We start from the raw sequence: 72,089 nt of genomic DNA on the forward strand, positions 1-72,089 counted from the left end.
AAACCATCGCAGGAAACACGGGCAAAACGCGTCCTTGGGGAAGCGTTTTGCCTACTTGGACTTAAAGCGCGCCCTTGAGGGAGTGATTTCTATCCATGTAGGCAAAACGCTTCCTCAGGGACGCGTTTTTCTGCCACGTCCCCTAACATCGCACTGACGTGGACATGCTTTCGGGGAAATAGGACTATTCCGGTAAATAATTATTTACCGGGCCTATTTCGATAAATTTTAAAAAAAATGGGCTTTTATATGTAATTTGCCCCTGACTTAGGCTAAATGAAATATTAGCCATTGATTTGTTTTATAATAACTTTTTATAAGTTAATTAAATAATTATATATATTATAAGTGGGGGAAGAAAGAGGTGGCTTTCATCATCTATGCTTCTCTTTATCACCGAAATTAAAAGAGAATAAAAAGCTCAACATTTCTCCTTCTATAAGGTAAAGTATTAGCTTTTTCTTCAAGATTTTTATAGATTTCTCATGTGGAAACTTCATTCTAGCTGATCCATGAAATTAATTTTAGTTATTAAGTGAGATAAATCATGATACCAATATTAAAGACTTAAACTCCAAAAATTTGAAAGTATGAGATATATGATAATTAAACTTGATTATGTTAAGAGTATGGTAGGAATGAATTGGGTTAGTTTGAAATAAAACTAAATAATGTAAAAGTTTTAAGGTTAATAATTGAAATATTAGGGAATTATTTCTAAGGTATAAGAACTTTGAGATTTATTAGTAAATAATGACATGCCATGTTGAATTTATATATATAAAGGAAATTGTTGATCATCTGTGATATAATTACCTTGGATTAGTTATGCACACTTAAATGCTAAGTTTGGTAAATGTGTGATAATGATTGGTAGGACAATTTGATGCATATGAAATTAGATATAAGTTAGTATAAGTTAAGTGTGTAATTGGTTGAAACTTGTATGTTTGGAAATGCTATTTTGACAATTTGGTTTGTTGGTAGTAGGATACATTGTTTACGTCTCCTTACTTAATAACAAAAGTTCAAAATAAGGAAAATCTTCAATGTTTCGAGACCCTAGTTGAATTGGAATTGAGTCTTGATAAACATATTTGACCCCGAATAATACTAGAATATGTTAGATGAAGTCGAACAACATCTCAATGTATGTATATGATCATGAATGACTAATTTGAATTATATGGAAAATTTTTATATTAAACTTAATATATTTATATTGAAATAGTCTGAATTGTTCTGGCAATGTAATGTGACGTCATGCTTTTAGATCCGTGGATTAGGTCAAATGTGGGGCGTCAAAAAATATATAGTATGAATGCCAAAATTTATATACGCAATACTAGGGGGAAACTCTGTTTAAATTTAGTGAAAATTTATTTGAGTTGTCTTTTTCGAACTAAAATAAATTTTATTTTCTTGTTTCTCTTGTTTTAAATGTGTGAGATTATAATTGCTATCACCCGAGCAATTATAATTCAAAATTTGATTTTGGACCCTTACATAGAGGAAGTGTTGGAAAAAATCTGATTTGAAAACGGTTTTCCTATACAACAGAAAATTAAGAATTTGAAAACCGATTCAGTTTGTAATATTTATAGCAATAAATCCTAACCAAATTCATACTTGTATTTTTGGCCTAGAGGACATTCGTTGTTCCCGACTTTTAACCAAATGATTTTCTCCGCTATTCTTGTACCGCAAACTGCTTTGAGTGTGGGCTCAAACCAATTGAATCGAAACACAAAATTAGAAAAAGATTTCTCTCTTTTATTTGGGGTGAAAATGGAATAGTTGAGAATAAATTCTCCCTATTTTTTGACAGAATAACAATCTCTTAAAGTTGTATTTAATGCCTACCAGTGTCATCTATTTATAAGAAGAGAAGGTAGAACCCTTGTTGAGTTGTAGTGTTTATTTCAAATAGAAAAACAACTTCCTATTTACAGTAGGAGTGGGGTGAACAACGCATCCAAGTATTTCTAGTAGGGTTGCTGCCCCCTTCATGTTATATGAGGGGTTTTGGGCCTCTATCACATCGGGTTTAATTACGAGTACTTCCTAGGTCTTTCGACCTAGTACTCTGTAATACGATCCAACCCGATTCGTTTTTTTTATTTTCCAAAATAAATTTTATTATTCTATATTAAATGATTTTCTAATCCCTATTTTACCCCCAATTAAATTTTAATGATTTTACCATCAGTAAAATTTTGACGATTTGGATCCTAATACAATTTTTGAGAAAATGTGTTTAATATTTCACAATTCAACATGTTCACTGTGATTAAATGATTTATTTTTATTTTTGGATTTCAAAACAGCTCAAAAACAAACTCATTCTTCCAATCATTTTTAAGTAATCCAAATGAATCATTATCATTTCCACTCCCATTTCCATTTTGGAAACCTATATTAATTTTTAAATGATTCCATTATTTCATTTCTGAAAAAACCATAATCATTCCTAAATGTTTCTTATTTCCTATTCATTTCTATTTAAACACACAATTCATTTCTGGTTTTAACGAGCTAACGGTGAGACCGATTGGACATATATAATTAGGGCTCAAATGATTTATAATTAAGTTTTGATTTTTTTCCTATTAATTATAAACTCATTTAGTCATGAACTCATTCCACTATAGTATCGTGACTGAGCTCTTCCTAACGACATATCATTATGAAAGCATCTATTCAGTGCTCATCCAATGATCTTGTTATAAGTGTGTGTTACCTTCAAAGGATATCATTGATCTCTTTGGGATAATATTCGTTCTCCCAATATGATCCTATTTTATCTCATGGTAACCATTACATCTTCCTTCATGAAAAGTCAATTACTATTAAATAGTAATCAAATCGTTCATCACAAAGATGAACGACCCATGACCATATTTACTTTTTATCAACTATGTAATGCCAATGAGAAGATACCATTTACCCATGTTTTGGGTTATAAATTCCACTGTTGTGAATGACACTACATACTGCAAAAGTTGTACACCCAACGCACCAGCTTTCGGTTCCTTATCTATTTGAAGTCAGACTTTTATTTACATCAAAGTATACGAGTCACACATATATAACCCGTCATCCACTAAGGATTTAGGTATGCCACACTATGAATGTCAAAAGTGAATAAATCCATAAACAGATTCAAGATCTATTCTACTTGGGTCCTGTTTGATGTTCAGTCAGTCACATCTATATCTCTATCTTTTGGGAGTCATCCGCTTCGATGCCCAAGACAAAACGTTTCCCCAATTGTACTTAATAGATGACATATTAGTCTTTCAATCGGTTTATTCATTTTTTATTAGACTAATGACATGTTTAGGTTTGTCTACTAATACAAGCTGTCTTTTCATATTATGATCCGACCACATAATACCATAGTATTAATTAAATATTAGACAACTAATGAGAAAATTTTGCTTCCATTTTGTTTTGTGTGCAAAAACCATATGAGGACAATATACAAAGTATTAATGTAATTCATGAATAATTTTGTTAACCAATCTGTTCAAAAAATTACAAATGTACTTAGATGCAAATACTATACTTAGGGCACTAGATCCAATAGGATGTTGATTGCCCTCTTTAGGAAGTTTTGATTTTTATCCTGTGTTTTGTTCTTTGAGTTAAATCCTCTTTGAGCATTTGAGAGTTCGAAAATAATAGATAATATTATTTGATTAAAAACTTGAAGGGCCTGAAGGATTTGGACTTCATATTGGATTGTTTGACAAATTCGAGCACCTTCCCAAAGCTTACCTTGCAATTTGCCAGAGCTCAAAACACATTTACTCTTAATAAAAAATATACTATTTATAGGTGGTGTATTAATTTGCATTGAACACTTGATGAATTAATCTATATAAGTGTGAAGTGAAATAGTTTCTTTAAGGTTTGTGGTAAAATCTCTAAAGCCCTCATGAAAATCTAGGCATGCTTATAGTCTATTAACGCACAACTATGTTGGAAAGCAAAATTATAAGTATAATATAATTAATGAGAATTTTAATTTACATGACAATTCTTATTTCATGGAAACTTAAAGTTTTACTAATTATCAAGTATATTTTTGTAGTTTCAGTTTATAATCTAAAAAAAATAGAATTAATGCATTATATTAAAGAAAAATAATACTTGGCTAAAATTTATCTATTGTTGTTTTGAAATATAGAAATTAAAAGCATTTCAAATAATTTATTCACATTACTTATATAGACCTTTTCCTGTCTATTTATAAGACATAATGGTTTATTAGGTTTATAAGAACAGGGGTAAAGGAAGGGCTTCCACTAGAAATTGAGCCGAAAAGGTCGAAAAAGTCAGTGTAGTGTAAATTGATGGATCTTTTTCTTTTATTTCCTAGAGTAAATTAAATTTTTATATAAACCAAAAGACTTAACTCGAAGAGCTCATTTTTTTCTCTGCAACACTAGTCATTATTTCCCATAATTTTCCCTCGAGGATTAATGATTTTGACTAACTATTGCTTAACAAATTTTTATATTTACAGTATGTTCAAGCTCAAATGACCTTACCTACCCGCTAGGTCCGTAAATGGATTGAGTTGGCTGCCTTTAAGAGAGTAATCCATTTTAGTAAAAGATGGGGGCATAGCTGGCCACACAAATGAAGGCCTCTCTTGAGGCACCTCAGGTGGATCAATTTCCCCCAAAAGAACCTGCAAAACAGTTCTCATACAAGGCCTGTAATGTGGGTTCGGATGGCAACATGCCAATCCTAGAATCAGCACACGCTCGGCTTCATTCTCGACGAAGTTCCCATCCATCCTGGAATCCACAGCGGCAGTTATCTTCCCGTTCTTATAGTGTTCCCATAGCCAATTGACGATGCTATTGTTGTAATTGTTTTGCTCGCTTTTGTTACCTGGTTTCCTCCCGCAAACAACTTCCAAGATGAGAACGCCGAAGGAATAGACATCGGTTTCCACCGTTGCTCTGCTGATAAGAAAGGTTTCCGGAGCCATATAACCTGGTGTGCCAGCAATCTCTATGGTGGAATGATAGGCCTTCTCTTTTTCATGAATGGTTCGAGCCAACCCGAAATCCCCTAGCTTAGGGATGAACTCTGAGTTCAACATTATGTTGCTGGCTTTTATGTCACGGTGCAGTACCCGCTTTTGACAACCATTGTGAAGATACTCGAGTGCTTGAGCTGCCCCTTGTATTATATTTTGCCTTTGCTCCCAATTCAATCTCGATTCCACCAAGCTTGCTTTTTCATCACAAAATATGTACTTATCAAGGCTTCCATTTGGCATGTATTCGTATACAAGAAGGAGCTCACGCCTTTCATAGCACTACCCGATTAACTTCACGAGATTTTTGTGGTTGAGGTTGCCAATTGTTGTTACTTCCGCTATGAATTCTTGCTTGCCTTGATTTGATTTCTTCGACACTCTTTTGACAGCTACTTCCTTGTTTCCCCATGACCCTTTGTACACAGTTCCAAATCCACCTTTCCCAAGCTTGTTCTTGGGGCTGAAGTTGCCAGTTGCTTGTTTCAATTCATTGAATCGAAACTTCTTTGGAGCAAAATCCGATCGTCTAATCTCATCTTCTATATTTCTTTGCGCACCTTCAAGATCCTCCTCAATGGGGCCCGTTCTCCAATACAAGTATAAAAGAACCCCCATAAACAACACCATGTCACTACTGGAATCATTATCCAAGCTACCCACAACAAGTTCCCCTCTCCTCCGATATCGGTTCCGGAAAACTCCCAGGATTTGACACAGTTAAGCTGAGTCTCATTGCTTGTTGAAGCAGAGAATCCAACAAACACCTTCTTTGGGAGATAGATAGAAAGATCAAGACGCTGAGAAAGCACAAGAGTCTCATTTACCCTCACAGTCAAGTTTTGGCCATCATATTGAAGAAGAACCCACAAATCACGACCTCCTGAAATATTAAAACCAAAGTGAGTTAAAGAAACTGAGGCGTTGGAGTTTATGCTATTTATGTCCAAGCCAATATGGTTATCATCCAAGTCCTGATCATCGCTCTTCCTTGTATCGAACTCCACCGCCACCACGGGGGAACCATTCGGATCCGAGTTCACAATCCCAAGCCATCTCCCTTCGCTGTTGGGTGGAAGAGTAGAATTCCCAGCTATTATAAACGCTAGGCCTTCACCCCCAGGAGATGTTTGTTTTTCGATATTGAGGACAAAGGTTGTATTGAAAGAAGCAATGGTGCGACTGTCTTTCCACAATCTAAAAGGTTTCTTATACACGGCTCGCCCCGATTTATGTTCAATGTATGCTCCATTAGAAAAGTCGGGGGTAACTTGGATGGCATTCTTTTCTACAGTAGTCTCCTCGCTCAAGATAAGCTGCTTTTCATCATCTCTCTCGAATGTTGGAAAATTAAACCTAAAGCAGCTTACTTGAATGGAACAATGGATGAGGAACACTACTAGGATTAAAAAGTAGGGTAGTGGTGAAGAACGCATGTAATGGATTCCGCTTTTCGTAAAATGTTTTATGATGAATGACAATGAAAATGTAGTGGAGTTTTGTGTTTTTGATAAGTAAAATGAAATTAAATGATGTTCGGTCAATCATCCAATTTCCTTGTATTTTTTTTTCTCCTCCTCATTCTAGGCTTAATTTTGATTAATATTTTTCAACTCTTTGAAATGGTTGGAGTACCAACTTTCCCTAAAATTTCCTTCTTAAGATTTTTCAAGATTGCACTTGCTATTTATAAATAATTGATTTTAGATCCGATTTAATTTCAAATATTTTTAAAATTGTGTTTGATATTTTTTTCTCTTAAATAATTATTTAATACACAAGCGATACCAAATAATAAGCCTATTACATATAGTACTTATAATATTCGGATTCTTAAATTAGATTCAAATTTTCTTTTTCCTTGCTCTAATAACAACAATATTAGCGCGATTCGAACTCTAACCATATCTAGGGCAATGAACATGTTAACCATTAGACTAATGAGTTCAAATCATATCAATTTAAGTAGCATTAAAATATAAATCATATCGGACTAAATTTTACAATAGGTTAATACTTTCCAGGTTGACAAAAAACACACACTATAATCTCGATTCAACCACAAGCCCAGATTACTAATGGAAGGAAGAGCTTCTGGCTATCGAGAAAGCCCTGCTTGAAGAAAAGGCTACTGCCCTTTCCTACTGCCCTTCCGGGCAGGAGGCATAGATGCCAAACAAACCTGACCCCTATCTATCGTCGTAGAAGCTGTTCCTAGGAAAGATTATGGTTCTCGGGTATCCAATCAATTAATACCCCAAAATTGTACTAAAAACAATTAAAGCTATTCAAACAGGGGATGCTTTTTATGCCATCAATGTAAAAAAAATTTAAAATTATGAAAGAAAAAAATGACAAAAAAATAAAAAAAATTGGAAGTTTATATATAAATTTTAAAAATATGCAAAACGTATCCTTCAAAAAATAAAAAAAAATAATTCAATATAAAATTTTAATGATTTAATAAAAATGAATTCATATTTAAATTAATTAATTAAATTAAAATATAATTCATATTTTAATTGTAATTTTTCATAAAATAATATACATCGTGTAGACTTAAAATTCCAATAATAATCAAATTTCATTGCTCTCTAAAGTTTACGAGAAAAATATAAAATAATAATTGTAATATTTGAATGAAAAGTTTAATTTACTGCTATAAAGACAAATTTAATGTCACATCTTAAAAATCGAGTTAGTAAAATTGGGTTAGTGGATCGAATACTAGAAATTAGGTTCGTAATAATAATTAGGTAAAAATATTAAAATAATAATCGAGACTAAAAATTTAAGTATGGAAATTAAAATTAAGTGTTTGATTATTAGTTAATTTAAAATGGATTTTAAATACGAAGCTGGATTTGAAAATAATTGAAGAAATGAGTTTTAATTAAATTAGGACTGATTTGAAAAAGAGTGGAAATCCAAAGTGGTTAAAAGGGCAATTGTCCAATTTTTTAAAATTGGTTTGCTATTTAATCAACAATCCCTCACTTCCCTCCATCTTTTCCATTTGAAAATTTTCCTAAATTCTCAATCCAAATTTTTCTCTCAAATTAGCCAAACAACTCATATTTTCTAAGAAAATTGATGTTTACTTCACCAATTTCTTCAAATCTCTTCTCACATTCATCATCGAAGTAGGATCTACAACTCGTAGATTTTCAAAATTGAGGTAATGTTCTTATTTCTATTATTAAAATTAAGCATGTTGTTATTTCAAATCGAGTTTTAATTGATTATAATGAGATTTTAATAAATCTAATGCTTTCTAATCGAAACATGATCTAGAAATGATGAAATCTGAAATATAGTAAAACTATAGTTTTAGATTGATTTTAGACTTATTTTGAACTAATTAGAATGTTTATAAACTCAATTTTATAGATAGTTAAAGAAATTTTATGAATTGAACATTTTCCCTCTTTTAAAATGTTCTTGAAAGCTAAGTTTTTTGGAAAAGTTAAATCTGATAAATTAGATGAAATTGATGGCTTAGATCTATAATTACATAGTATTTAGGATGTTTGAAAACAAATTCGAGGATTAAAAATGAATATTAAGTGTTAAAACCTCTTATTTCGGTAAAACGAGTTAGATTTCGATATTGAGAAAGGAGACTGTAGATTTGTGATTTTGCTATGGTTTGAATGCGATTAAGGCTGTAAATAATGAGTGTGTAATGTGTTTATTATGTATGAAAATTTTCGAATCAATTGGGAGCTTCTACGAGCAAGGAAAAGGGCAAAGAAAAGCTTACCTAAACACCTATCCTAAGTTCCGAGTGTAAGTATCCCTATTTGATCTATTATCGTTATGCAAATCATGTTTATGAGATGTGATATGCTATGTGAGTTATCATGAATGTTAATGAAAATGTTATGTGTTTATGACTGAATATTATATGAGTCATGTTGATTTTATGAACACTATATAAGATCTATACGATATGGCCTTTTGAGCATTTTGTGAGCAGTTGAAAGTGCATTATATGAGATTTGTTTATGTGATATGAACATGAGTTATATGATATGTGAAAGTGTGCATAAAATAATAAATATATGTGTTTAAAATGGATATGCTGGCATTGCGATCTCTTGGAACCATTGGATATAGTTGGCATGCCATAAGATTGTAAGTACTCATCATTTTATGTTTATGTTTGGGCGTTGAGGCCCGAGATATATTGGAGGGATAAAGGAATGTTGAGCCTAGCTCCATTCATCGGGATATGTTGGTTGTGCTTATAGAGTGTTAGCAATGTGCTACACTTCATAGGATATGCTAGACTCTTTGAGTTCTTGGTTGTGTTTGGAGATCAGTATATCCGATGCTTTATGTTTTATACATGTTTCATGGACACTAAATGCCAATACATAAACAAGAAATGTTAGGGATGATGCTTTGTGCTATGCCATGTAATAATGTTATCGTATGCATACCATTAAGCTTGATATTGTGGCTTGTTTGTGGCATTCATGTGCACTCACCAAGCTTAATTATGCTCACACTCTTTAACAAATATGTTGTAGAAAAGTAGTTGAATCAAGAGGAGAAATGAGTCTTCCAAGTGATCCAAAGCAAGGCGATATAACTTTGAGCAGGTGATATGATTTCAACTTCAATAAGGAAGGCAATGTGGGACCTTACTTAAGGGATTAGACTTAACATTTCTTGGTTTGTAAATGGACTTTTTATGGACTGTTTAAGGACTTTTATAATTGGTTTTTGATCATGTGAATTCTTGAGAATTTTGATTGTGATGATGTAAGTTATGTTGGTTTGAGTTGCATGTTAAATTGGTATGTCAATTCGTGAATATGGATGTGGATGATTTTACTGCATGCTAGTTGTTGAGGCAAGTTTTAAAATAACCTATTTGGAGGAAATAGACCTATAATGCACCTAGAAATACATGTGAAGCAAAATTGGTATGTTGGTAAATGGTTTGTGGAGTTAGGAAATGCATGCTAGTATAGCAAATTAATTGAGATGTTAAATACGGTTATGGCATGTTATAGTGTGAATGAGTATGATGTGTATGATTTATGTATGCTATATGCCATACTGAATTAGAAAAATTAGGCCGAATGCACAAAATGGTATGCTTGGTAATGTGTCAAAATGTTGTATGTAATTGTTGGGCTGTTTTCTATAGAATTTGTAGACGACATCACTACAAGGAATTGATGTCGGGAAGCCAAAAGTCGCGTGGTCGCGACTTGACATGACATATTGGGTGTTTGACGAATCATGTTTTGTTAGTTTTGCTAATTAGTCTTGATTTTTATGCAATGAAATTGGATACCTTAAATACCATAAAATGCTTTGAAAATTTGCATGATTAAGTTTTAATGGATTAATTTCATAATTAAATGAGTTTTTCGAATATTTTTCCATTGTTACGATTTAGTCCTTAAACCTTCATATTAAAATTAAATAAGTTTCACATATCGGTTTTAAATGATTCTTTCAGATATTGTCTTAAATGAAATGGCATGAGCTGTATGTATGCCAAATTCGTTTATTTATGAATGTTTTTGCTTGATGCATGTTAAATGACAAATTTGCCTTGATGTTGTTTTTGATATATTTCCCTAGATGAAGCATGTTTTAGGGTTTATATGTTTACCTTGTACTAAATGATTGGCTCATACGTATATATTCATGTTGTGAGGCGTGATTAGTGGTCTGTAGTCACGCAAGTGACTAGTGTGATGTTCTGAATTCAAGTCGGACTGTCCCTGCCAGGTTTGGGGTGCCACATTTGATAAATCATGAAACTTAAAATTCAAAGGGAAAATGATACTTTTGTAATTTCTTTAAATCTAGTATTAGTAATTTTATATATGTCACAATATATATCTAATTTTGTGTCTAAATTATTTTTCAACAAAAAATACTTAACAATAATTAACAAAAATAAATAATTAATAAATAATAGAATACATGTAAGACTGACGTTGTAATTTCTTAAATATTTGTTTTTTGTTTTCCTTTTTCCTTGCAAATTTGTAAAATGAGAGGAAGGACTAATTGAGAAAGACGATAACTATGCAAGGAAAGGAAATATAATAGAAAAGGTAATTTTAAAGTAAAATAATATTTAATTTTATTCATAGATTTAATTTTGATTTTAATGGTTAAAAACTGTAATACTCACACTAATTTAAGTGAATCCCTCGTTTTTATTTATCTTATATATAATATCTAAAGTCGACCTCTCTAAAAAATGGAAGCAATCCTAAGTGTAATTTAACTTGAAAATTTACTAAGTGCCATCTTATATATATTCAATTTAATCATACTTATATCACAATTAATTTATATATCACTTGTATGAAAATATTGAAAACAAAAAATGGAAAATATTGAAATTGAAATGTATATTTTTATATGTTGAAAACTCCAGTGTATATTATTTCACGCAATACATTAGTTACTTCAAGTAATATAAGTATATATATTTGGTACACCCTTAACTATCTGGATTAAGTAGTAACCTCATGAGTGGTGTGAGTACAACTGAACAAACCCTACTTACTAACCAACACAAATAACTCTTACCATAACGTCACATCTAGAGTGACGTTGGACACACTATAGCACACCACCCTAATTAGATCTATATCATCAAATCATTTGATCACTTGACACGTGATGCCTAGAGAGATATATATATATATAAGGCCTGGAGCAACCAAACAACAAGGAGATCTTTGTTACTCACTTCTTTTTACTCCTCACTTCCTCCTCATCTTCCTCATCCTCATCTCTATCCTACCTAAATTACTATAAACATTTTCATTGAAACATATATTAAATAAATGTTATATTTTCAACATATTTATCAACAAGTGTTGCACTCTTGATTTGTTTTATAATAATTTTTTATTAGTTAATTATATAATTTATAACTAATTAATTGGTATTATAAGTGGGGGAGAAAGAGGTGGCTTTCATCATCTATGCTTCTCTTTATCATCGAAATTAGAGGAGAATAAAAAGCTCAACATTTCTCCTTCTATAAGGTAAAGTATTAGTTTTTTCTTCAAGATTTTTATAGAATTCTCATGTGGAAACTTCATTCTAGCTGATCCAAGAAATTAATTTTAATTTAGTTATTAAGTGAGATAAATCATGATACCAATGTTAAAGACTTAAACTTCATAAATTTGAAAGTTCGAGATATATGATAATTACACTTGATTATGTAAAGAGTATGGTAGGAATGAATTGGGTTAGTTTGTATTAAGAACACAATATACTTCTATTATTATTAAAAGAATGTACCTTTACATCACAAAAACTCCACTATTTATAATACAAATGTTAACTACCCTTAACTACTAACTAACAAGGCTTCTAACTCCTAACCGTTAACTGCTGCTAACTGCTGCTAACAACCACAGCTGTTATATACTCTAATATGCCACCATCCTCTTCAGCTCCTGCTAATCAACACTTGGTAAACACATTCTTTTTGGACCGAGCTTAAGACCTGATCTAAACTTAGTAAACAATGGTGCTGACAGCGACTTAGTGAATACATCTGTAATTTGCTCATGTGCTAGTATGTGACCCACAGTAAGTTGTTCGGCGGTGACTTTCTCACGGATAAAGAAAAAATCCAACTCAACGTGTTTAAATTTAGAATGTAGGACTGGGTTTGCAGAGACCGCAACCGCTCCTGAGCTATCACACCACACAGTATGTTTTCGCAGAGAAGAAACATGTAGTTCTTTCAACAAGGACTCGAGCCAGACGACTTCAGAAATAGTATGAGCCAATCCCCTGTACTCTGCCTCTGCTGTGGATCGGGAGACAATCGACTGCTTCTTTGATCCCCACGCAACAGGGTTACCGCCAAGGAAAATACAAAACCCCGTAGTTGACCGACGATCATCTATGTCAGTACCCCAATTTGCATCAGAGTATCCAACCACATCCAACGAAGTCTTCTTTGTGAATTGAAGACCATAATCAATAGTGCCTTGAAGGTAGCGAAGAATTCGTTTAACAGCTTTAAAATGTTGATCAAGAGGGCAATGCATAAATTGACATACCTTGTTCACAGCAAACGTAATGTCCGGCCTGGTGATGACCACGTATTGAAGAGCGCCAACAATGCTACGATACTCAGCCTCATTCTTAATCATACAACCATCATTCTGAGACAATTTCGAAGAAGCAATCATAGGAGTATGCGAGCTATTCGCATGATCCATACTGGCCTTCTTTAGCAAATCACGAATATACTTTGTTTGATATAAAAACAAACCTTCAGCACTGGGAGTCACCTCAATACCAAGGAAATAACCAAGAGGTCCCAAGTCTTTCAAAGTAAACTGAGTGTCCAAGGAAGAAACAAACTTGTCAATACTTTGTTGATGATTTCTAGTGATTATTGTATCGTCGACATAGACTAGAACGTATAAGATCACTTCGTCAGTCTTCTTAACAAAAAGCGACGCATCTGATTTAGCACACACAAACTGTGAACTAAGTAAGAACTCCCGAAGTTTGGAGAACCATGCTCGAGGCACCTGCTTAAGGCCATACAGTGCTTTCTTCAGCCTGCATACGAGCAATCCATTGCTACTATGTTGCTCAAACCCAGGGGGCTATGTCATATAAATTTTTTCAAACAACTCGCCATTAAGGAAGACGTTGTTAATATCCACCTATCGAAGCTGCCATCCGAGTTTAACAGCTAAGGACAGAACAACAGGGTAGAACATTTCTTGAAAATCGATGTCTGCCTCTTGAAGATAGCCCTTAACTACTAGACGACCTTTGTACCGAGCAATAGTGCCTTCAGATTTCCTTTTAAGTTTAAAAAGCCACTTGCAACCTACAGCTTTCCTATCAGCAGGTAGCGGAACCAAGTCCCATGTGTGATTTTTCTTCAAAGCTTCATACTCCTGTTGTGCTGCAAGAGTCCACTCTTTGCCCGTGAATGCCTGCTCAATTGTCACAGGCTTAACTGCTGCAAGTTCTGCGGTCAGATCCTTGGGCTTGAAAATCTCACTTTTGGACCTTGTTTGCATGGGATGAAGGTTGGACCGTGGTTGCATGGGAGAAGGGTTAACAGGAGGACAATGAATAGATGAACTCGGCAGACAACTATGAGGACCCGTCGAAGAGCTGGAGGCTGCAGAATTCTGACATGTAGACGTGGAAGAAGGACTGTGAGAACTTAAATGCACAGGAGAGCAGCTTACTTGTGACCCTCTGTGTGGAGTGACGGGTTAAGGTATAGAAAGCTCCGGAGTTGGCACAGCTGTAGCCGAGTATGACAAGCTGATTGACCCTGAGCGATATCCCATAATAGGAACAGCAGACTGCTGATGTTGAAACATAGGGAGAGCACGAGTGGACTGAGAATTATCTGCAAACATAGAACCAACCTCAAAAGGGAAACAACCCTCATCAAACACAACATGTTTGGACACAAACACTTTATTATTTTCAGCAAGGCACTTGTACCCCTTGTGAACCATACTGTAGCCAAGAAAGACACAAGGCTGAGACCGAAATTGGAATTTGTGAGCCTGAAACGGTCTAAGATACGGATAGCATCTACAACCAAAAACCTTTAGATGCTGATAATTAGGAATAGTTTTATGAAGAACCTCATGAGGAGACTTGCCATGGAGCATCGGTGTTGGAAGTCTATTAATGAGATAAACCGCACTAGTGAAAGCATGAGTCCAGAAGCTTATAGGCAGACTTGCTTGAACCAATAAAGTCAAGCCAATGTCGACCACTTGACGATGCTTCCTTTCGACCAACCCATTCTGTTCGGAAGTGTGAGGACAGGAAAGTCGATGTTGTATCCCAAGTGAAGTCAATAGCTTTTGAAATGGACGATACTCTCCGCCCCAGTCTGTTTGGAGAGCTCGTATCTTACACCCAAACTGCACTTCAACTAGTTTCTAAAATTGGAGAAACTTGTTCACAGCTTCGAACTTGCTTTTAATCAAATACAACCACGTATGTTGTGAGTAGGCATCCACAAACTAAATGTAATAAAGGCAACCATCAGAAATCATAGGAGCAGGTCCCCAAAGATCTGAAACAATCAGCTCAAAAGAGGTGGAATAAACAGTGTTTGAAGGTAAAAACGGAAGTTTATGTAATTTCCCAAGTTGACAAGCTGAGCAAATAGCACTCGATTTACAATTCTTTAAAACTATATTACACTTCTGAAGAACTATAGCAACAGTCCTATGACAAGGATGGCCAAGACGTCTGTGCCATAGTTCAAAACTTGAGTCACCAGCAGAGGACACTCCTGATTGTGCCGTATGAACTGCAGCCGAGCCAACAGACGAGGTGAAACTCTCCAAAGTAGTGGGGTGCTGAGAGAGAGTAAACTGATACATTCCATTACGCATATGCCCCACTAGTAATGTGGTCCATGTCTTGATGTCCTTCACAAAACAATGAAGTGGATGAAATTCAAAATAAACACAGTTGTCATTAGCAAACTGTGCAACAGACATTAGATTCTTGCATATACGAGGAACATGAAGTACATTCTTCAAATGAAAAACCCTGTTGGAATGAACAAACGACGAGAAACCAACATTGTCTACTAGTACACACATACCATTCCCCATAAACAGTTTATTTTTACCTATATACTGAGTCACCTCTCGTAGACTTTGCAAGTCGTTTGTTACATGGTTAGTGGCACCCGAATCAGGAAACCATACAGTGGAAGTGACATTATTGGAAGACACCGGACCAGACGTAGAGGCCATATTAGCCTGCAAACTAGCAGTTTCCAAAGACCCCTTACGAGTGCAACATGAAGAAGAAGTACACAACTGATGAGGAGACTCCTGGAACTGATGATACTAAACTTGCATGGGCTGTTGAGACACACCCTCAAAAGACTCACCAAATCTATAGTAAATTTGTGTACAGTATGTCTAATACGACCACAAAGCTGGCATTAAGGTTTGGCATGCATGAACTTCCGTCCACGACCTCTGCCTCTGAAGTCCCTGGAGCCACCACCTCTAAAAGACGGTCGAGACCCCTGACCAAACTGTTTAGCCTGCCTCCCGTCAGATTCAGAATGTTTAACCACATTCGCTTGCAAAGACATACCCAAAATAATATCTTGTTACCGAGCCTCACAATCAGTCAACAACTCTATAAGATAATCAAGAGACACATTCTGTTGGTGCAAGAGGTAATAGCAAGATGGTTTTAGCTTGCTTGCACAGCAAGTGTCGAGCCTTGCTGAATAAACTATTGAAGAAGAAGAAAGAAATTTTGCAATGGAGAACAGAAAAGAAAGAGATAAAATTGAATGAAAATGAGCTGAATTTTCATTTAACCTTTTTTAAGGCATAATACCAATACATATATATGAGATAACAACAGCAAAACAAACAAGTTACCACCTAATAACATACCTAACACCACTAAATTGCCTAGTAACTTGGTAAACTTGATTGAAAACATAAACTTCTACCTAAACTTGTCATTCAGCACCTAATTACATCAAAATACAGTTACCAACTTAGTTCAAAACAAACTAAAACACAAAATGTTCATTTGAGTAACCAAATGAAACAATGCAGTTTCGGTTTGCTGTTAAAGCACGATCCCTGCATGGCCACCTTGCATGGTCACCTTGGCTGCTGCATGAGGGTTGACTTCAACACTCCTCCTCAGCTTCTATGCAGCAGACTCCTAGTTGCTTCCTTAGGTTTAGAAATCTCGATGCACCAAGTGATTTTGTGAAGATATCGGCGATCTGACCTTCTGAGCTGCAATGAATTAGCTTGATCTCTCGAGCTTGTTCCATTTCTCTTATCACATGGAGTTTAATGTTGAAATGTTTTGTCCTGCCATGGAAGACAGGATTTTTAGCAATAGCAACTGCTGACTTGTTGTCACAATGTATCACAGTTGCATCATTTTGCTGTAGATTCAAATCGCTCAAAATTTTTCTCAGCCACATAGCTTGATTAACAGCATTGGCAGCTGCTACATACTCTACTTCTGCTGTCGATTGAGCCACCATTGTTTGTTTTCTTGAGCTCCAACAAATCATAGCTGAGCCAAGTGTAAAAGTATAGCCAGAAGTGCTCTTCATGTCATCCTTTGAACCAGCCCAATCGCTATCAGTGTAGCCAATCAGTTTCAACTCTTCAGCCTTTCTAAACTGTATTCCATGGTTTAAGGTACCTTTGATGTATCTTAGCACCCTTTTCCCAGCCTTGTAATGTTGCTGGTTACAGCAGTGCATGAACCTTGATAGCATGCTCACAGCAAACAGAATGTCAGGTCTTGTTGCTGTTAAATACAGCAAACAACCAACAAGGCTCCTATAAAATGATTCATTGACAGGCTCATGTTCTTCTTGGCTCGACAGTTTTATGCCAACTGCCATAGGTGTGCATGTTGGCTTGCAATTTTGCATTGAAAACTTGGATAAAACTTTCAAAGCAAATGCCTTTTGTTCCAAAAAAATTCCTTGATCAGCTTGTTGTATCTCTATTCCAAGGAAATAAGTCATCAACCCCAAATCTGACATCTCGAACATCTCCTTCATTTTTCTTTTGAAATCTTCTAACATAGTCTTGTCTCCTCCTGTTACAAGGAGATCATCCACATAAAGAGACACAATAAGCTGTGTTTCTGCTTGATCCTTCTTAACATAAAGTGTTGGCTCACTAGCACTCCTTTCAAATCCCAAACTGACCAAGTATGAGTCAATTCGAGCATACCAGGCTCGAGGGGCCTGTTTTAGGCCATACAAGGCCTTTCTTAGCCTATACACCAAATGTTCCTTACCAGGCATTATAAAACCTGGGGGTTGCTCGATGTATATCTCCTCTTCTAGGAATCCATTGAGGAATGCAGACTTGACATCCATTTGGTGGATTGTCCACTGGTTCTGAGCAGCAACTGCAATCAGCAATCTGATTGTATCGAGTCTGGCTACTAGAGTAAATGTTTCCATGTAGTCCAGACCATACCTTTGACTGAAGCCCTTTACAACTAGTCTGGCCTTTAGCTTGTTTAAACTTCCATCCGCATTGTGCTTCACTCGATAGACCCATTTTACACCAATGGTCTTTCTGTTGGCAGGCTTTTCAACCAACTCCCATGTCTAATTCTTCACAATCATGTTGATTTCATCAACCATAGCCTGTTTCCAACCTTCATCTGCTTCAGCTTCTTCAAAACTACTAGGTTCTTCTATAGCAACTTGTGCTCTTTCATAAATCTCATCTAGGGGCCTTGTGCCTCTCACAGGCACATCATCAACATCCATTTCAGGACCAAGGTGCTCGAGTTCAGCTTGATTAGGCACCAGGTCTTCTGAAGCAGCTTCTGGTTTACTCTTCTCCCAATTCCAGCAAGCCTTCTCATTAAAGATGACATCTCTGCTCACTTAGACTTTGTTTGTCAAAGGATCCAGCACCCTGTAGCCCTTTTTAACTGAGCTATAGCCTACTAGAACACCTGGTTGAGCCCTTTCAGAGAGCTTATCTCTCTTTGCTGCTGGTATTTGTGCATAACACAGGCAACCAAACACCTTCAGATGTGCCAAGGAAGGCTTGAAACCAGACCAAGCCTCGAAAGGTGTTTTGGATGCAAGAGCTTTAGTAGGAAGCCTATTTTGAAGGTAGACAGCAGTGTTTACTGCCTCAGCCCACATGGTCTTGGGCAGTTTCTTCTCAAACAGCAGGCACCTGGCCATATCCATCAAGCTTCTGTTTTTTCTTTCTGATACCCCATTCTGCTGAGGTGTGTAGACATTTGTAAGCTGGTGTTTGATACCAGCATCATTGCAAATGGCTTGAAACTGAGCTGAAGTGTACTCAGTGCCATTGTCTGACCTTATCGATTTCAGCTTGCAACCTGTTTCTGTCTCTACAGCAGTTTTAAACTTCACAAACACTTGAGCTACCTCAGACTTGTGTTTTAAGAAGAAAATCCAGCAAAACCTTGTAAAATCATCAATGAAGAGGATAAAATACCTGTTTTTGCTGAGTGATTCAGTCCTCATCGGGCCACATACATCAGAGTGCACCAGCTGCAGTCTTTCAGTAGCTCTCCATGCTGTATTTGTAGAAAATGGCAATCTTGCCTGTTTCCCCATCTGGCAGACCTCACACACATCATCATACTCCACTGAGTTGGTGAAGTTCTCAGCCAAGCCCTCACTGGCCATTCGACCCATTGACCTGAAGTTGGCATGTCCAAGTCTTCTATGCCAGAGTTTGGAGTCATCTATAAAGGTTGTATATGCTGACTTTAAGTCATTTGACCAATGAACCTCAAAGCATTTATCAGTCATTGTGACTGTCATAAGGCTTGATCCACTTGGATCTGCAATGTGGCACTGTTTATCCTTGAATACAACAGAATAACCTTTCTCAAGCAATTGGGCTATGCTGAGAAGGTTTCTGTCAATCTCAGGCACCAAAAGCACATTTGGTATGACCTTGTTACCTGTAGGAGTACATATCAGCACCTCTCCTCTTCCTTCAGCCTTTATAAACTGGCCATTTCCAACCTTGACCTTGGTTTTGCAACTTCTATCCAAGGTTTTAAACAATGAGGCATCTGGTGACATGTGGTTAGTGCAACCACTGTCCAATAGCCAACCTTTTGAAAATTTCTTCTCAGCAGTTAAGCAAGAAACAGCAAAGACCTGTTCCTCTTGGTCACTACTGTCCTCAGCTACTCGAGCTTCAACCTTTGGTTGTTGAAATTGGCTCTGCCTTGGCTTGGTTCTATTTTTGCAAACCCTTTCAACATGGCCCTTCTTCTTGCAGTGCTGGCATACTGCTTCTGGCCTGAACCAACATCTGTCTTCTGGATGGCCTAGCTTCTTGCAATATCTGCAGGGCTGGTCATTGCTCCTTGCAGCATCAGGCTTAGGCCTGCTTTTCCAAGGCTTTTTGCCTCTTTGAGCATTGGTGCTCGAGGCTTCTCTGGCCTTGGCTTGAAATGCACCTTCTTGGTGATCTTCAGCTCTGCTAGCTCTCCTTTGTTCCTGAGCATAGAAGGTGTTGATTAACTCAGTCAAAGAAATGCTAGCAAGGTCTCTTGAGTCCTCTAGGGAGGATATCTTTGCTTCATATTTCTCAGGCAAAGTGGAGAGGACTTTCTCCACAATTCTTGCCTCATCAAAGTGCTCACCTAGGAGCCTTATACTGTTAACCACTGCCATAATTCTATCTGAATACTGCTTCACTGTTTCTTCTTCCTTCATCTTCAAATTCTCGAAATCCCTTCTCAAATTCAACAGCTGCTGTTGCATTGTTCTCTCAGTGCCTTGAAACTCCTCCTTAAGCTTGTCCCAGGCCTATTTTGAAGTCTCACAGGCCATAATTCTGGTAAAGATGACATCTGATACACAGTTCTGAATGCAGGACATGGCTTTGTGCCTTTTGGTCCTCTCATCAGCATGTTGTCTGATCTGAGCTACTGTGGGATTAGCCCTCAGTGGTGCTGGCTCAGCATCTGTGTTAACAACTTCCCACAGATCAAAGGCCTGCAGGTAAGTCTTCATCTTTACCAGCCATATGTGAAAGCTTTCTCCATTGAAGACTGGTGGGGCTGCTGGTGAAAATCCTGAAGAAGCCATCAGGTTCCTTGGTTTGAAGCAACAGGTCCACTAAGACAACGGCTCTAGATACCAATTGTTGGTGCAAGAGGTAATAGCAAGATGGTTTCAGCTTGCTTGCACAGCAAGTGTCGAGCCTTGCTGAATAAACTATTGAAGAAGAAGAAAGAAATTTTGCAATGGAGAACAGAAAAGAAAGAGATAAAATTGAATGAAAATGAGCTAAATTTTCATTAACCTTTTTTAAGGCATAATACCAATACATATATATGAGATAACAACAGCAAAACAAACAAGTTACCACCTAATAACATACCTAACACCACTAAATTGCCTAGTAACTTGGTAAACTTGATTGAAAACATAAACTTCTACCTAAACTTGTCATTCAGCACCTAATTACATCAAAATACAGTTACCAACTTAGTTCAAAACAAACTAAAACACAAAATGTTCATTTGAGTAACCAAATGAAACAATGCAGTTTCGGTTTGCTGTTAAAGCACGATCCCTGCATGGCCACCTTGCATGGTCACCTTGGCTGCTGCATGGGGGTTGACTTCAACACATTCATTGTTGATGCAACAATGCAGATTGAGTCATACTCCACAGGTAAACCAGCAAGAATGATATTGATCTGTTCTTGTTCAGAAACGTTAGTACCAGCAGCAATCAGAGTATCACACTGACCTTAAATCTTGGCAAGATATTCTTGAATAGACAACTGACCTTTCTTCTGTGAATACAATGCATGTCTAAGAGTTAACATTGTTAAAGAAGATTTCGCAGCAAACCTTTTGAGAACCTTACTCCACACATCAAAACTAGTCCCGGCTCTAGTAAGGTGAACCAGTATACTATCAGAAATGGTGGTCAACAACCAAGAAGCCAAAAGCTTATCTTATTGTGTATGAAAAACGATGTCAGTATTAGCAACAGGAGACCCATCACTAGCAAGAATAGACTGTGGAGGAACCTGAACGATTCCGAGAACAAAACCATGCAAACCATAGCCTTCAAGAATTAACAAGATTTGTTGTTTCCATAAGAGAAAGTTACTAGCAGTAAGTTTCACCGTATCATGTTTGGGAAACTGATGAAGTTTGCGCAAAGAAGCGTGTCCAAGATCTAGAGAAGAAGCCGCTGCAATCAGCGTGGCCGTATGAACAGACTGACGATCACCATCAGTACTGCATCTGTCGCCATCAAAGCTTTCAAAAAGCGCCGCTAATACTATCTGTTTGCGGCGTTTTCCTATAAGCGCCACTAATTCTAACATACCTCAAGACCAAACTCTGCGTTTGGTTAAGATATTTTGCTACTATGCTTTAACGGCATTTTCCCTTAAGCGCCACTAATTCTAGGATACATCAAGATCAAAACGATGTGTTTCGGTTAAGATATTTTTGCAGCGCATTTCGCGAAACGCCGCTAATACGCTTTAGCGGCGTTTTATCATAATCGCCACTAATTCTAGTATACATCAAGACGAAAACGTTGCGTTTTGGTTAAGAGATTTTGCGGCGCTTTGTGGTAAACGCCGCTAATTATGTTCTTTTACGGCATTTATTTTGAAAACGCCACTGTTTGTTCTACTTTTGGCGGCATTTTTCGAGAAGCGCCGCTATTGCTAGATCTTTAGCGGCGTTTAGTTCTTTGCACCGTTAATGCTCGATTTTTAGCGGCATTTATAGTCCAAGCGCCACAAAATATGCCGCTAAAAACCTGTTTTGGTGTAGTGCATAATGGTAAAGGAAGGACTCCCGCACGAAATTGAGTCCAAAACATCGGTGTAGTGTCAATCGATGGATTTTTTTTCCAATGCTTGTTATTTCTTGGAACTGGATCAATGCAAGAAATAATTTATTGCAAGTTGTTGAGGGATTTTTATAAGACGTTCATCTCAACATGTTTAGTAAGAGTTTACCACTTGAGTTAGTGAACCGAAGTGATAGCTACCTTACATACAATTGTTTTATAGGGGTTTAAATAAATATAAATGTTAAAAATTTCTTTAAAAAGTGATCATATGCACGACCGTATGGTTTTTTTTTTTTAGATATTTGATGAGATATTCTTATTTTATTATACCATTTTATTTCAGACAGACGATACCATGTAAACTTCTTATGAAAAAAATCTGAAAATAAAATTTAATATTCTAATTGATTTCTCCTTTTGTCGGTTTTTCTATTTTATGGCGATCCACATTTATCATGTATATTTTCTAATGACGCACGATTTATTGACTTATTAAATTATTGATTGCGTTAGTTGCTTCATGCTTAACACTTTTGTTTCAAGTTACTGTTTTGGTCAACTTGTCATAAATTTTTATTTTATTTTCCAAGATATTCACTAGAATAGGGTGGATGACGGATCGTTCATGTTTTGTGAGCTCATTAAAGAAGTTTACTTTGTTATGAGTTTTAAAACAGTTTCATACGTAAGTATTGAACCCTTAACCATAACTTACTGTTTTTATCAACTTGCCATCAAAGTTATTATATACAGATAACAGATAACACTATTGATGTCTTATTATCTCCATCTTAATCTTAAACACTTCTAACACAATATTTAATACATGATTGGACATCTAATTGGAAGAAAAAAATTCCCAGAGTTGAACGTACAGACTCATATTCATTAACACAATTACAGTATGTGCAAACTCAAAAAAAACCAGATTGCGGTTGACATACGACCTTACCTACCCGCGAGTTCCGTAAATGGATTGAGTTGGCTGCCTTTAAGAGAGTGATCCATTTGAGTGAAAGATGGGGGCATAGCTGGCCATACAAATGAAGGCCTCTCTTGAGGCACCTCAGGTGGATCAATTTCCCCCAAAAGAACCTGCAAAACAGTTCTCATACAAGGCCTGCAATGTGGGTTCGGATGGAAACATGCCAATCCTAGAATCAGCACACGCTCGGCTTCATTCTCGACGAAGTTCCCATCCATCCTGGAATCCACAGCGGCAGTGATCTTCCCATTCTCATAGAATTCCCATAGCCAATTGACGATGCTATTGTTGTAATTGTTTTGCTCACTTTTGTTATCAGGTTTCCTCCCGCAAACAACTTCTAAGACGAGAACGCCGAAGGAATAGACATCGGTTTCCACCGTTGCTCTGCTGATAAGAAAGGTTTCCGGAGCCATGTAACCTGGTGTGCCAGCAATCTCTACGGTGGAATAATAAGCCTTCTCTTTTTCATGAATGGTTCGAGCCAACCCGAAATCCCCTAGCTCAGCGATGAACTCTGAGTCCAACATTATGTTGCTGGCTTTTATGTCACGGTGAAGTACCCGCTTTTGACTACCATTGTGAAGATACTCGAGTGCTTAAGCTACCCCTCGTATTATATTTTGCCTTTGCTCCCAATTCAGTCTCGATTCCACCATGCTTGCTTTTTCATCACAAAATATGTACTTATCAAGGCTTCCGTTTGGCATGTATTCGTATACAAGAAGGAGCTCACACCTTTCATAGCACCACCCGATTAACTTCACGAGATTTTTGTGGTTGAGGTTGCCAATTGTTGTTACTTCCGCTATGAATTCTTGCTTGCCTTGATTTGATTTCTTCGACACTCTTTTGACAGCTACGTCCTGGTTTCCCCATGACCCTTTGTACACAGTTCCAAATCCACCTTTCCCAAGCTTGTTCTTGGGGCTGAAGTTGCCAGTTGCTTGCTTCAATTCACTGAATCGAAACTTCTTTGGAGCAAAATCCGATCGTCTAATCTCATCTTCTATATTTCTTTGCGCACCTTTAAAATCCTCCTCAATGGGGCCTGTTCTCCGATACAAGTAAAAACGAACCCCGATAAACAACACCAGAATCACTACTGGAATCATTATCCAAGCTACCCACAACTAGTTCCCCTCTCCTCCGATATCGGTTCCGGAAAACTCCTTGGATTTGACACAGTTCAGCTGAGTCTCATTGCTTGTTGAAGCAGAGAATCCAACAAACACCTTCTTTGGAAGATAGCTAGAAAGATCAAGACGCTGAGAAAGCACAAGAGTCTCATTTACCCTCACAGTCAAGTTTTGGCCATCATATTGAAGAAGAACCCATAAATCATGACCTCCTGAAATATTAAAACCAAAGTGAGTTAAAGAAACTGAGGCGTTGGAGTTTATGCTATTTATGTGCAAGCCAATATGGTTATCATCCAAGTCCTGATCATCGCTCTTCCTTGTATCGAACTCCACCGCCACCACGGGGGAACCATTCGGATCCGAGTTCACAATCCCAAGCCATCTCCCTTCGCTGCAGGGTGGAAGAGTAGAATCCCCAGCTATTATAAACGCTAGGCCTTCACCCCCAGGAGATGTTCTGTTTTGGATATTGAAGACAAAGGTTGTATTGAAAGAAGCAATGGTGTGACTGTCTTTCCACAATCTAAAAGGTTTCTTATACACGGCTCGCCCCGATGTATTCTTAATGGAACTTCTTCCAAGACCGGGGGTAACTTGGAGGGCATGCACTACTATGTAAGAATTGCTCAAGATAAGCTGCTTTATATGATCTATCTCGAATGTTGAAAATTTAAACCTAAAGCAGCTTACTTGAATGGAACAATGAATGAGGAAGACTAGTAGGATTAAAAAGTAGGGTGGTAGTGGTGAAGAACGCATGTTGCTTGCAAAACAATGGAATAATGGATTCTGACAATATGAAAATGGAGGGAAAATTTGATTTTCTATAAGTAAAATGAAATTAAATAATATTTGGTCAATCGTCCAATTTCCTTGTATTTTCTCTTTTTCTCCCCCTCATTTTGATTAATATTTTTCAACACTTTGAAATAGTTGGGAGTACCAACTTTCCCTAAAATTCCCTTCAGCTAGGAGGGATTTAATGTCAATGAGGATGCAGGCAAAAGATAAACTTCTCCTCGTTTGTTTTCTTTGGTTATTGATCTATCAGATGTGACTTAACAATGGTTTAATAAATAATTTAAACAAGACAAGTGGGGATTGTTATCTATTTCAACTGGATTATTATTATCTTTCTTCCATGGTTGAATTGAACTAGGATTCAAGGTAATTTCGTAAGTTAAGTTCCAGGTGTAGATAGAAGCGTAATAGAAAAGCAATAAAAATGTTGGTTTAATAGTCTAGATATATGCCTTGAAAATTTTACTCATCTTCCACGAAATTCATTTAGATCAAGCTAAGTCGATGCACCAATAACATCAGTATAAATAGAGTCCCTCTGCTGGAAAATTAAGTTACTTAAATTATCTATATTTTTTCTATTTGCCCTTTAATTATATAGATTTTAGATTTTAATAATTGTTTTTAACCTTTATAAATTTAATTAACATAAATTAAATTAAAATGGTTAGATTATAAGAATATGTCCTCCTTTTTTATAAAATTTAAGAATTTAGGTCTTTTTTTTTATATTTATGAGAGTAGGTCGTTTTTGGGGAGAGTGTGTGAAAATGCATGTTTTCACTTTCTTAGAAATTGTTTTTTTTCTTGTCCTTTTTGCGGTTGGAAATTAGATTTTATGGATTTATTTTTGTTTGTGTTTGAGATAGACATTGTTATAGTTTTAAGGTATGTTTGAATTTACGATAATGTCATGGAGGTCGACAACCTTCAAATTTCATCTGCCATGTGAGTATAGAGCCATCACCCGAGAAGCTGGATCGCATTGCAACTCAAGGTCCCAATTGACGGTGATTATACGGTCACGGGTTGAACTATAACTAGGGCTTCAAATTTACAAAAGTTATGTTGTCAAAGGACGGAGTATAACTAGGGCCCCAAGTTGATAGTAATTATGTAAGCACGGCAATGAGTTTCATCTCAATAAAGGATGATGCTTTATAAAACTCATATAAAAGTCTAAGATTATAATAATAGCAAAAAAACACAAAGGTCTTCCAGTATAATCAAATAATTCATTTTATCCATCACCAGCCAAGGCGTTAAACCTGTTACTATAACCTGTACAAAGTTGGCGGCAACAAGAAACAACCGTTGCCACCCCGATTCGCGTTTAATCGTTTTTGCTGGAAATCTTGTTGCCGCCAAAACAGTCACACGTTATGTTGGAAGATCATGTTTGAAAAACGCAGTGAAAATAGGTTTAAGGGAAAAATTAGAGTTTAAATTTTTTTCCAAAAACTTGGTTGTGTTATTTAAAATAATAAATATTTAATCAAAATCGTACATTTATAATTCGTCTGGGATGAATGCTTCAATCGAGTAGTCTTCTCCTCTATCTTCAAGCTCACGTCTATTGAGTGTGAGTTCGCTTCGAATCAGAATTTTTTTCACAAAATTACCAGTGGAGTAATTTCATAATTTATCTAAACTTTTGGGGTCAAGTTGTAAATAATAAGAATGTCTCTAGAAATTTTCTGAAACAATTTCTTTAGAGAATTTTTTCTCTAAATAAGAATATCTCAAGTTGTAAAAAATTTTCTGAAAATTTTTTCTTAAATTCAAGTGTGAGAATTAAATGACCCAGACCCTCTTTATTCAACTAGGATTAGAATTAATCACATTAATATTAAATTAATAAAATATTATCTAGATAAATATTAAATTAAATTTAATATCTCATATTAATATCTAAATAAATATTAAATTAAGTTTAATATCTCATATTAATATTAAATTAATAAAATATTATCTAGATAAATATTTAATTTAACATAATATCTCTTATTAATATTCAAATAAATATTAAATTAAATTTAATAATAAATTCATTAAAACAATATCATCTTTGAAAAAGTTAATTTGAAATCAAGTTACCCGATAGAGTCCCACTAGGAGTCTATTTTTCCACTTTTCTACCGCCAAAGAGCCACCGTCGTTGACCATCTGCCAGCCGTCGGATCCCCGTCGTCGCAATCGTCGTGCCCAACAGTGCCATCATCGACGTGACTCCTTCGATACCCTGAAATGTCGTTGTTTTACTTGAATGGGCCTAATGGGCTCAATGCCTCATCGCGAAGCCGCCAGTGTTGTGGCTATGGCGGGGCTGGCTATTCGAACGATTGGCCCTATACCCAGCCTACCCCTCTCCCCGGTCGGTAGGTGCCCACCCAGGCTGGCCGTTTACACGACTAGCCGTACGAGGTACAACATCCCTCAACTAGGTGTTCACACACTTGGCCAAATGCTACCGATGGGGTTGGTCGAAACCCTCAGCAAGTTGTTCTAACATCTTGTTGCCATGGCCAGGGCACCATTGGCTAGGCATTCGCATGCTTAGATGGGGTTGTAGTCGGTTTGGTTGATGCCGATTTGGTCTAAGCCAGTGACAACCCGACCAGTCCAATCCAACATTGTTGGCTCGGTTTCACTCACTGGGCCCATTTTTGGTTCTTAGGTCCAATATCAAGTTCAACTACTCATTAGGCTAATTCTTTATCAGGGGTCCACTCGAGGGAATAAAAATGGTAGATGATACCATGCTCACAATTGAAAAGGAGTATGCAATCGCCGATTTTATCTTTTTCTGGTTTCATTGTCTGACACATCTCTCGATACAATGTCGCCAACATCGTTGATCCCCAACTGAGTCGACCCACTTCTTTCAAGTCGACTAGTAGTAACAGCCACCTTAAATATACTATATTTCGAGATTTATTTGGCATAAACAGACCCTCGATTAACCTCAAGATGAATGCGCACGTGAATTATTCTTTTTCATCATGACTCACGGAGGCGTCAATACGTTTGGAGTTCTCCTCCAACCATCCCATTTCGATCCGGTTACCCCTAAACTTGTTCGGCACCTTCCCTAGTAATTACTCGCGTGTTACGCTCCAATCGGCACTCGCCATTACACTCGTAACGACTTTCCTATCAACTGGTAGGCCGAGTTGTAAACCAACGTCCTCGAGTGTAATTTTACACTCACTGCAGGGAAGATGGAATGTGTGTGTCTCGGGTCTCCATCTTTCCACCAAAGCACTGATAAGTGGGGGATCCAATTTAGTCCCCCTGAGCATGCGAACCACGTACAAGAATTTCGTATCTCGCAAGTGTCCATGAATGGCAACTGGTGCACTCACACTTAAATTGTGTATATAGGTTTCCAAAATCCGATCTTTGGCCTGAGTATATAAATATAAAAAATTTATAAAATTAATAATGTTAACATCATAATAATTAACTAGTTAAAATTAAATAATTTAATAATATTTTCTTACCATTTGTAATTGGACGCCAGAGATGTGATTGACATCCAAATGAATAAACTGAATTTTCATTTTACAAATTATAAGGACTAAAATAAAATCGAAAAGAATATGATTGAGAGAAAGATTTAAAACGAAATTATTGAGAGAATTGAGAATTGAGAGAATAGGTTTGAATGAAAAAGAATGATGTTTAAAGGGATTTATATAGGAAAAAATATGGTTGTTGGGGGATTTAGCCATTTGGGAGGATGCTACTGTTGCCTGAAAACACGTCTTACAAGGCTCGTTTTCACTTTCTCCCTTAAAAATGGCCTATTTTCATAAATATAAAAAAACGATCTAAATTCCTAAATTTTATATAAAAAAAACGGCATACTCTTATATAGAATTTTCAAATTTGTAAAACGATAGGAAGGACTAATTGAGAACGACTATAACTATGAAAGGAAGGAAATATATAGAAAAGGTGATTTTAAAGTAAAATAATATTTAATCTTATCTATAGATTTAATTTTGATTTAAGGGTTAAAAAGGGTCAAATTCACGTTAATTTAAGTGGATCTCTTATTTTTATATATAATATTTAGGGCAAATTACCAATAAAAGCTGTTTTTTTCAAAATTTACCAAAATGGGCCGATTTTTTTATTATTTACTGGAATGGGCCATTTTTCGCGAAATCGCGTCCATGTCAGCGCGATGTCAGGGTACGTGTCAGGACATCGCGTCCACGTTAGCGCGATTTGCTTACGTGGACACAAATCACGCCTACGAGGACGCGATTTGCTGACGTGGATGAACAGATTATGTTTTTAAGCTTGGAAAACTTTGAAAGGCCATAACTTTTCGCTCGGTTGTCCGATTGAGACGATTTTTTTTATTTCGAATAACTTTTCGAGATCTACGCGCTGGCAGTTTTCGTCGAAAAAGATCCTTTTTTCCCCTAAATTTTGATTTTTTCGGTTTAAAATTGAATTTTGAAACATTCAAATTATTATTTTCCTTATTTATTTGAAGTAAACACATGATCTTTTTTTACAGAATTGTCTTATATCATCCTGTTATAGGTATAAGTCAGCTCTTTCCATTTTTGAGAAGTTCCCTAAAATTTTCCATTTTATTCAATTTAGTCCCTAAAACCTAAATAGTCATATTTTCAAATCTAAGCTTCGTTTTTCAATTCAAATTAAATTTCATCCTTCCATAACATTAAAATATTCTTAAATACAAAAATTTCATGCTAAATTTGAAATAATTACACTTTAGTCCCTATACTCGTAACTAACAAATTATACTTTACAAATTAGTCCCTATTCATCTCTAAGTAATTTGTCAGCACGTAGATCTCGAAAAGTTATTCGAAATAAAAAAATCGTCTCAATTGGACAACCGAGCCAAAAGTTATGGCCTTTCAAAGTTTTCAAGCTAAAAAACATAAACTGTTCATGCCATGTCAGCAAATCGCATCCTCTAGGGTGCGATTTTTGTCCACGTCAGCAAGTTGCGCTGACGTGGACACGATTTCCTGGCGCGTACGCTGACATCGCGCTGACGTGGATGCGATTTCGCGGAAAATGAACTATTCCGGTAAATAATTAAATAGTTGGCCCATTTCGGTAAATTTTGAAAAAAAAAGGGCTTTTATTGGTAAATTACCCTAATATTTATATCCGAAGTCTCCAAGAAATGGAAGCAATCTTAGATGTAATTTGAATTGAAATTTTACCAAGTCTCATCTTATATATTTATTTTTTTATGATTCTTTCCATTGAAAACCAATTAAATGAAAAATATTTTTTATATAATAATTATTCAATTTAATCATACTTATATATCACTTGTATGAAAATATTGAAAACGAAAAATGGAAATTATTTAAATTGAAATGTATAATTTTATAAGTTGAAAATTACAATTTATATTATTTCACGCAATATATTAATTACTTGAATTAATACAAGTATATATATATATTGTTACATTCTAACTACTTGGATTATGTGGTGGGCATGAACGGTGTGAGTAAACCTCTTGAAAAAGTTATTTGTAAAAATTTTCTAGATCAACAATCGAATGGATCCCACTTATTAACCAATACAACCTATGAACGGTGTGATTAAACCTCTTGAAAAAATCCTTTGCAAAAATCTTTTAGACCAACAATCAAACGGATCCCACTTATTAACCAACACAACAAATTCCTATCATAATATCACATCCAAAGTGACGTAGGACACATTATAGCACCACCATAAGTAGGCCTATATCATCAGATCACTTGGCCACTTGACTCTTTCCCACCAATAACGACTGACATTGTGGTGTCTAGGGATTTATAAGGCCCGAAGATCCTTCTTGCTCACTACTTCCTACTTTTCACTTTCTCCTCATCTTACTCACCTTCATCTCCGCCTTACTTAAATTACCATAAAAAAATTAAAAATGGAATAGATTAAAACACATTTTCATGGAAACATATATTAAATAAAATTTATATTTTCAACATATATACCAACAAGTGTTGCACTATGAAGAAAGAATGCAAGTTCGAACTTTGGAGATGACATTGTTGAGAAAACAACCACAAACTTCGAACATAGACCATAAAACAAATATTAAATTTACCAAAAAAAAATTCTCAACAGAAAATTATCACCCAATAATTCAACTTTTTCATTTTTGTCATTAATCGTTAAATTACTAACAAAAAGATAGTTGGGCACATTTTAAAATTGACATAGTAACAATTTTAACCATCAACATTTATATATCGTTTTAATTTAATCTTGATTTTAAAAAATTTAACCATCAATATTTACACATTGCGCATAATTTGTTTTGCTAAAAACTAAGTTAATTTTAACCTAGTATTAAATCCTACACCAATTCTTCTTCATCAAATAATTTGGAAACCGAAATTCAAAAAAAAAAGTCATATAGTTAATTTTCTTAAAGCACATATAAGCTATTTTAGCTCAAACTAATCGAATAATAATATCAATAATAACATAGTAAACTAACCTTAAAGCAATTGGCGCAACACATCAGTGTCAATCCAATAAGAAATCAAAACAATGAAGATTAGACGGCAAAAGAAAGAAAGGGAAAATTGGTGATTGGGTACTGTTAGGAATAATAGCAGTTAACAGTTGCAGTTAACAGTTAAGGAAGTTAAGTTTTCTGTTACAGTTGGTTAGCTAGACTCTTTATATACCTAAAGTTGTATTCATTCGATACAATGAAAATATAGAAGTAATTCAGTTTCTACAGCTTGTTTGCTGAGATTTAACAGGTACTTATGATTCTAACTGATTTCTCCTCTTGTTTGTTGGTGTCTCACTAAGAAAGATACATGCAAATGATTTTTCATTTCGATATAATATTAAAAATAGGAGATTGATGTAACACAGTTCGAACTCGTATCAAATGGACCTCCTACTTTTCAGGCAGACTTTCAAGTCAAGTCACATCGTCATGTAAAAGATAAGATTTAGATTTAGAAAAAAAAAAATTCCCACTCATTGGATACCCAATCTGTGTGTTTTTACACAAAAGAAGCAACATTGGCTCTTGGTTTTCATTATTGTTCTTATTGTTATACATATATTATGTTTACTACTTTCTTTGGAATAGTGAAAGATGGTCTCCTTGTCTGCTTGGATTGAGCAAATAATAAATAGTATTTGCTTTTTGGGGTCAAAATCTCACTAACAAATTAATCAATGTTTTCCCTTTACATAACATTATTTACACAACATAAAAATTAAAATAATTTTACAAATTTTCATAATTATTCATATTTTTAATATTTTAGCGAGTCAACTGTTGAATTTATCAATGTAATTGTGCTTGTCATGTATGTAAATTTTCGAACCAATTTGATATCTCTATCATAACGATCTAAAATACTTTATACATTAATATATATTTAACGCTTGAATTTTGTTTTTCATAAAACAAATAGTTAATAGTTTTAAATTTAAATCAAATTTGACATGTATAATCACTATAAAATATAATGGTTGAATCGTTAAAATATCAATAATATAAATAATTACAAAAGTGTGTAAAACTATTTTTATACTGTGTAAATAGATCCCTCCTCATGTATATATAAATTAAGATATGTAATAAACTAAAATTTATAAATAAATTATATGCATTTTTGTAATAAAAGAAACCATTGGTAAGTACGTGAATCAACGGTTCAAGGCTTTCAGTCCAACGGGACCATCCTACTTTATATTTCAATTACATAATTGGAAGAAGGGAAAAGATTACATGAAACAGTGACGACACGCCATCTGTATTCATTTTTCAATAGTTTAATGTCACATCAATATTTTCATCGAATGAAATTTTTAAAATTCAAGATAAAATTAGTTATGTAATATTAAACTATTAAAAAATAATAATATTTTTATTCTATACCATCTTTTCTCATTAGAAGAAAGATTAATGGGCTCCTCGAAACTGCAAATCTTCAATTAAATTAATTTTAAAATTATACAAAATAAAGGGCTTATTACTAAAAAAAGCCCTTTTTTTTAATTTACCGAAATAGGCCACTTTTTTAATTATTTACCGGAATGGGCCATTTTCGGCGAAATCGCATCCACGTCAGCGTGATGTCAGGGTACGCACAGGAAATCGTGTCCACGTCAGCGCGATTTGCTGACGTAGAAGGAAATCGCGCCCTCTAGGACGCGATTTGCTGACGTGGCATGAACAGTGTGTTTTTAGCTTGGAAAACTTTGAAAGGTCATAACTTTTGGCTCGATTGTCCGATTGAGACAAATTTTTTTTTGATTTAAAATAACTTTTTGAGATCTTCGTGCTGGAAAACTGCTTAGAGATGAATAGGGACTAATTTGTAAAGTATAATTTGTTAATTACGAGTATAGGGACTAAAGTGTAATTATTTCAAAATTAGCACGAAATTTTTGTATTTAAGAATATTTGAATGTTATGGAAGGATGAAATTGAATTTGAATTGAAAAACGAAGCTTAGATTTGAAAATATGACTATTTAGGTTTTAGGGACTAAATTGAATAAAATGGAAAATTTTAGGGAACTTCTCAAAAGTGGAATGAGCTGACTTCTACCTATAACAGGATGATATAAGACAATTCTGTAAAAAAATATCCGGTGTTTACTTCAAATAAATGAGGAAAATAACGATTTGAATGTTTCAAAATTCAATTTTAAACTGAAAAAATCAAAATTTAGGGGCAAAAAAGGATCTTTTTCGATGAAAAATTCGGCAGGCGGTTTTCCAGCTCGTAGATCTCGAAAAGTTATTCGAAATCAAAAAAAAAATCGTCTCAATCGAACAACCGAGCCAAAAGTTATGGCCTTTCAAAGTTTTCCAAGCTAAAAACACACTGTTCATGTCACATCAGCAAATCGCGTCCTAGAGGGAGAGATTTCCTTCCACGTCAGCAAATCGCGCTGACGTGGACGCGATTTCCTGCGCGTACCCTGACATCGCGCTGACGTGGACTCGATTTCGCGGAAAATGACCCATTCCGGTAAATAATTAGAAAAGTGGCCTATTTCGGTAAATTTAAAAAAAAAGGCTTTTTTTAGTAATAAGCCCCAAAATAAAAGAAAGCCATCATTTGAAAACCATCATTTGAAAACCAACAAACAGTGCCATTGCCATATAGTTGTGTTTGGTAAGCAGCATATTTTAATCATTATATTTCTCTCCGAATCATCACGACTATAATGACAACATGTATTACTAGCATTTCATTATACCTTATAGTCACAAAAATTGTGTCAAAATGCCCTTTCTTTTTAATAAATATGTTATTGAAAATAAAAAATATTATTGAAATAAATTAATATAATATATGGTCCGTGCATATAATTTTACATATTTTTAGTGACTATATAAAATTATTATGTCAATTTACTAAAAATAGATTTTTTAATATATATTTCTAAAAAAACTTTTAATGAGATTAGATGCCATAAATTCAGCTCATAAAAATATAAACGTAATTAATGCATATTTTATAATTAATATTATATATTATAAAAATCTTTTGTTTTTTCTTTCTGAAGGAAAATTATTTCTTTCTTATATGGAATCCAAGAATTTGAAAAAATATATATAACAACACGCCATCTTTTGAGTTTGCAAAACACCTAACACGTCATATTTATAGGGAGAAATGATGGTATAAAATTGTAATTTCATGTCATCTCTATCACTCTTTAATGATAAATCAGATTTTTTTTAGGGAAAAATCAAGAGAAAAATCTAATTTGTTATCTTCCTATTAAAAAGAAGATGACGTGAAATCAAAGTTTCATACAATTTTTTCTCTATTTATCATAATTCAAAAAACAATAAAAATACTCATAAAATATGTAAACAGAAGGGAGGAAGGAGGAAAAAACATGAAGATCGAAGATGATGGAGAAATGATCCTATTCCCTGCCGTTGAATGAAAAACCATTTTCTCGTAGTGGGATGATGCGATTAATTGAGTCATAAGTCATCTCCTTCCTCCTCTTTCGTTTTCGTTTCTCTAAAAAGTCAAACAAAAATCAAATCTCTTTGGTTTTAATTACAATAAACAAAGATTTTGCTTTATGGTTTAGAGAAACAAGAAATCCCACTTTCCTTAATGTTCTATTTTCTCGGCTCTCTATGTCTCTTTCTCTTGTATATTTATATAGATTCACGTGCGTTTGTCAACCAGGATTTGTCGGTCAATCTCAAATCTTTACTTCCACAAAGGCAAAAAAGCAAATAAAAAGTAGCGTCATAGAGCAAGTGGTCGTGTCGTGTGAGTGAGTTTACATTAAACAATATCGAATAGGGTTCTCTTTGCAAGGAAAAAAAAAGTTGAATGGAGTTGGGTTTGAGCTTGGATGGCTCCTCCAAGCCATTTTCGTTTCTAGAAAAAACCCCAAAGTTGTCAAGCAATGATCATCTAGGGTTTTGCCTGGGGCTCGGCAGATCACAAGAAAAAAGGGATTCTTTGGAAGCTGAAAGAAGAGGGAATGGTGGAGACCTCAAAAGAGTTTCTTCAGATCCTCATCTTCAGCTTCATATTCGCCTTCCATGGCTTTTTGATAATCGTTAGTATTTTATTCATCCCACCATTTTATTACAACCTTCATGCTTTCTTCCTTGTTTGTTGCTTCTTAAACCAAAAGTGATATTTATTAACTTTCGTACTGTAACATTAGTGCACGAAACGGGTTTATCAAAAGGACGGGGAAGAGGGTTAGACGTGAACCGGTTACCCTTGGTGGCGTTGGCGGGTGAAGCGACGGTGGCGCATTCGTCTCCGAACAGCGCGGTGTCGTCTTTTCAGATGGATTTTTGGTTTAGAAACAGAAACAGCAGAGGCAAGAGAGACTTGGACGCTGAAACCGAAAGGGGTAGCTCAAGAGCCAGTGATGATGATGAAGATGATAACGGTTCAAGCCGGAAGAAACTCCGGCTTTCTAAAGAACAATCGGCTTTCCTTGAAGAAAATTTCAAAGAACATAACAACTTAAATCCCGTAAGACAATACTAAAACATTTCTGTCATTTGTTTTCCTTGTTGTAGGGTTCATGTTCTAAATATTTTTGATTGAATCTTCTGTTCAGAAACAAAAACTTGCATTGGCCAAGCAATTAAATCTTCGTCCTCGACAAGTGGAAGTAGTATGTCTTCATTTTCATGGTGGTTGGGTTTAATAATTTCCAAATAATAGGGTTTTTTTAAAAATACTGATTTCAAACAAAAATGGTATGAAAACAGGACAAAATTAAAGCAAACGGAGGTAGATTGTGAGTATTTAAAGAGATGCTGCGAGACACTGACAGAAGAAAATAGAAGATTACACAAAGAAGTGCAAGAGTTAAGAGCTTTAAAAACCTGTCAACCATTTTACATGCAGTTACCTGCCACTACCCTTACTATGTGTCCCTCATGTGAGCGTGTCACCACCACCTCCGCCACCGATACCAAAATTGGAATTTAACCACTGAACAAGACTGGAGGGTATCGGTTTTCGCCACTGCAAACTCATGTGCCCACCAGTCTACTTCATGAAATCATTGGACGTGACCAGTCAAAAGATGCTATCACCTTTTGGTTTTTTGGTCGGTTTTTGTTTACTTTGTGACTACCCTCTTGCAGTTTTCTTGCAGTTTTCTGCCACTACCCTCTTTCAGTTTTTGGATAGGTTATGTTTAGAGTGGAACTTTAGGGTAAAGATATCGAAGAACTTTCGTAAGATATGCATGACGAAGATAATATATAGGTACCGCTTATGTAAACTAGGAGAAGGAATTGTACGAAACTTTGATTTCACGTCATTATTATCTCTTTTCAATAGAAGCATGACAAATCAAATATTTTCTCTTGATTTTTAGTATTTTAAGTTGGATTTGAATTTTTTTAGGAAGAAAAATCTAAAAATCAGGAGGAAAATTTTGATTTATCGTACCCTTATTGGAAAGAGATAAGGATGTGGAATCACAGTTTCATACAATCTTTTCTCGTAAATTAGATGTTTATTTTTAATTAAAAAAATCATATAATCCTAAATGCTTATTTATTCTATAATAATAGATTTATTTCGTTTTAAAAAAATTATCTATTGCACATATTTTGTATATTATATCAACTTTGATTCAATATATAATTTAAAATGGATAAATATAATTATTTGTGTATATAATATATAAGCATAAAGTGAAGTTATGTCAATAATTGTATTAATAATTTGTAAGAATTGGATCAAATTGAAATTTCATGTATAAAATTGCACATAATATCATGTTTATGTATAGTTTTGAGATTTATCTTTAATTTTTTTTTTAAAATTTTATTGAAACCTGTTGATATTGTGATACAACAAGGAAGAGAGTGTGGTGGGGGCTATGAAAGTCAGTTCACCTAGTCGAGACAAAGAATCGGAGGTTATAGTGAGTAGAATGAAGAGTACATGGAAGTTAAGTGTAGAAGGTAAGTTGACAGAGTACAGACTTATATGTTTGGAGAGTTGATCCTTTCTTCATCGTTCTTGGAGGTATTTATAAGTGGGGGTCTTGTGTAGGATGGTGTTAACGTGTTGAACTTGTCATCTAACCATCATTGCAGAATGCGTGAGGTGAATGTCTTCGATGGGACGAAAATGGCTATGATGGGACAGATCTTGTCATTCATTTTGACTTGGCGGTACAAAACAGTTGAACTCACATGGGGTTTGGTGACCAACAATAACACCCTTTTAACAGAAGGTCGGGGATTTGGGTCAGTAGGTGGTTCTTGCTTGTCTGGGTGACAAGAATGGGGTGACCTTCCGATTGGTCACTATCGAATTTGCTACTCAAGCATCCTTCTGACTTGCCACATGTCCTTAATCGGGTATGAGTTAACAAAACTCAAAAAAAAAATATTTGATAAGGGTTATTACTAAGATTACATAACCATTAAACTAATGGATATCTAGAGTCAAAAACAACATCTAACTTAGAGGTAAACCATCCTTATCAAGTATATTCACCAAAGAGGATGAGTTTCGATTCATCCAATAAGTCAAGCATACCCAACAAGTATGCCCTTCATCTTCTTTCCCTCATGTAAATTATTATCCCCAAAGAGAACTTTGAACCGTTCATCAATGGTAGTAACCATCACTACAGGAAAATAGGACTTTAGCGGTGTTTTTAGTGGCGTTTGGACAGAAAACGCCGCAAAGGTTATACATTAGTACGCTAACAGAAAAACACCGCAATAAATCAAGCAATAGCGGCATTTATGAGAAAAACGCCACAAAATGTTAGCAATAGTGGTTTTTTTGGTCCAAACGCCTCGAATATGTATTATTTTTTAAGAAATGATGCTGTTTTGTTAGCCCCGAAATGCCTTGGTCTTTTTCCCAAAATCAGTTCCCCCTCCCCAAAATCAAACTTAATCAAATAATTTTGAATGCCTCGATTTTTATTTTGAATCTTATAAAATTCAATCCAACTTAAAAAAAAAAAGCTTTACGTCTCAAATTACAAATCCAACTTGAATTCAAGCTTTTACAATCTCAAGTAAAGCATATTCAATTAAATCCTAAACTCTATAATTAATTAATATACATTCAGGGACATAACTAGGGGGTTGACAGGGTCTCGGCCCCCCTAAAATGAAAATTTTTCCATTTAGGTTGTTTGAATTTTTTATAATTTTAAATTATTAAAGGTAAAATTGCACTTTGTCCCTCTAAAATGAAAAAAATTTGATTTAATCCTTTAAAAATTATAAAAATATATGCTATCAAAATGATGAGATTGCATTTTTACTTACAATTTAATTTCAACCCCTAAAAAATTTTGATTGTGCCCCTATTTATTCTTAAACCTCAAAACCCTAAACCTTAAAACTCTAAATCATAAACCATAAACTATTAACCCTAAACCCTAAAAAATAAATTTCATATGGATATTAATGTGTATATATATAGATATTAATGTAAAAGCTTATGTTTATAATAAATTGTGGAACCACTTAATATTGATTAAAAAGTCAAAAAGCAAAACACAAACACTAAAAGAGGAAAAAAAGTGAAATGGCAAAATGATGCATTTGGCAAATGGAAGACTAATATATCAAAATATTAATTTTTCTTTTCAATTCAACATATATTTCATGTTTATTTTTAGGTTTATGAAAATTATTTTTTTTGGAATTCATAATTATCTCTCTTAAATTATGGTTAGCATTCTAATTTAGTTCCTTTAAAACATTTTATTTGAGTCATTAAATAATCAGTGACCCAAGTCAGAGAGTTACACGGGCTGGACACAGCCGTGTGTCCCTATTTCGAATGTCCAAACGGTCTGAGGCACGGGTGTGCCTCTTGGCCATGTGGCGCACACAGCCTGACCACACGAACATGTGTCCCCTGTATCTTGGAAAAATTTTGACATTTTGTGAAAAATTCTTTGAGAACCCAGTTTAGTCCCGACTTATTTCTAAAGCATGTTCTAGGCCTCGAGGGCTCATATAAGAGACTTTATGAACAATTTCTGACATGAATGTTAAACAATATGAAATTTCTATATTTGATCTGCATATCCAGGTAATGCTTCGTAACCTTGTTTTGGTGACAAATATGGGTTAGGGGTGTTACAGATCTTGGGTACAAGCACATTGATATGTTCTTTTTCACCATGATTCAATTGAACAATTACACAAGTAAGTTTTAGAATTTGATAAATATTCATCTTTTTAATTTGTTTATCTTCTAAGCAAGTAATCCACTTTTTAACGTAGTAAGTACAAACAAGTCTTGAGATCTCGTTCACGCTCCCGAAGATTACAACATCGAGAGATTCATAAGTTATTCACATAATCTTTTCATGAATGGTTAGGCCAAACGGTATGCAACTAAAGCTTTCATTGACAAATAATAATGTTTTCCAATAACATTTATAATTAATTAATTTACTTTCGATTCAATAGGTTTGAAGTGGAAAGGACGTCAATGACGAAGTTAAATGGATTTTCCAAGGTTCAAATAGAGTAGTAAAAAGATATAATGCTTTCCTCATCAATGGATTTAGGTTTCATACAAAATCTCGCAAAAGATTAATGAAAACTCAAAACTGTGGAATAGTTGTTAATTCTTCAATTAAAAGTTATGCTAGTGCTGATAGTAATCATATTGAGGGAAATGTGGAGTATTACGGACTTCTTACTGACATTATTGAGTTTCATTACTATGGCAAACAGAAGGTTGTCTTATTTCGATGTGATTGGACTGATGTTACTATTGCTCGCGGAATTAAAAAAAGATCAATTTGGTTTTACAATGGTGAACTTCTATCGATTAATTCAGACTAGACAATAATTGATTGATGAGCCGTATGTATTTTCTTCTCAAGTGAAACAAGTTTTTTACTCGAAAGATGCAACTGATGAGGGTTGGTACGTTGTACTCCGTAACACCCCTAGAGACTTGTTTGACATGGGCAATGGAAGTAGAGATGACATCGACGAAAGATCAGAAACTTTTCCTTTTCCAGAACAAAACTTAAATGAAACTATCCCTAGTACTAGTACACAATTTCAATGGGTTCACTAAGATGTGGGTGAAGATTTTTACAAATCATGATGTAGTAAGATTTTAAGATTTTTTAATTATATGTAATATTATAATTTAAATCTTGATCTTGTTAAATATTTCACTACACCAAAATAGGCTTTTAGCGGCGTATTTAGCGGCATTTTAATAACAAATGCCGCTAAAGATCGATCATTAGCGGTGCTTAATTGAAAACGCCACTGAAAATAAGATTAGCGGCACTTTTGCTAAAGCGCCGCAAAAAACTAAGCACAACGACGCCGTTTTCTAAGCTTCCGGGGGGGTTTATCGGCGTTTTTATGGAAGCGCCGCAAAAAAATTAAACCCAACGACACCGTTTTCTTTGCTTTCGGGGGTTTAGCGGCATTTTTAGTAAAGCGTCGCTAATGCTGGGTTTTTAGCGGCTCTTTTATGAAAGCGCCGCAAAAAAAATTAAACCCAACGACACCGTTTTCTTAGCTTTCAGGGGTTTAGCGGCGTTTTTAATAAAGCGCCGCTAACGCTCAGGGATTTAAATAAATTTATTTAAAATATTTTTAAAGTTTTTTGGATACATTACTAATTTTTTTAGTTTATATATTAAATAATTTCTTATATAATCGTAAAAAAGGTAGTATTAATTTTAAAATATTGAATTAATTATCATTATAGTATATGGTTTAGAGTTTAATGAGTAGGTCGGGGTATGGATTTAAGGTTTGGGAATTAAGGTTCAAGGTTTTATGGTTTAAGGGTTAGGTGTTATGATTTAGGGGTTAGGAGGATTTAGGGGTTATGCTTTAAGGGGTTATGGGAATATATTTAGGGTTTGGTTTTACAGTTTAGGGTTTAAGGGTTATGCTTTAAGGTTTATGGTTTAAGATTTAAGAATTACAATTTAAGGTTTATGAATTATGGGTTTAGTGATTATGTTTTACGGTTTAGGGTTTAAGTGCTGGGGTTTAAAGTTTAGGGGTAACTGGGATTAGTGTTTAGGGTGTATAATTTTGGGGTTTGGTGTTTCGGGGTTTTGATTAATTAGTGTTTTTAATGAAGCGTTTTTCACCATTACTAATTGTAGGGTTCTTACAATGTTATATGTTCGTGCTCTTGTTTGAAGACAGGCGCAGACACGAATACTAGTTGAACTAAAATCAAGATCAGTCAAGGGAATAGAATTATATATATATCGATCCTTTCTATTAACCAATATTCATGAACTTCTATTTTGGATTGTTTTGATCCTTCTAATTTTTTTCGATTCTATCGTAACATCATAAACTTTTCCTTCTTAATTTAATACAAAAAATTACATAATATTCTTCAGAAGGAAGACATATATCTAGTTCGAGTTTTGATATTATTTAAAATTATTTTCATGTACACAATTATAATTAAAATTTTACATATTAAATATATAGCGTGGAACAGAACAAATTTAATTTAAATTTATTTAAGAAATAATTAAACCTTTCAAATATAGAAACAAATTTCATACTAAAGGAATTATGTTGTCATAAAAACGGTGCCGTTCAATAGGCTTATTTAGTGGCATTTTCAGAGAAACGCCGTAATATGTAGACTTATAGCGGCGCAATACAGAAAAACGCCGCAAAAAGATAAGATATTTTAATGAAAACGGCGCCGTGTTTATCAAAACGGCTGTGTTTTGTGTGTATCCAGCGGCGTTTTTAGTTAAACGCCGCAAACATTTATTGCAGAGAGTAAGACGCCTTCGTTTTGGTCTCCTACATTTTTTCCCTCGTTCTAATTCTATTTTTATCTAAACGACGCCGTGTTAATGGCTTCACAAGTGGCGTTTTTGGTGAAACGCCGTAAATGTGCAGGATTTAGAGGCGCAATGTCAAAAATGCCGCAATTCCTTGTGTTGTATTAATGCAAACGTCATTTTCTATTAACCCAAACGCGGCCGTTTTGGAGGTTCTCTAGTGGCGTTTTGGATTAAACGCCACAGTAGGTAGGAATTTAGCGGCGTTTCTAATAAACGCCGCAATAGTTTATTTCTATTACTCAAACGTCATCGTTTTTCTATCATCTGTTTTGCCCTTACCCTGAATCTATTTTCAGCAAAACGGCGCCGTGTTAATAGCTTCTTTAGTGGCATTTTTGGTCAAACGCCGTAAATGCTGCAGGATTTAGAGGCGCAATGTCAAAAACGTCGGAATTCCTTGTGTTGTATTAATGAAAACGTCACCGTTTTTGTGGGTTTTTAGTGGCGTTTGTTTTTAAACGCCGCAATTGCCATGGATTTAGAGGCACGTCTAGTTAAACGCCACAAGGGTTTATTTCATTTAGCAAAACGTCGTCGTTTGCTTCCCCTCCGTTTTCCTCTTACTCTGATTTTTATTTCCCCCTTCTTCCCCAGCAGACTTTCGACATTCATTTCCCCAGCAGCCCTAATTAGTTCCCCAAACTTTAAGATTTTTAGAGAATTCCCCCTGAAATCCCTAAGTTCACCCGAAAATCGACAGCCCAACGAGTTTCCTGAAATCGGCAACCTTGAAATCGCCAGCTTAGAGGTTTGTTCTCTTGCCGACGGTAGTTCAAGGGTTTTCATTTTTCACATATTTCAGCATTTTCATCTATATTTATTCGTGAAATGCAGTAGTTTTCACATATTTTAGTTTTCACATTATTCTTTTTTTTCGTAGAGTTTAATTTTTAAACATACAATTCAGTTTTTATTCTACCTAGCCGACTGATGAGGGTCATCGTATTTAGTTGAGAAATAGCCACTGAAGTGACAAGTAGCCATTGAAATAAGAAAATTCAAACTAGGGTTAAGAAAGTAAGAACATTTTTAGGTATTAATACGGTAAATTCAAATTAGGGTTAAGAAAGTAAGAACATTTTTAGGTAATGATATCCATAACCTTAACCATTTCGATCAGACAATGAAAATGGTTTTAAGAGAAGAATTCTTCTCTGTAAACTTAGTACGTTACTACCTTGGTTAATCATTTATTTCTTTTCTGTCGAAAATAGCTCAGGATGAGGGGTAGGTTATTGATGTTGAGATTCATTCTCAAAACCTATTGATTCACATCTATTACTGTTTGCTATGGCAGGGCAACTATACATACTATTACAAAAATCCAATAGTGGCAAGGAACGGAACACTACAGCACTGTTCAAAATTTGTAAGTTCAAATTACATTCTGAGCAAAGTAATATTTTTGGTGTAAATCTTCTTTCAGCCTCTTTATTAGGCTGAACTTTGAGATTCAATCTTTTTTTTTTGATTCTTTTGCTTTTATTGTCTAGATTAATGATAACATTTGTTGTTGAAGTATGGACTTATTAGTCACTGCACAGTTAATCATATGGACTTACTGCCGATTCAGAAATTTGATCAAGTTTAGTTCTTGTATTTTTAAAATTTTTAAACTGTAATATAGTGGTAAGTAAATCTATAAACTAAAAAGGTCTGACTTTTTGTGAATATTACATGGAAATAGCAAGATGATTTTTGAAAAATGTTTCTTTTGGGGCTCTGGTTTTGTATACATGTAATTGGTTTTGGTTATTTTCCTCTAGCTTATGTTTCATTTTACTTATTTTACAATTGCCATGTACTTTTCTGACTTACAACGATTGCTATATATGTTGAGCAAAATAGAAGCAATTTAATAAATTTAATAAATTGGATTAAAATTTTGTATTTTAAAATTATTCGAAATTTCAGAACTATACGTTACATTCAATTGGTACAAATTAATCCAATTTCTTTTCACATTTCAGTTTCATTGATATCAAATATGGTTAACTGTTGTATACATATTATTCCATATAACAAGTAAATTATTTCGAAGATGAAGGTTATTTATGTCTAAATAATATAAACATTTGGTTAAAGCCCGTATAGTTTGCAAATATTTATATGTTTTCCTCCAAAACAAATTTTTTTCCTTTAGTTGCTATTTTAATCACCGAAATTTAGTTTTTTTTGTTTTCTTTTATTTAATTTGAATCATGGAAAAAAATTTCAAACTTTTAATTTATTTTTAAGTTTAATTTTAGATAACTTACAAAAATTTAGTATATAACTTAATACATAATAACACAATACATAATTGGTATATAAGCTTGCATAACTTACATAATACATAATAACATAATACATAACTTATATATAAGCTTGTATAACTTACATAATAACTTCCGTAACTGATATATAATCTGATAATACATTACATAATACATAATAACATAATACATAACTTATATTATAATCTTGCATAACTTACATAATAACTTACATATATTCATTTACGTATGTAAGCTATATTTAAATTTTATTAATAATAAATTTATAACTTAAATAAATATTACTATTTTTTTAATATTGTACATAACATAATACATAACTTATATAGTACTTATTTGTTCCAAAGTTCTGGACAACCAATCGGCAAAGTTGAAATTGCGGAATTAGATAATTTATCGTGGGTACAAGCACATCGATATGTTCTATTTCACCACGAATCATTGGAACCTTTACGGAAGTAAGTTCTACAAATTGTATAAATATTTATCAAACTAAAAATTGTTTATCTTCTAACAAAGATCACATTTTTTTTAACATATATAGTGAGTACAAACAAATATTGAGATCTCGTTCGCGCAACCGAAGAACACAACATCGAGATATCAATAAGTTGTTTACAGAATCTTTTTATGAATGGTTAAGCCAAACGGTATGTAGTTGGAGCTTTCGCTTACAAATAATAATGCTTTCTCATAACATTTTTAATTACTTAGTTTACTTTCCATTCAATAGGTTTCGAATGGGAAGAGCGTAAACGACGAAGTTAAATGACTCTCCCAAGGTCCAAATCGAGTGGTTAAAAGATATAGTGCGTTCCTCATCAACGGATTCAGATTTCATACAAAATATCGCGAGAGGTTGAGGAGAACGCAAAATTGTGGAATAGTTGTTAATTCTGCAATTACAAGTTATGCTAGCGCTAGGGACAATAATCCAGTCGAGGGAAATGTGGAATATTTCGGACAGCTTACTGACATAATTGAGTTGGATTACTACGGCAAATGGAAAGTTGTCTTATTTCGAGGTGATTGGGCCGATGTTAATACAGCTCGTGGAATCAAGCAAGATCAATTTGGTTTAACAATGGTGAACTTTGACCGATTGATTCACACAGGACAACAACTGATAGATGAGCCGTATGTATTCTCAAGTCAAGTCAAACAAGTTTTTTACTCAAAAGATCCAACTGATGAGGGTTGGTACGTTGTACTCCGTAACATCCCTAGAGACTTGTTTGACATGGGCAGTGGAAGTAGAGATAACATCGACGACAGATCAGAAACTTTTTCATTTCCAGAACAAAACTTAAACGATAATATCCCTAGTACTAGTGCACAATTTCAATGGGTTCGTCAAGATACGGATGAAGATTTTTACGAATAATGATGTAGTAAGATTTTACGATTGTTTAATTATATGTAACTTACATTAGTATTAAATCTTGGTCTTATTATATAACTCAACTATTTTATATGTGCTGTTATTGTTGTAATCAGTTATTAAGTTTAATTACATTTTATATGTATTGCAGATAAAATGCCTAGAAGAAAAATTATAAGGGAAAGCATTGTTCAAAATGATCCAAACTCGATAGAAACAAATAGTACTGAACAACAGACAGCAATTGGATCTTCGAATGTTCCGATTACACACGAGGATCCTATGGAAGTTTAAAGTAACTTACATTAATTCCATGCGTGTTTACTTATAATTGATTTATTTTTCAAATTCTTATATTATAATATACCATTTGTAGCTGAAAATGGTGGGACGCGTAGAGGTCGAGGACGTACGATACTTAGAGAGTTATACGAGTTAGATCCAGCCGAGCATGTCAAGGTATGCAGAAACAGTTTTGGTCAGCCTGTTGGATCAGAAGCTCGACTTTTAGCAGGATACATGGGCATTTTAGCACGAAATCCGAATATGTTGCCTATCAACTACGAGTCATGACGTCAAATGCCCGATAGCAACAAAAATCAAGCCCTCGATAATATTAAGGTAACAAAATGTTAATGTCATCTGTAATGCTTGGGAAATAGTTTCATTTATATTTACTTTATTAACTTGTGTTTTTTGTAGGCGAGGTTTGCTTTAGAGGTCTCCGATGCTTATGTAAAGAAGGCATTGGGAAAAAGATGGAGAGACAATAAAAGTACTTTGAAGAAAAATTATTATAAGACAAAAACCACCCTCGATGAGAAATTGCAAAATGTCCCGCCGGGTATGTTGAGGTACCAATGGGAAGATGCGGTTAGATTTTGGCATTCTCAGAAAGGCGAGGTACGACGTACTTCCAAACTATTGTAATTATTTTGGTTTATAGTATTTACTATTTACGTACTAAAAATTTTATAACGTAGGATCGTGAACGAGTTGGAAAAAGCAGCCGGCAGTAACAAAAATTCACTCACACAGCCGGGTCGAGAAGTTTTGCATGTGTAGCTGAGGTGGAGGTATTTTTAATTTTTTAATATTCTCAAATATGTATAACTTTCTATTAAATAATATTTTTACTACTATATTGTAGGAACTGTCGTCCGGTCAAAAAGTTGGACGCCTACAACTTTTTGAAATTACACATAAGAAGAAAGATGGATCTGCTATGACTCCTGAAGCTGATGAAATTATGGTACGTTTACTTAATACGATTTCACTTGTTTTAGTTATTTATAGTGTTTATTTTCTAATGGTTTAATTCATTGCTTGTAATGCGACTATTGTTATATTGCATTTGTTTTTTTTACTATATATATATATTGCGTTCCTAACTATGTGATTTATTTATTAGGAAAAACTAAAGGAAAAAAAGACGGAGTACGAAGCGATTGCTTCTAGTGATAGTTCTGTTCATCTTGAAGACATTGACAACCGGATTATTACTGAAGTATTTGGTCCTGAAAAGTATGGTCGGGTTCGATTTCAAGGATCTTTTATCAGCCCAACCCAATATTTTGGATCCAGCTCGCACCAATACATGGCTTCGGGGAGTCAATCTCAAGCTGAAGTTCAGAGGTTAAAAGACTAGATGGCTCAGATGCAAGCGACCACATTTGAGGTTCAAAGGAAATATGAAGAACTTCAGTAACAACTTAAAGCAGAGGCAGCAACGAGAGAAGCAGAGGCCGCAGCGAGAGAAGCAGAGGCTGCAACGAGAGAAGCAGCGATAGAAGCAGAGGTTCAAAAGAAATATGAAGAACTACAGCTACGACTTCAAAAAGATGCGGCATCGAGGGAAGCGGAACAGAGCAAAAAGTACGACGAACTTCAACAGCAGCTTCAGATTATGATGAAGATGTTTCAGCAGTCGCAACATCCGCCGTCATAGTGTATGTTGCATAAATACTTTTAACGCTTTTGTAAAGAAAAATATGAATTCAATTTTATTTATATCAATTAATATTATTTTAGTTATTTAATTTGAAATATTATATAAATTTATTGTTTTGTTAGTTTAGATTTGGTTGCTTTTGATTTTTTGTTACAGGAGGGCAGAAAAAATAGAAAGTTTTATTTTAAAAAAATCCTAAAATTAGTGGCGTTTTTTAAAAAAGCGCCGCTAAAAGTCATATCAAACAGTGGCATTTCTGAAATATGCGTTGCTAAAAGAATACTACTTTTAGCGGCGTTTTTAAACAAGCGCCGCTATAGAACAGTACTTTTAGCGGCGTTTTTGTCCTAAGCGCCGCTAAAGAACATGCTCTTTAGTGGCGTTTATTTCTTAGCGCCGCTAAAGAACATGGTCTTTAGTGGCGTTTATTTTTTAGCGCCGCTAAAGAACATGATCTTTAGTGGCGTTTTTTCCTGTAAGCGCCGCAAATATTTGCGACGTTGTCGTTAGCGGCATTTTTTGCGGCGCTTCTTCAAGCGCCGAAAATGGATTTAATGGCGTTTAAAAGCGCCGCTAAAGGCAAAAAAAACGCCGCTAAAAACCTGTTTTACTGTAGTGTTTCAACTATTTTATTTGTACTATTATTTTTGTAATTAGTTACTAATATTTCAACTATTTTATGTGTATTGCAGATAAAATGCCTAGAAGAAAATTGCGAGATCTAAGTATTGTTCAAAATCCTCCAAATTCGGAAGAACCAAATAGTGAACAACAGACTGTTATTGGATCTTCGAATGTTCTGAATACAGCTGATGAACCTGCAAAAATTCAAAGTAATGTTAACTTTAATTTACATGCATGTTGGCTTTTATAATTGATTTTCGTTTCAAATTCTTATATTATAATATACCATTTTTTTAGCTGAAAGTGGTGGGATGCACAAAACTTGAGGACGTACGCTATTAAAAGATTTATACGAGTTAAATTCTGTCAAGCATGTCAAAGTAGCTAGAAACAGTCATGGTCAGCCTATTGGATCAGAAGCTCGACTTTTAGCAGGATACTTGGGGATTATAGCATGAAATGCCAATCTATTGCCTATCAACTACGAGTCATGACATCATATGTCTGATAGTAACAAAAATCAAGCTCTCGATAATATTAAGGTAATAACGTGAATGTAATTTATAATACTTTGGTTTAAGTTTCATTTATATTAACTTTCTAAACTTTTGTTATTTGCAGGAGAGATTTGCTTTAGAGGTCTCAGATAATTATGTGAAGAAGGCATTAGGAAAAAAGTGGAAAGACTATAAAAGTGCTTTAAAGAAGGAATATTTTAAGAAAAATATAAGCCTCGAAGAGAAATTAGAAAATGTCCCGCTGGGAATGCTAAGGTACCAATGGGAAAATGCAGTTAGATTTTGGAATTCAAAGAAAAAAAAGATATTACGTACTTCTAAACTCTTATAATTATTTCGGTTTATAGTATTTACTATATACGTAATAATAATTTCATAATGTAGGATCATGAGTTAGTTGGAACTACAAGTAGGCAAAAACAAAAATTCCCACACACAGTTGGGTCGAAAAGTTTTGCTTATGTAGCTGATAACGAGGTATTTTGAATTTATTAATTATGTCAAATATTAATTACTTTCTACTAAATAATATTTTTCCTATTATATTGTAGGAACTATCGTCTGGTCAAAAAGTTAGACGTCTTCAGCTTTTTGACATTACACATAGAAAGAAAGATGGATCTCCTATGACTATTGAAGTTGCAGAAATTATGGTATATTTACTTAATAAAATTTGAATTATTTTAAATATTTATCATGTTTAATTATAATGGTTTAATTTGTCATTTGTAATGAAAATAATGTTAAGTTATGTTGCATTTGTTTTGATTATATATTTCGTTTCTAACTCTTTGATTGATTTATTAGAAGAAACTAAAGGATAAAAGGGCGGAGTATAAAGCGGTCGCTTCGAGTGATAGTTCTGTTAATCTTGACGACATTGATAACCGAATTATTACTAAAGTTTTAGGTTCTGAAAGGTATGGTCGGGTTCGATTTCAAGGATCTTTTGTTAACCCAACCCAATATTTTAAATTCAACTCACAACAATACATGCCTTCGGGGAATCAGACTCAAGCTGAAGTTCAAAGGTTAAGAGACTAGATGGCTCAGATGCAAGCGAACCCAGTTGAGCAAATTGCTCAACTTAAAGCGAAGGCAGCATCGAGAAAAACCGAGGCTCAAAAATATATGAAGAACTCTAGCTACAACTCAAAGTAGAGGCAGCAACGAGGGAAGTAGAGGCAAGCAGAAAATATGACGTACTCCAGCTACAGCTTCAGAAAATGATGAAGACGTTTCAGCAGTCGCAGGATCTGCTATCTTAGACGTTTGTTTTCTTATTGTAAGAATATTTTAACATTATAACTTTAGAATATAATAAATTTTGTTATTTCATTTATTAATTTAGATCATATACATATTTCTTTCGTTGGATTTGAAGTATCATTTAGATTTGTAGTTTTTTGTTGGATTTGATGTTACAAGAAATTATGTTGACAATTCGAGTTTTATATGAATGAAAATGGGTTGTTAAAAATCTGCTAAAGTTAGTGGCATTTTTTCCACAAACGCCGCCAAATAACATGACTTTTAGCGGCGCTTTTACTAAAAACGTTGCTAACTGCTAAAGAACATGACCTTTAGCGGCGTTATTGGGAAAAGCGCCACTAAAGAAAATGACATTTAGCAGCGTTTTTAAGAAAAGCACCGCTAAAAGTCATGTTCTTTAGCGTTGTTTGTGGGAAAAGCATCGTAAAGGTCATGTTCTTTAGCGGCGTTTGTGGGGAAAGTGCTGCTAAAGGTCATGTTAGTGGCGTTTGTGGGAAAAGTGACGTTAAAGGTCATGTTCTATAACGGCATTTGTGGGGTAAGCGCCACTGAAGGTCATGTTCTTTAGCGGCGTTTGTGGGAAAAGCGCCGCTATATGTCATGTTCTATAGCAGTGTTTTTCCACATAAACGCCACAAAATTTAGCGGTGTTGTCTATAGCAGCGTTTTTTGCGGCGCTTACGTCTATAGCAGCGTTTTTTGCGGCGCTTATCAAATCGCCTCAAATAGTTTTAGTGGCGCTTATAAGTGCCGCTATAGGCCCAAAAAACGTCGCTAAAAACCTGTTTTGCTGTAGTGCATATCTCTTATTATTTTGTAAGTCACTGTAACACCCATCATCCGATCTGATAACATATTCGAGTAAGAGATGTTACATTTAAGTACCTAATCATCTTCTGGAATCACATCCATACACTTGCTTTATAACATTTCTATTAAACATTTATAGTTCATATTTACACTACCAAATTTAAGTACATGCCATCTCTAATGTCCTAAATTTATATATATATATACACACACACCAAAAGGAACTTGGTCTTGTAGCTTGGATTAGTGATGTGATCCAAGTTGAAGTAACAATTCTCGTAAAGAAGTAGTCTATGTACTTCCATTCTACTTTCTTTCACCTACACATTTAAACAAATGCGTTAAGCTATGTGAATAACTTAGTAAGTGCTCAATTGAATTCAATCTTACCATTTTTATATATATACAATTTAATTATATTTTAATAATATTTATTCACACAATTTCTTTCACTAATATACTTAAATTTTTAAATCATTTTCCAAAATATAAAATAATTTAAACTAACTTTATATCGTATAGCTTTCACTTCAACATATATTATCACTAATTAACTTTTACATTCACATATCAAAATCTTTCTCTCATTTCAAAAACATAACACAAACACTTAATTCACATATATTTTTAAAAATTTAATTTACATGTTCACTTTTAACTTTATTTTCACATATTATTACACGTACACTTTTACTTTCACATTTTACATTTCACTTTTGTAGTCCTTAGTGAATTTTAGAGGAGTTCAATAATTTCGATACATTATAGAGATCCAGGCCAAATACGAACACCTACCTATAACAAAACTCTGATAACGAGAAGTCTAGAAAAATATACGGGAACTCGAGTCAACACATCACATAACCCAATACTCCTCTCATAATCCCCTTCGAACCCCCGTATCACCAAATTGGTTCCTATCCGAACCCCCAACCCCTCTCAACTCCAAAATCATTTCATTATCATATATCATATTCCCTCTAAGTTCACTAAGGCATTTATTCACATATCATTTTCATATAACATACTTGATATATCACATATATATCACTTTGTATCATATTACTTATTCACTTTGAATGACATAAATACATTCAATACATTTTTATTTCACATTTACTTATCAATTTATGACAAATAAATCATTTTCAATCCTTAGTTTCATGAAATTCACTAATCACTAAATTATCACTTTATTATTTCTTACATTAATAACATACATTTATTTACATATATTCACTACTAAATTCAATATTCATAACCATATATATATCTATTCGTATTAAAATTGTAAATACTCAAACATTCAAAATAAAATAAATAAGCTTTATTTCAGTTAAGTACTTACCTACTCTCTTCACTTGAATTTAACCTTTTTCTTTTTAATTCAAAGCTTTCCTTTACTTCGATCATCTTTCTTTCATCTTTTCCTCTTTCTCTCCTTGCATGCATATACAAAACATAACCATTATCTTGTAACTAACATAATCTTTTCATGATTTCATATCAAAATAACATGAAACCCTTAAGAAATATCATCAAATCGTACCTTTATCCTTTACTTTCTCTTCACTTTCACAAGTTTTTCCTTCACTTCCTTCTTTAACTAAGTAATTTTCATGGTAGAAAATATTTCCATAGCATTCTAGGATATGAAATTTGGCTATAATTTTAAAGAAAAACTCTAAAAAAATGCATGAAAATTTTTCCTTTCTATTCTTTATTTCTTTCTCTTTTATTTTTGATGTCCCAAGCTGCTGCCTTTCAGCCTTCCACATGTGTAGAAAATGCCACACTTTTCTTTTTATTTCAATTTAGTCCATATTTCACCAACCAATCAAATTTCACCTCATTTCAACCTTAATTTCCACAAATTCTCTCTGTCCTTTACATCTCAACACTTAGATATTCTAATCTCATGATTATGTTTCCAAATATCAATTAAAATAGAAAAAAATGAATTTAGGTCCCTCCTCCATAAATAGAAAAATTGCACTTTAGTCCTTGTACTTTCATACTTTATTCAATTTAATTTATATCTCAATTTTCCAACTTCACGTATCGATAAATATTAATATCACATTCATAAAAAAATTTATTCAATTTCACCTCCTTCCCAAATGGTCCATTTACACATTTAGTCCTTTGACTTTAAAAAATTTGCAATTAGTCATACTAAATTTTATTATTCATAATTTCTCTCTAAATACTTAATTGACAATTAAAATACTTATCATTTCTCAAAGACTAAAATTTTGGAATATTACAATCACATATCCAACCCAAACCAAACACTAACAGCCCAATCACATAGTAAAAGTACATGTGCCTTTGGGCTAACACAAATTGACCAACTTGGCTTTTGAACTAAAATCAAGTTGGTTGCCAAAGCATTCTTGAAAGCCCTCCATAAGAAATTCTAAATTAGTTTCCATGATATGTGAAGTGGCCACCAAATTTTAAGACATCTAATTAAAATTTATAAATTTAATGAAATTTTTTAAATAAAATTGAGGGTCGAATTAAAACTTTTAAAAATTTTGTAAGATAAATGAGAATTTTCAAAATTTTAATTAAAATTTAAAAAATCTGAAGAGAGTAATAAAATACTTAAAAATTTTTGAGGTACCAAAGCTCCTTAGCATCATAAGAGGAAGATGGATTTCCTATACAAATGATATATAATCGACAAATTAGTTGAGAATCTATATAATATATATTAGAAAAAAAAAGCATGAATTTATCAAACCCAAAAATATATTAAAGATTTCAAATTCATTACTAAATAGGTTTCTAACAAATTCATAGATTTGAAAAATTATAATCAACGTTACATTTCTAATTAGTTTACTCTGTTTTTAAAATTAAAATCCAAATTCTAAAATATTGATTCTCAAACACTGCCTAATTGAATTGATAGTACGAGTTAAGCGACACTTTTATAAGAGTATAGATTAAATCTTTAATCGAGTTTGATATCACAAAAAGTAAAATCAATTCAGTAGAGAAATGATGGAAAGAAGTCAAACCTATATATAGATTAATTATCTCATTGCTTAGAAGATGGGTTTGATTACGCCTAAAGAAAAGGGGTCATCGATAATGGATATGACTGCCCCTTTACTCATCGTGTCTCAGTTTCTTGAAAATCAATATTTTTGTAATTTTTAAAAATATTAGATTTAATAAAGATAAAAATTAATAAAATGGGAGGAAGACCGTAGGTATTAAAAGAGGATTTTTTCTAAAAATATTCAAAGGTTTTCTTTTTATAAAAATGATATAAAAAAATTAATCAAATCTAAATTATTTAATATTGGTTGTCACCAATTTGTGAGGTAGCACCACCTTAAATTTTTCCTCATCATCAACCAATCATATTTTTTATCTTCAATTTTGATTTCTACTCTCCTGTTTTATTTGAAACCATAAACCATCGAAATTTTTTTTGTAGCCAGAGGGTATTTATACGGTGTTGGTGCGCCATTACACTGCCAGGTAGCGCCCATTAAAAATTAGTCACTACTCTCTTTTCTTCACAATGACTATTTTTTTTTTACATTTCAGATCGATGTCGCCTAGCAAGTTAGCAATGCCACATTACCTCGCTTTTTTTTTTCCTTTTTTGCCACTTTTTTGTTTTTTTTTTTTAAAATCATATTGATGACGCCACTGTTTCGGCGGCACCACTTTAAAAAATAATTTTTTTGGTATCGTATTCTTTTATGTTGTACAAACTAAAAAATACATGTCGGTACCACAAATGTGACAGGCGACACCACTCAAAAAAATATTTTTTTCAAATGATAGGATTGACTGATAATGAAAAAGAATTCAAAGTGATGTCACCTGACAAATTAATGGTACCCAATGTTATTGTAGAAAACATCACACTTTCATAAATAACCTAAATCTAATAATCTTTTATGGGAAAAAAAACTAAAACAAAATTTACAAAAAGGAACGAAAGTAAGAGAAGATCTAGTGGCAAAAAAAATTAAAATTTAATGTTGTCATTAATTCAGGAAAAAAAATGTTTCAAAAATATACTCAAATAAAAAATAAAAGAGATAAAATATTTAAAAACAAAAAGCTTGAGGTCACCGACACGCTGCTTACCAAAGAATAATAATAATTGCCGACAGTAGAGTATTATTATTATAAGGTGGAAATTCTAATTTCATATTTCCTCCACAAATCTATAAAAGTACTAAGTTTTAATTGAGAATTTGAAGTAGGGTTGTATTTAAATTATATTTTTTTATTTAAATTTATTTTTAATCAAAAATAATATTTAAATTATTTTTTTCTCAAGTTGATACTTCCGTTAACCAAATCATTAAATCTATTTTTTTTAAAAATCTTAACCCATAATTTAGTACTTAAACTGTGCAATTATTTCTCATTTGAGTACCTAAATATTTTTTTTATTGCAAGTGGTACTTAAATTATTCTTTTGTTACCCATTTTACATAAAAATGTTATATTCATTAAAAATTCCAACCAATAATAATCCGCCACATCATATAAACTTAAATATATTCTTTTTTTTTATTCTTTCATCTTCTTTATTTTTTTTACATTATTTCTCTCTTTGTTTCATTTTCTCTCCTGATGCTAGCGATTAATTCTATTTTTAAACTTCATCGCTTGCTTGTTTGACCTGATGAAAAAAAAAAGGTTATTTCATCAATTAGAACCAGTGCTTTCAGAGCCGGATCGGAATGCTTGGTTGGATCAATTGAGGTATCGTTCTGGAGATAGAGGTTGAACTAGTTGACCTACAAATTGATACAAGCTGATTGAACTGAGCTAAAAAATATAATTTTACTAGTTTTCTCTATTTTTAAAATATTTTTTATTTTTATGAACGGGTGGCTTTACCGGTTCAACCATCGGTCTTATTCTAAAGAAAGGGAAAAAAAATAAAAACAATATATTTAAAAGAGAAAATACTACCTTTTGTCTTTTTTGCCACATGTCAATCTTTAATTAGTTTTTTTTAAAAATAGACTTACGGTTTAATTAACGATTGAACTACAAAAGTACCAAGTTGGGAAAAAAAAAGTTTAGGTACCTCTTGTAACAAAAAAAATGGTTAGGTACTAAAATGGGAAAAATACATAGTTAAACTGTTAAGTCTATCCAAAAATCGAAACTATTTTTTTCCAAGTCGGTACCTCATACAAAGTGTTAGTTAAACTGTTAAGTCTATCTAAAAAAGAAACTTAACCAATAACTTGATACCTAAACTAACACTTTGTATGAGGTACCGACTTGGAAAAAAATAGTTTCGATATAACTTGTGACAAAAAAAAAGTTTAGGTACTAAAATAAAAAAAAATAATTTAAATACCAATTTATAAGTTAAGTTTTAGATAGACTTAACGATTTAACTCACACCCTATGTTATCATGTATTTTTAAAAACTAAATAATAGTAATGGAAATATGTCAACATCCTAAATTTATTTGTGAAAGTTTTTTATTCCGTCAATCAAGTATAAAATAAATATTCCTAATTACTCTTAAATATGTCAAATTTTATTTACTTTCCTCGGGAGTTATTACAATGTGATTCTCATGATAAAAGGTAGGAAATCTAATTTCCCATATAGATCGAAAAGTTAAAAAAATATTAAGACAATTAACCTTGTTTTATATTAGTTTAATTATTAGTTTGTTAATAAACTAAAGTCCTTTCTGATTTTTTTTTTATACTTCAACAGATTCTTCAAAAGTAATTTTTTTTTCTCTTGATTTTATTTTTTTATATGCATATTTAATTATCTATATATTATATCGTTTACATACTATGTTTATTTTCTATTATTTTCTCTCTTTTTTCCAATATATTAATTGAAATTTTCAATTTTATTATATTATAATCTTTATGAGCAAAAGGCAAAAAAAAAATAGATTTAACTCTAAGAATAATTTGATGAGAACTTTTTTACATGATTTATCTTTAAATTACAGTTTGTTGTATGTAATTGAGAATAATTTTTAAGAATGGGCAAATGAGTGATACCCCATTTAAAAATAAAATAGCAATCAAATTTCAAAGTAATTATATTCAAGTAAATTATATATTTTTTTCAATATCTAAAGCAAATTATGTTACAAAATTATCAATTAAATTTTAATATTAAATATTTGTTAAAAATAAAATTTATTATAAAAATTAGATACATGAATATTTTATTTTATAAAGATAAATTAGTAAATTATCATTATATTTTTAAAAAAAATATTTAGTAAACCAAACATAATAATACAACTATCAATAACTTTCAATGTATAAATATGTATTAGTTCCCATAACCCATGCCAACTTATGCATTTTAATACACTCGAACTCATCATACTAATCGAGCTAAGACTCAACCCACATTCCCATTGTTATTTTTTATTTTATATATTATAGATAAAAGCAAACTAATTACAATCATCATAAAATTTGAGGCTTAGAAAAATCATTCCATCTCAAAATCATTCTCTCTATTTTCTATTATACTATAAAGCAGTGAAGACTTACAATCATGAATCATAGAGCTTCATTTATTGGAATAATTACAATCCTCAAAGAAAATTTGAAGCTTAGAAAAATCTTTCCATCTTTACTTGCTCTTTTCTTTGTTTCTACAATTTCAAAACTTCAAACCAAAAAAAATCTAAGTTTGTATGAACTATATATTTTACCTAGCTCTCCTTTGATGTTGCCTCATCTTGCTTTCTTTTACAAGGAGCTCCGCGTAGAGAAGCTCATTCCACGAATCCGGTACACCCGGAAGGCACCAATGGCTGCAGTCCTGGTATTTTAGAGGTTCTTTCCTTTCATCCTCCGACAATTTTTGCTTCGGGTGTTTCCGGTAGATTGATGGGTGACCGTCCTTTCGGAAATCGGTTAGTCGAGTAATGTTTAGGTAGGTGACATGCGTTTTCATCCCCTTTAGCACCAATTCTAACATCAACATCTTTGACGGATATGGCGTTAGATATTTCTCATTCTTGATCGGATTGGTTTCGTTATCACATGCTCCTCCTGAATTCCACTGCCCTCCACTGGAAAAAGATTAAGCAACCATAAAAGATTTAGAAAATGCCTGCATACTTCTCAATGTAGGTGCCAAGACTTTAAAACCGGACTGCGTACATCGAAAACAATGGCAAAAATCATTCCTTTTTATACCTGAAATGAGAAGCGGAATAGCCGCGGAAGAACACCATAGTCTTCATCGGATTTACATTGGCATCAATCCATCTAGACCATGTTGTCAATGCTTTCCGAAAAGCCTCAAGAACATTCAGTTCCTCATAAACATGACTACCTTCTTGGTAATAATCTTTCCTATAGTTTTCCAGTGTTTAATACAGGAAACATCATTAAAATCATCGATTACAATTTGCGAAAAGTTGCAATGAAATATAATCAACCAACCCTTTGGAAGTTTTCTCATGAGTCCACCAATGCCCCGTGTTGAAAACAAGGATATCCGCTGATTTATATTGATCAGCCGATTTTCCGACAAGGTCAAGCCGCAACGTCTCCTTCTTCCCTCCATTTTTGTCTGGCATTTCCCATTCTCGGACCAAGAATGGGGATACGAAGAACTCTAAAGTGAAGTTATAATCCTATTTTCATCACCATAGGAAACAAATTAAGTTTCATAGAATGTCAAGTATAATGTTCAACAATCAATACCATCAATAGGAAATATCAAGAACCTACTTTGAATATGAATGAATAAGAAACTTCCCCTCGAAAATAGCTTCTTCCATGAGCTTCATAAACATTTTTTGGTTTTTTAGCAGCATTTTTCAATATGCAAACGAGTGATTCCCACATATTCCTATTCAATGAGTCACCGACAAAAACAAGACGCTTCCCCCTCAATAACTCCAACATGTGACCCCCATTCAATCTTCCAAAAGAAAGAGATCAATAATTAATCTTAGCTTAATGAGAAAGTACACAAATTTCATTTGCATGTAATTCCTAAAATGCAGAATCAATAGCACATAAATTCCCTATTAAGGCTAATTCAAAGACCAAAATATATATACCTTGGCAAAGTGCAGCCTTTAGGCTTCCACTTCAATTTCTGGTAACTTTTATCAGGCCTTCCATTGATGATACAACTAAATTGTTCATCGATGAAGGAACAAGACCCTGGTTTGTAAAGTGGATATGAATTATCCTTCACCCATCCTCCATCAAACAAATCACAGTTCATTAAAGATTCCATCAAACTCTCAATCCCCTGTTTAGCTGACAGCTCTGAACCACTCCCATTGTCTTTCTTTTTCTTTGTCGGTGAAGCAGTGATGTTAGACACCACTCCTTTTTCAGCTACACTTTTCCCTCCCTTCCCTGAACTTAATTTGTCGGAAGAATCAGATTTGGCCGGAGAATTTCCAACGACGGGCGTAGTCTGATTAACCTTCAAAACCTCAGAATTCCCTTTCTTCTCAACTTGGTTGCTTGTGCTAGGTGGGTTTTCATTAACACTTGGAGATGAAGCTTGGGTCAGATTTGCATGCAAAACCGAACTCTGGGTGTTGTTTGTACTTGTGTTAGAAGGGGCAAAAGTTGTGTTTTCGTTGATGTTTGAGTCAGAAAGTTGCTCTTGTCCTGTGTTGCCTAATTCAGTAGAACCATTGTTAGATCTGGTATGATTATTAGAACCAGAAGAAGAAGAAGGGGAAGTGAAGTTAGTGCTTTGTTGAGGGGAAGAAGAGGTGTTGGAAAAGAAGTAATCAAAAAGAGAAGAGAATTGAGATCTTGTAGCAGAATTAGTGGAGGATGCTGAAAAGATGTTGGTAACCCAGGGAGAAGAAGTGTTTGAAGAAGGGCAAAATGCTAAAAGAAGAGTGAAACCGACAAAGGCAAACATGAACAAAGCCACAGTTCTTCTAGTTTTGATGACTGAGAACAAGCTCTTAATGTCTGTACCGACGGTTGTTCCGCCATTGACAGGCACGTACTTGGCTATATCAGCCATGGAATGGACTGCAAATTGAAGAGAAAATTGGTGTTTGGGGGGAGAGAAAATCTGGGTGAGGTTTAAAAGTGAAAGTGACTGTACATAAAGAGAGAGTCGTGAATGTCGAGAGAGTACTGTAAGGACACAAAGACTTGTTTGTGAGAAATAGAAGCCCTGTGAAAGTGTGAGACAAAGAAAAAGATTAAAAATAAGTAAGGGTTAAAAGGGCAAACAAAAGGGACCAGTTTCTACGGAATTAACAATTCTGCCATTACCAACTACCAAGGTTTTATCCTTCAATTTTAAAAAAAAAAAATCAGATAAATATAATCCAATTAATGAAAATTAATTTAATATCTTTTAGGGTCAGTATTATGAATTGGTTAAATTCTATCCTTACTCCTTATATTTTACAAACATTATGTATTTAGTCTATGTACTTTAATTTGGTTGTTTTTCATCCTTATACTTTTTGAATTATAATATTTTGGTACTCAATTGTTAAATTCATTAAGTCGAATTCAACAGAAATGCTGACTAAAAACTTAAATTTTTTAAACCTTAATTTGGTTGTTTTTAATACTTGTACTTTTTGACCCTCAATCTTTTAAAAAAATTTTAAATTCATCCATCAACCTTTCGAACAAAGTTAAATTGTTGTTTTTTAACGAAAATACTAACTAAAATCTTAAAATTTTTAAACATGACATCTCGAATAACAATCCACATATACTTCATGCTAATTTTTTAAAATTTTTATAACCTTTTGAATATTAAATATTTTTATTTTTATATGTTTAAAAATTATTTGTTGGCATGAAATATAAGATAAATAGTGAAAGTACAAGTGGACAACCATGCAAGTTGGCACACTAATGTCATTTAAAAAAAAACTAATATTTTAGTCAACATTTTCATTAAAACTAGTGATTTGACTATTTTGTAAAAGGTTCAATGCCAAATTTAGCTAAAAAAGGAATAAGGACCAAATTGATAAAAAAATATATAAATATTGAAGACTAAATTTGACATTATACAAAAAATATACAAATTAAATTATTTAACATTAAAGAGATGAAATTACATTTTCAACTATGTTGTAGACCTGTATAGATACCTTTGTAATAGCCCAAATTTGCCCGGCCCACATACAATCCAAAAATTAAAAAACTGAATAAAAAATAATAAATGTCCACAGTCCAAAATCAACCCAATACAGTGGCCCAAATGCTTAAATGTTAACCCACTAAGGCCCATTAAAATCTAAACCCAATTTGCCTAGACCCTAGCCCAACCATGAAGCGGCCCAACGCAAAATCAAAAGTTGAAACCCTAGCAGCTTCCAGCGCCGTTCTCCCCAGCCACGCACACCTCCGTACGAGCACGCCTCTCCCCACGTACGTGCCACGTCCGCGCCTCCGTACCCGTACCTGCAGCAAACGACAACAAACGCAACAGAAAAGGAACAACAATAGACCAACAGAGAGGAGAAGAGATTTCTTTTTATGTTTTTTATTTCGGCTATAAAGAAAGCCATTAAAAAATTAATAAAGGGGGGTTCTAAAACGTTGTAAGGGAACCTTTGAAAAAAAGCAAAAAAAAAAAAGTTTCAAAAGGTGATCTGAAATTTTCTTTTTCGATTTCTTATTTCTTTTCTGTTTTTCTTCAAGATTAATCTGTTATATTTCTTATTTGCAAAAGAGAAAATAAAGAGAAAAGAAAGGGACTTACCTAGTGGTCGGTGGACTCCTCGTCGGCTCAAATCGCCGTCTGTGGCGGAGCTATGGCGGAGGAGTAGCGGACCGGCGGCGGTAAGGGGATGGGTTTCAAAACCCTAGCAAAGGAGCAGCAATTTCTCTTTTTCTGAAAAAGTATTAGCTGCAAATGTTTTTTTTAAAGAAATTTTAGTTTATATAATGATATAATACGACGCTGTTTTGGGCTAGGGTTCCTAGCGTCCAAACGACGCCGTTTAGCGACATACCCGATGACCCGATCCAACCGCGGCTAGATCCGCACATTTTGGTATGGAGAGGGATAATTGCGCGCTAAGTCCTTCTTATTTTGCGCTGTGTTTCAATTCGATCCTTTTAATTTCTTTAATTTTGAGCAACATAATTTGTTGTTGATTTCATTTGGGTCCATGTTACTGCGCAGCGTTTTGGGAAGCGGGATATTTCCCACTCGGCCCCCATATTATTCGCGCATTGCATAGTGGCCCTTATTTTGCTTATTTATACTATTTCCCGATTAATTTCGTTTTAGTTGCAATTTAGTCCTCTTTTTGTGTTATTTGCTTCTTTTTGATTAGTTTAATATTTTCATTATTATTATTGTTATTATTATTATTATTACTCATATTATTATTGATACTATTATATTTAGTTATATTTTTCTTTACCTATTTATATATATATTGCTATATACTATTATTTATACGAAGTTTTTTTCATTCCATATGCATAACTTATTTAAATTAATAAATATATTATTTTATGTATTTGATTTTCTTTTTTCATATAATATTTATTTTAAAATTTATTTAGATACTATTATTTTATGTAGTGTTTATTTTTAACTATAATTTTGATTTATTTCAAATTTTCACGTACATACATATTATTTATTTTAAATCTATAATTTCCCTTCTTTCATATTTCTTAAATTATTTTAAGAGCTTGTACAATTTCATGTGTGTTAATTTGTTTAGTATTTTGATTGACTTTAGATTCATTAGTCTTTGAATGTTAGCATAATATATGGTATGAGATTATTGCTCTTATGCGTATTGTATTGCTTATTTGTATTTATTAATTATTCGTAGTGCATTAGAATACATTTCGGTTCACAAATTATCGTTTCGTATTGTATATTGTTAATCCATTGCGCTTTATTCGTTCAAAAGTTGTGCTTAATATCATTCAAGTATCGAGAGCATTTTTATTCAAAAAGTTTTCAAAAATAACGCAATACTCGAAATTTGGAATCCTCGAGAGAATTGAGCCCTAACGTATTGGGTTCCAATTTTCCTCATTGAATCTAAATAATCGAAAATTTTCTTTAATCAAAACTCATAAATAAAAACTCATTCTCGGGAATTCGATACGTCGTGTCCTAATGTATTGGATGTGACTTGTCGTTTTCTCGAAATGAAGATTTTAAAATAACAACAATAATAATAAGGGCAATATTCAATGCTAGGAATTTTGAGGAATCGTGCCCTAACGTATTGGGTTTCAATTTTTCATCTGACTTAGGTAATTGAATATCCCTTTTTAACTTCACTGCAAAAAGTTTTGAAAATCAAAAGACAAGCTTATTCTCAAGGACTAAAAATGTCGTGTCCTAATGTATTGGGCATGACATTTTATTACTCTGAGACGAGGTCTTTTAGCATTCGCCTCGATTTATCCAAGCATCTTTTATAAAATCAACATTAATAAAAAGGAAAGGATCGTATTTTAAAATATTTTCAAATTCTCGACACTAAGACATTAAACAATCAATTCGGTACCAATTTTGGGCGTTATGAGGGTGCTAACCCTTCTTCGTGCGTAACCGACTTCCGAACCTATTTTCTCAAAATTCTTAGACCTAAAATCGTTTTCAAGGTGACCTGATCACACCTCTTTAAAAGATCGGTGGCGACTCCAATTTTCGTTTTTAAGTCGACTACTAAACTTTTTTGTTTTTCAAAAAAAGGTGGTTTCGACAACCTTATCCTAAATATTATATTAAGAGCCAATTGAGTTTTAGCTTAGTTGGTAGTGTTGTTGTTGCATTAACTAAGAGGATATAGATTTGAGGGGACTTAGATGCTGATTTTCTTCCATTTTGTGGGTTTTTTATAGATGGATCACAAGTAGTAATAAGAATTGTGTAAAAATGTATGTTATGATAGGGTAAATATGTAAAATTATAAACATTTGCTGTTTCGTTTATAAATTAAAATTTATAAGCTTAAAATACTACTAGAAACCCTGTCACATGCTTATACGTGTGAAAATTACAAATTTAGAACACAAATGTTTGCTTAAAAATCACATACAATAAATAATGGAATATATGGTTCGAAATTAATTAATAATAACACATGAAATACGTACGTTATTAGAATAAAAAATTGGATTAAATTGTTTATCATAGTATTGTCATCAATCTTGAGTCGATGCCGAGTTAACTTGTGACACCAATTCAATCAAATACATTATCAATATATACAATTGATGAAAGTAATAAAATGTGCATAATAAAATTAAAATGTATAAAAAGTAAAAAATCTTTAGTTAAATGGTAAATTAATGGTTTTATTAATGCAGTTGGTGTAGGTTTAAATTCTGTTATATGCATATTTTTATTGGTTTTTTAAATGAAAAAAGTAAAATGCCCTCGAACAATATTATTTATTTTAATTACGGAAGTGCATTCTCGTAACTTCCTAACCAAGTTAGTGACCCGGTTGAGGGTGACACTAACTCAATCAACAACTTAAATAATAATATAGATATAGGATTCTTACCCAAGTTTGGTGGTACACTAATCCAAAAGTTTGTTTTATTTTTTTAAAAATAATAAAATAATAAAAAAATTATTTATTAAGGAAAACTAGTGTTTCTAAACTTTAAATTTAGGATTTATTCTACCTCACTAAAATAAAAACACAATATATAATTTTTTCTTTCTTTTTTTTTAAACATGCAATACAAGTTTTAGGCTGCAAAAGATTAGGGTTATCAAGATTAAGCAAATTGCGTACTCGATATTTATTTTTCTTCCTTAAAAAAATTGCAGACAAGAGTAAATTTAGGGGGTTGCAAGGGCTCTGACCTCCCTATATTTTGTAAAATTTTTTGAAGCCCCTTTAAGTTTTTCAAATTTTTTCTTTTTAAAATTTGATTTCTTTTATAGAATTTATAATTTGTATGATAGATTTAGTAATTTTTTTAGTTTAATTTTGTAAACTAATACAAAGTAGTATCTAAATATTAATTTGGTAAAAATTTGATTTAATAATTAAAATTAGCATAAATGGTATCTAAATACTATTATTGTCTAATACAAATTGAGCATTTAATTTATTTAATTTTCCTAAATTTTAGTAATTAAGATTATTCTAAATTTAAAAATACTTAAAAATAAATGTCGGACTCATATGAATTATGCCTACTTTAAACATACATATTTTATAAAAGTATCCCGATTTACTTTATCAATAATTTTAGCTTCATCCCTGATTACAAATTATTTCATTCGAGTACCGAAAGAATTTCAAGCATAACTAGAAAAAAGTGAAGTAAAATTTAAAATTTTGAATCTAGCCATTCACTACTTTTTTATATTTGGTCGTTCAATGCTCTTCTATAAATCAAACAGCATAGGAAAATGGCAGAAGTTGTAATATTGATCATGAAATTGAAGAAATTTTCCAAGTGTTGCCTGTTCTTTTCCAAGTAGGACCCATTAATCACTGTTTCTGTATTAAAATTGAGCGTGAATGAACATGTTTTTAACCTTACGTGTCAATTATGTACGACGGCTTGATCAGAAAGGGTATGGGGGAAAAGGAGAAGGGACTTCCGAAGCTCACCGTGACCTGGCGGTGGCGGTGGCTGTGACGCATTTTCATTGGAGGAGGGCCCATGTTGCTGACAAAAAGGATGGAGGGTCCAATAATATTATATTTTAAGTAGTGGATGGATGGATGGGAGTCATAAGTCATCACCGCCCAAAACCAGGTGTAACAAACACACAAACACTTGAGTTGTCTTCGGCTTCTCTGTTTCACCTTTTCCATTCCACTCTATTACAACACAACAATTTTAAAATTTATCATGTGGAATCAACCTCGAATTTCGTCCGAAATAGAACTAACGTCATGCTGAGAAAAAGTCTATGATTCGACGAAATGATATACGATATTTCGACATAATTAGTATCGTCTTAGCGAGTTGATAGTGACATCACGACATGGTGATATGTTTCTCATTAAATCAGATTTTTTCTCTTAATTAAATTTTAATAACTCTAAGATATTTTAATTAGATCTCACGAATTTTATCTTATAAATAGAGCTTTTAGCAGTCTTAAAGAATTCAATTCAATAACAAAATTAAGAGACGCTTTGTAAGAATTTTAGAACTTTATATTTTAGGTTTTGGTTTGTTTGTTTCTCCATCTTGTACTCCTCTTTCGGTTTTTTATTGTTTTAGTGAAAATTTCTTTGCCCATGATTTTTTATTCTCTTGGAAAGAATTTTTTCACGTAAATATATAAATCCAATTTTTTTCATTTTTCATCCATTTTCATTGTTTAATTTGAGTTTACCGCAACACTATTCCTACACTCGTTCATGAGACCCACATCAAACTCTATGTTTTCTATGAAAGCCATCCTTTTAGTGCCAAGTAGGGGTTCGTACGAGAAATTCTTTTGCTTAAGCTTTCACTCTACCTTCCCAGTACAATAATTATGTGAACCACCCTCTCTCTTGAAGACAAATTTTATATTAAGAATTGATGTTGTTTGTGGGAAGAAAGCAAAAACCTATATCTTTATCCAACAAAAACTACCACTTTTAAAACCAAGAAAGCTCAGGATGTACCCGGCAACAATACCATGCAACCACTTCTGATATATCCAAATTTATTAAAATAAAGTCACAAAAGCTATCAATATTCAAGTCTAAAAGATTAGTCGATCATTTTTGGATAGGATTCAAGTATTTTTGGATTGAGATATTTTCTAACCGATGAAATATATGCCTCTTAGCTTCGAAACACATTTTAAAATACTTTATTTCAACTTCAGGAGCTTAAGAAATGATCGTTTTAGTGAGGATTACTCGAGTAGAATTTTTGGACGTGATTAAAACGAGAATAACAAGTTTTAAACTTTATTTAGCTTTGAAATCATATTGAGTTCAATTCGAATCTTAAATTTGATTATATATAGGTCCAATAATATATTTATGAAGTGTTATATTTTAGAGATTTATTTATGATGAATTTTTAAGTATTTTTTTACGAATCTAGCTTAAAAAGCAAGACTATAACCAGGCCAATTGCTCGAAGACAAAGGAATAATTGTTTCATTGTTTTCCAAGTATTTTAAGTCTGATATTAAATTTTCTATAGCCACCATATATATAATGTATTTTTCTTAATTTTTTATTAATAAAATACTCCATGAGAGACTTCTTAAAATGCCAGTTTCTTGTTTCTGTTTTGATAAAATGTTTGGTTCAATTCTTCAAGATTGTGGAGGAGATTTATCATTAGTTCATGTAAGTGGGGGTTGATTGAAGGTCAAAACAGTTCTTTGTTGGTGCAAGTTCACCAAAGGAGGCTAGATAATCTATTCAACTATTCATCATCAATCCATCAATAGTTTTTTTTTTCTTTAGTACTTTAATTATTTGTTTTTCATTGATATATTATCTAACTTTTTACGGAAATTTTTATAGTTGAATATTTCAAGAACTTTGGTTAAAAGCTACCATTATACTAAGAAAAAATCATAAATTTTGAATTAATTGTTCGGGTCTAGACCTCTACATCAACTCTTTCCTATCAGTTGCGAGATATCATTTCCTATCATCATCGCATCCAAAATGATTGTGAAATGTTGACCTATATCACCCACACTCTTCCCAACTTATGTGCCAAAACCACGAATATGTTTCCCTACAAGTTCCACCCACCCGCTAAACTCAATTGTCTAAAACCTAATCTTGGGAGGTTCTTTTATGCCTTCTGCTCAACAACATTGGGAATTACAAGCTTAGAATGTGTTTCGAAATTAATTCCGACGACCTTAGACTGGTGATCCATGTGTGGAACAACGGACCTAGATGAAAGGGTACTACGGAAATCATATCAGAAAATTTCAAAACCCGAATCTGACTTTTGGAGAAAGTCATCTTTAACCAAATTATATTCAGTGCACAAAAAAAGAAAAGCTCATTAAATCCAAAGCAACTTACTATCAGACAGTTTATTTTAAAAAATAAGCTGATGGGATAAACAAGTTGTCACCAGAAATTAGTACACCAACACGGATGTGCTTGAAATATTAATCAATTTGATGTAATAACAATGAAGAGATAGGAGGCTTCGGGACAAGCATGAACATTGGGGGCGTGGCAGGGGTAAATGCTGGCATGCCCCTAATATATTCTCGGATATTATTGTTTGATTTGTTTCCTCGCAACTGCACATGTGGTGTTTTCAAGTTAAGTAATGTCATTTTCATTGTCATCGGAACAATAGTTTGTTCGCTTTGTTTGTTGGTAACTTAATCCCAATAAGTTAGATTCATACACGGTATAACTTATGTCTTATTTTGTTCTCTTTTAAGCGATGAAAACCTAATGTAAATATAGTTTGCTCTTTCTTAGTATGACTTAACTAAGTTCATACCATGTTTTTGATTGTAATTTCAAATCAGCTTTCCATTGTTGCAAGGGTTTTTCGAATTCTTTTTTTACTGCATGTCTTTTATTGTAATTTTTAAATTTGTTTTAATTTCCTTTTTTTTTTATGTACTAAAATCCGGTTATAGTGATTTGGGTATGTTTTGTGAAGGATTTTCCAACACTTGGCACTTCTCCACTGTCTCACCATAAACTCGCAACCTACAAGATTGTCGGCAGTTAACGCCCACTTTCCCCTCCAAAATCGATAAGTTAATACGTCCTTTCAACTCACTCAGAGTGGCAATTCTTATTGGTCTTCCATAGGCCACCATCAAGCCTGCTTTAGAGAAGCAAGTTAAGAGAGGTATTGTTTATACCCAAATTCAGTAACCAATAGGCTTATGCCCAAACATAAAATGCTCAATCAAGTGAGCAACCTGGCTTACTATTGAGAACCCACAACATAATGGCACCAAGCCTTATAAGAGATCTCGGCACAAGCCCAGAGCAACTGTGGGCAAATACCACAAAACCAAGTATGACCTATCTCTTGGAGCATCAACTCATTATCTCACAACATTGTCCTCAATGGCGATTTAACATCATACCACCATATCTTTTCTCTCCGAATTTTTTTCTTCTAAAAAGTAAATTTTTAAATAATGAAATTAAAAGGGCTTGTATAGATGTTGCAAAGAGGACCATTTTAGTATTATTTGTGGAAACGTCACGAATAACTGAAGTTGATACCAAATGTCAAAGGAGGACTGGGCGGGAGGAAATGCACGCGTATTAACAGAGATCGTGGATGATTCCCCTTTGAATCAAATCCACACCGTACAGGCTCGATGAGTGCCCCTTCCTCCTCTGCCGCATCCTTTGGTCTACCAAAGCATCACAATTTTTATTAAACTACACTACACTCCTCCCTTTCTGCATTGTTTTGTTTTCTTCCTTACAACAATCCATCCAAGTATGAGGATCAGAAACAGTGGAAACCCCCCTCAACGCTCCCTTTCACCTCCACCACCCTCTCCGCCGACGCCGTCGTTTTCCACCTCGCGGTCACATGTCATGGTGAGTAGAACCAACGCCCGGCTTTCCTCCATTGACTCCCCCGTCGCTCAAGATGGAAGTGTTAAGAATGATAGCTGGTCCGTGTCAACTAAGGAGAGGTAATATGATTTTATTTTCTTTTTTACTCATTTTTATCAAGTTTTTGGCTGAGATTGTTCTGGAATGTTGCGTTCTACAGTTTGGGGCACAGCATTTTTGGGCAGACATCAACTTCAAGCAACTCCGTTTCCTCATCTTTATCCTTCAATGGTATGTTGCTGTTTTTTTTTTATGTAAACCCTGAAATTTTGATTTGACACCCACTCTATTTTGAAATAAGGGGTTTTCATTTGGGTGGCATGATTATGAATAGGGCGGTGGTGCGAGGAAGAAAGAGCAATACCATTGAAGAAAAGGAGAGTAGTAATGGTGAGCTACGAAACAAAAGAGCAAAGCAGAGAAAGGATGGAGAAAGATACGTTAGTGGAGGAACGGAATCAAAACCAGAGGTGCAATAGAAGGAATGGGAAAGGATGGAGGTGTGACAAAATGAAGGTGAAAGGTCATAGCTTGTGTAATCACCATTTGGAAATGCAAAGGATGAGAAATAGTAGCACCAGCACCAGCACCACAAATCAAGGTGAAGATGGAGATGGAGCAGGGAGGCCGGCGTTTGCTGTGAGGGAAAACAAGAGGTTTAAGGTGGTGAAGGCTCGGTCCATGAGTAGCTTGCTTAGAGACACTGTTCCATTGTTTTACTATTAATGAAGATAGTGAGTAACAGGAAAGGGTAGAAATTTGTGTATAAAGCCATAGAAATAGGTTTCCTGACGCATAGGTTTGACAAAAAGCAGAAATGAAGTGAAAGAGACATATTGGTTGATTTTTGGTATTTCATTGGCATTTTCTTCATAATTTCCATCTCTCTACCGCCTACCAATCCCTGTGATTTACGTTACATTTCCTTTTTTATTCCTTCTTTTTACTTAGCCAATAAGAAAATGTATTATAATTATGAAATTATTAAAAATTCATTATATAACAAATCTAATTTTAATTTTTTTTTATGTTTTACCTGTAATTTTTTAAAAAAAAATCCAAATTTACCATTTCCACTAAAATCAAATTTAGTTTTCACTTTTTTCTTTTACCAAATTATCAAATAACTAAAAGGTGGAGGGGTTTTCAAAAAAAGTCTTTTTACTAGTAATTATCTATGATTTTTAAAACTATTGAGATTACCAATTGAGTGTGGATTTGGATGGGTGGTGTATTTTCCTGCGATTAGTGTAAAAATAGCAGTGATGGTGAGATTAGATACGGTAGCAATATTGTAGCGTGAAACAAAAAGTAAGCTAAATGCACCGCACTGTACTGCCCATCCAAAGGGGTACTAAGTCAGCTCAATTCGCATAGACATTGTTGTCAATGCAAGAGGACATGAGTTCGAGTACACTGAAACGCATTATTCTTTTATTTATGGGTTGGAGAGAAACTATGGGTAGTTCTAGGTATTGTATTAAAAATAGCATATATATTCGGAACTTGTTCAAAAAAAATGTTGAGATTCTCATTTAGATAAAACTATTCACTTTAAATTTTGAATCGGGTAATATCAAATTTAAATCTTATTGTTTATCTATTTTATTGATTTGGCTTTAATTTCTTTTTTATCATTTTTATCTTTATTTTTCAAATTTTAGTGAAAGTATTTTTTTAAGGAAAATTTGATTGAACTGTCATGATTTTAAAAATACTAATATGATAACTTGCATGTCATTTCACATATATTTCATTTTTGACATGGATAGTTTTTTTAAATGATTTTTTATAATATTCTTTTATGTATTTTTTTGAATTTTTATGAAGTACATGTGAACTATCACAAGGTTTTCACATTAATGCCATTAAAATGTTAACAGTTGAATCAACATTACCGTCCCAAAAAAATTCAACTAAGTTTTAAAAATTGAGGGTCAAAATGACAAATATGTAAATATTAAAGGCTAAATTTATATTATGTGATTTAAAAACTACATCTTACTTTGATTATGCCACACATTTATTTTGATTTCGTTTTAATTATA

The 72,089-nt window shown here is 33.6% G+C and overlaps 6 protein-coding genes, 1 long non-coding RNA gene and 1 pseudogene across 7 annotated transcripts; 2 read left to right on the plus strand and 6 right to left on the minus strand.

Moving 5' to 3' along the window:
• Window positions 1-4,303: 4,303 nt before the first annotated feature.
• On the minus strand, window positions 4,304-6,616 carry LOC107937465 (probable L-type lectin-domain containing receptor kinase S.5; annotated as a pseudogene).
• A 16,759-nt stretch (window positions 6,617-23,375) lies between these two features.
• On the minus strand, window positions 23,376-23,942 carry LOC107937476 (probable L-type lectin-domain containing receptor kinase S.5). The gene has a single exon (XM_041087525.1). It carries the CDS (start codon window positions 23,940-23,942, stop codon window positions 23,376-23,378), a length of 567 nt encoding a protein of 188 aa, XP_040943459.1.
• Window positions 23,943-24,011: 69 nt separating this feature from the next.
• On the minus strand, window positions 24,012-24,527 carry LOC107937477 (probable L-type lectin-domain containing receptor kinase S.5). Its single transcript, XM_041087526.1, has one exon. It carries the CDS (start codon window positions 24,525-24,527, stop codon window positions 24,012-24,014), a length of 516 nt encoding a protein of 171 aa, XP_040943460.1.
• Window positions 24,528-24,545: 18 nt separating this feature from the next.
• Window positions 24,546-25,313, minus strand: LOC107937469 (probable L-type lectin-domain containing receptor kinase S.5). The gene has a single exon (XM_016870353.1). It carries the CDS (start codon window positions 25,311-25,313, stop codon window positions 24,546-24,548), a length of 768 nt encoding a protein of 255 aa, XP_016725842.1.
• A 9,946-nt stretch (window positions 25,314-35,259) lies between these two features.
• Window positions 35,260-37,364, plus strand: LOC107937471 (homeobox-leucine zipper protein HAT14). The gene is made up of 3 exons (XM_041087527.1): window positions 35,260-35,947; window positions 36,059-36,378; window positions 36,467-37,364. The coding sequence occupies exons 1-3, from the start codon at window positions 35,716-35,718 to the stop codon at window positions 36,554-36,556; spliced, it is 642 nt and encodes a 213-aa protein (XP_040943461.1). The 5' UTR covers window positions 35,260-35,715; the 3' UTR covers window positions 36,557-37,364.
• A 20,666-nt stretch (window positions 37,365-58,030) lies between these two features.
• On the minus strand, window positions 58,031-60,720 carry LOC107937485 (protein trichome birefringence). Its single transcript, XM_016870374.2, has 5 exons — window positions 59,614-60,720; window positions 59,279-59,471; window positions 58,988-59,181; window positions 58,739-58,897; window positions 58,031-58,611 (listed from the first exon to the last, which is right to left on the minus strand). Exons 1-5 carry the CDS (start codon window positions 60,549-60,551, stop codon window positions 58,245-58,247), a joined length of 1,851 nt encoding a protein of 616 aa, XP_016725863.1. The 5' UTR covers window positions 60,552-60,720; the 3' UTR covers window positions 58,031-58,244.
• An 856-nt stretch (window positions 60,721-61,576) lies between these two features.
• Window positions 61,577-62,399, minus strand: LOC121213979 (uncharacterized). The gene is made up of 2 exons (XR_005909571.1): window positions 62,265-62,399; window positions 61,577-61,963 (listed from the first exon to the last, which is right to left on the minus strand). It is a non-coding gene; the product is annotated as an uncharacterized lncRNA (long non-coding RNA).
• Window positions 62,400-69,673: 7,274 nt separating this feature from the next.
• On the plus strand, window positions 69,674-70,886 carry LOC107937479 (phospholipase D A). The gene is made up of 3 exons (XM_016870364.2): window positions 69,674-70,121; window positions 70,202-70,272; window positions 70,376-70,886. Exons 1-3 carry the CDS (start codon window positions 69,922-69,924, stop codon window positions 70,765-70,767), a joined length of 663 nt encoding a protein of 220 aa, XP_016725853.1. The 5' UTR covers window positions 69,674-69,921; the 3' UTR covers window positions 70,768-70,886.
• The last annotated feature ends 1,203 nt before the right edge of the window (window positions 70,887-72,089 follow it).

The sequence above is a fragment of the Gossypium hirsutum genome, chromosome D01, assembly GCF_007990345.1.
Source record: "Gossypium hirsutum isolate 1008001.06 chromosome D01, Gossypium_hirsutum_v2.1, whole genome shotgun sequence".
Classification (NCBI taxonomy): domain Eukaryota; kingdom Viridiplantae; phylum Streptophyta; class Magnoliopsida; order Malvales; family Malvaceae; genus Gossypium; species Gossypium hirsutum.

Excerpts from the sequence above, each read along its gene's own strand:
- LOC107937476 (XM_041087525.1), bottom strand. The coding sequence starts at position 23,942 with ATGTTGGACTCAGAGTTCATCGCTGAGCTAGGGGATTTCGGGTTGGCT.
- LOC107937477 (XM_041087526.1), bottom strand. The coding sequence starts at position 24,527 with ATGATTCCAGTAGTGATTCTGGTGTTGTTTATCGGGGTTCGTTTTTAC.
- LOC107937469 (XM_016870353.1), bottom strand. The coding sequence starts at position 25,313 with ATGCGTTCTTCACCACTACCACCCTACTTTTTAATCCTACTAGTCTTC.
- LOC107937471 (XM_041087527.1), top strand. The coding sequence starts at position 35,716 with ATGGAGTTGGGTTTGAGCTTGGATGGCTCCTCCAAGCCATTTTCGTTT. Across the intron at positions 35,948-36,058 it reads TCCATGGCTTTTTGATAATC|TGCACGAAACGGGTTTATCA; the intron begins GTTAGTATTTTA and ends CTGTAACATTAG. Across the intron at positions 36,379-36,466 it reads AACATAACAACTTAAATCCC|AAACAAAAACTTGCATTGGC; the intron begins GTAAGACAATAC and ends TCTTCTGTTCAG.
- LOC107937485 (XM_016870374.2), bottom strand. The coding sequence starts at position 60,551 with ATGGCTGATATAGCCAAGTACGTGCCTGTCAATGGCGGAACAACCGTC. Across the intron at positions 59,472-59,613 it reads AAAGGCTGCACTTTGCCAAG|ATTGAATGGGGGTCACATGT; the intron begins GTATATATATTT and ends TTCTTTTGGAAG. Across the intron at positions 58,898-58,987 it reads CATGAGAAAACTTCCAAAGG|GAAAGATTATTACCAAGAAG; the intron begins GTTGGTTGATTA and ends GGAAAACTATAG.
- LOC107937479 (XM_016870364.2), top strand. The coding sequence starts at position 69,922 with ATGAGGATCAGAAACAGTGGAAACCCCCCTCAACGCTCCCTTTCACCT. Across the intron at positions 70,122-70,201 it reads TCCGTGTCAACTAAGGAGAG|TTTGGGGCACAGCATTTTTG; the intron begins GTAATATGATTT and ends TGCGTTCTACAG. Across the intron at positions 70,273-70,375 it reads CTCATCTTTATCCTTCAATG|GGCGGTGGTGCGAGGAAGAA; the intron begins GTATGTTGCTGT and ends GATTATGAATAG.